The sequence below is a fragment of the Pongo abelii genome, chromosome 10 (genome assembly GCF_028885655.2).
Source record: "Pongo abelii isolate AG06213 chromosome 10, NHGRI_mPonAbe1-v2.0_pri, whole genome shotgun sequence".
In the NCBI taxonomy this organism is placed as follows: Eukaryota; Metazoa; Chordata; class Mammalia; order Primates; family Hominidae; genus Pongo; species Pongo abelii.
In genome coordinates this window covers 89,814,906-89,886,994 of record NC_071995.2, presented here as the reverse complement: position 1 = coordinate 89,886,994, position 72,089 = coordinate 89,814,906, and the positions used below count along the sequence as shown (strand labels likewise).

The 72,089-nt window shown below is 37.3% G+C and overlaps 1 long non-coding RNA gene across 1 annotated transcript; it reads right to left on the bottom strand.

Annotated features, from left to right (window-relative positions):
- Window positions 1-30,189: 30,189 nt before the first annotated feature.
- Window positions 30,190-36,742, bottom strand: LOC103892105 (uncharacterized). The gene is made up of 3 exons (XR_008512467.2): window positions 36,424-36,742; window positions 32,342-32,392; window positions 30,190-30,879 (listed from the first exon to the last, which is right to left on the bottom strand). It is a non-coding gene; the product is annotated as an uncharacterized LOC103892105 (long non-coding RNA).
- Between the last annotated feature and the right edge of the window lie 35,347 nt (window positions 36,743-72,089).

Here is a 72,089-nt window from a genome sequence, read left to right as displayed (position 1 = left end):
AGAATTGACCCACCATTCTCTATGAAGAACTAGACATTTTCTCATGCAAGAAGATACTTCAGAGGCCACTCTCACATAAGATAAATGGTATATTTATCAGGAATTACTCCCTCTTTTTCTCTAGGCTTCTAGGCTAAAAATCATGGCTAAATTCCAGCATAACCCAGCTGAGGGATAAAAACATACTGGGACTGATAAGTAAGAAAAGAGATAATCATTTAATTAAGTTCAATAATTAGCTAGTATGTGCTTTCAGGATTCAGAATAGTATCCATGAAATTGGATGTTTGTGTATGCCGTGGTTTGAATGTATCTTTCAAAATTTGTGTGTTGGAAACTTAAGTCCCAGTGCAACAGTGTTGAGAGGTGAGAACTTTAAGAAGCAGTTAGATCATGAGGGCTGTGAACCCTGAAAGAGCCAATCCCTTAAGATGGAACCTGAGTGGCTAACTGGACCTAAATTCAAAAGGGAGCTAAGTTCCATTTGCTGACCAGACATTACACATTCACTCTTCATTCTTGGAAAAACCACATATTGGTGTAACTGTGAGATTCTCATATCTGCCTATTTCTGTTTATACTCCTGAGCCAATGGTTACCATCACTTTGATCTAACAAATAGCCTGTGACCCACAGTCAAACTTAACTTCAACCAGCTGAAACGCAAGCTTGCATCCCTCGTTTGCACAGCATAGCATAGTGGGAACCTGAGCAGGAACTTTTTCTGTAAAGGACAACCCCTATCTTTGTTCTGGTAGAACACGTCTTTGTTTTGTATTGAAGGCTGTGTATCCCCCGTTCACAAACCGCTTGTGGAAATAAAGCCTCTTTAAATCTAATACTTCTTTCTCAGTAGTTTTGTTAACAAGACTCTGTCCTCATTAATGCATTAGTACCATTATTGCAGGAATGAGTTTCTGATAAAAAGATGAATTTTACTTCCTTCGCTTTCTTTTGCATGTGCTCTCTTGCCCTTCTGCCTTCTCCATGGGATGACACAGGAAGAAGACCATCACCAGATGTAAGCCCTAGATCTTGAACTTCCTAGCCTCCAAAAATGTATGAAATATGTTTCCTGTAAATTACCCAGTCTCAGTTATTCTGTTATAACAGCACAAGATAGACTAAAACAGAGTACTTGCTCACCAGGGCTAGAACTTATGAGTAGAAAAGCAAAAGTTTTCTGTTTATTTTTTTTCTTTTTAAACTTGGGGGACTTCTCTTGAAAGATGGGATTTAATGCCCTGACAAAGACCATAGAGCATGGGAAAGATTGGATGCTAGGGTAGGCCTCAGAAACCTGGAGAAAGACTTGGTGAGTTGAAATGTCTGAACTGCTAGAGAAGGTAGCAGAAGCATAAAAGGAGTAAAAGGAGGAGGAGTAAAAGGCTCAGGAGGGTGAGTATACAATTTGTGATGCCAGGAAACCCAGCAGAGGAATATACTCCATGAAAGCCCAGTGGATGCATAGTCCACAAAAGGTATAAGGAATGTGCTGGTGAGACAGACACCAGATTCACTAATATTTTCTGTCATGGCTCTTTTCTGAAGGGCTGACAGTAGGAGAGACTGTCACATAGCTTAACTTGTTAATAGCAATGGAGATGATGGAGACCTGAAGACATTGAGCATAGATGGCAGTGCTTACCTGCTGGAAATTAGGAGGTTGCAATGACCATATATGGGTGGCATGAGTGGAGGGCACTGAAGAGTGTTTCATATCTAGAGTTTTATTCTTTTCTATGCCATCAGCAAAAAATATATTTTTTTTAAGTTTTAAATCACATGGAACCTTCAACTATAAATTTACATTTTTGTCTCTTGGCTATGTTAAGTCTCCTGCGCTCTGTCATACTCCAAAGAGATCAAAACTATGAGAACATCCCTCAGAACATAGCCTTGCTCCATTGCACTCAAACTGATCCAGGAAGAAATAGGTAGTAAGCTCAAAGCCTTGGTAGACATGGGCTCAGAGTGAGATCAAACCTTTGAAAAATAAGAGACCTGCCATTTCTGTTAAGATTTTAGGTAACCCATGTCCCCCAGTAAATAGGGTCATCCCCTTTAAAAAGTAAAAGATAAATTGATTTAGCTTGCATCCCTACCACAAAGTAAGAAGCACAAAATTTTGTAGCTCTTCAAGCTCTGTATGCAAGCTATTCCATACCTAAGAATAGTCTTTGGCCCATATGCTGTGTAACACAAAAGGCTATCAGTTTTGAATAGAATGTGAGCAGATAAAGGCTGTTTAGCAGATCTAGGTTACATTGCAAACATCCCTGCTGCTTGGGTCATATAATCCAGCAGACTTTGTGGTCTTGGAAGAGTTGATTGTGGGTAAAATTTAGAGTACATACCAAGAGTCAGTGGGAAAATTACAACATTCATTTATTAAGTTCTGGAACAAGATCATTCCTCCTACAGTAGATGTATTAATCCATTTCTATACTGCTATAAATAAATATCCAAGACTGGGTAATTTATAAAGGAAAGAGGTTTAATTGACTCACAGTTCCACATAGCTGGGGATGCCTCAGGAAACTTAACAATTATGGCAGAAGAGGAAGCAATCACCTTCATCACAAGGTGGTGAGAGAGAAGAACGAAGAAGGAATGTCTAAACACTTGCAGAACCAGTAGACCTCGTGAGAACTCACTGACTATCATGAGAACAACACAGGGAAAACCATCCCCATGATCCAATCACTTCCTTTCCTCAACACGTGGGGATTACAATTTGAGATGACATTTGGGTGGGGACACAGAGCCAAACCATTAATTCCACCCTTGGCCCCTGTCAAATCTCATGACTTTTCACATTTCAAAACCAATCATGCCTTCCCAACAGTCCCCTAAAGACTTAACTCATTTCATCACTAACTCAAAAGTCCACAGTCCAAAGTCTCATCTGAGGCAAAGGCAAGTCCTTTCTGACTATGATCCTGTAAAATCAAAAGCTAGTTAATTACTTTCTAGATATAATGGGAGTACAGGAATTGCATAAATGCTCCCATTCCAAATGAGAAAAATTGGCCAAAATAAAGGGGCTACCAGCCCCATGCAAGTCTGAAATCCAGCAGGGCAGTCATTAAATCTTAAAGCTCTGAAATCATCTCCTTTGACTCCATGTCTCACATCCAGATCACACTGATGCAAGAGGTAGGCTCCCAGGGCCTTCGGCAGTTCCACCCCTGTGGCTTTGTAGGGTACAGCCCCATTCCCAGTTGCTTTCATGGGTGGCGTTGATTGCTGTTTTTCCAGGTGCCTAGTGCAAGCTGTCAGTGGATCGACAATTCTGGGGCCTGGAGGATGGTGGCCCTCTTCTCACAGCTTCACTAGGCAGTGCACCAGTGGGGACTCTGTGTGGGGGCTCCAACCCCACATTTCTTTCCTGCACTGCCCTAGCAGAGGTTCTCCATGAGGGCCCCACCCCCTACAGCAGACTTCTGCATGAGCATCCAGGCATTTCCATACATCCTTTGAAATCTAGGAGGAGGTTCCCAAACCTCAATTCTCAAATTCTGAGCACCTGCAGGCACTACACTAAATGGAAGCTGCCAAGGCTTGGGATTTGCACCTTCTGAAGCAACAGCCCAAGCTGTACCTTGACCTCTTTTAGCCACAGCTGGAGCTGGAGCAGCTGGGACATAGGGCACAAAGTCCCAAGGCTGCATACAGCAGGACAGCCCTGGGCCCAGCTCAGGAAACCATTTTTCCCTCCTGGCCTCTGGGCCTGTGATGGGAAGGGCTGCCACCAAGATCATTGACATGTCCTGGAGACATTTCCCCCATTGTCTTGGGGATTAGTATTTGGCTCCTTGTTACTTATGCAAATCTCTGCAATGTGCTTGAATTTCTCCCCAGAAAATGGGTTTTTCTTTTCTGTTGCACCATCAGGCTGCAAATTTTCCAAATTTTTAGGCTCTGCTTCTCTTTTAAATGTTATGTTCCAATTTCAGATCATCTCTCTCCAGTTCAAATTTCCACAGATCTCTAGTGCAGGGGCCAAATGCTGCCAGTCTCTTTGCTAAAGCATAGCAAGAGTGACCTTTGCTCGAATTCCCTAGAAGTTCCTCATGTCCATCTGAGACCACCTCAGCCTGGACTTCATTGTCCACATGTGGGGATTACAGTTCCAGGTGAGAGTTGGATAGGGACACAGAGCCAAACTCTATCAGTGGAAAATTACAATTCTTTCAAGGAATAGCTCCTCTCATGCTCCTGGGCATTGGTAGACATGGAATATTTCACCATCAAATCAAACAAGTGACCATGTACCTTGAAATTTCCAATTCAGGTGGCCCAGCAACAGTCCATCATAAAATCGAAATGATACATCTGGGATCTATCTAAATAGGGTCAGAGAGTGTGAGTAGACTGCATGAACAAGAAATCCAGGCTTTCATGTTATTCATTCCAGTTGAACCAGTTTCCTTCCATCAGCATCCACCTGAGATTATGTTTAGGGGTTCCATAAGACCAACGGAAGCAGAGGAAAAAACATGAACTTGTTTGTGGATGTGTGAACTTGGAATATGGATATAAGCAGAAAATAGATGCTGACTACATTATAGTCATAATCAGAAATGAATTTAAAATAAAATGGTGAAGCGAAATTTTCTCAATATGAAGAACTTTAAATGGTGCATGTATTAGTTCATTTTCATAATGCTATAAAGAAACATCTGAGACTGAATAATTTATAAAGAAAAGTGGTTTAATTGGCTCACAATTCTGCAGGCTATACAGGAAGCATAGCAGCATCTGCTAGCTTCTAGGGAGGTCTCAGGAAACTTTTACTCATGGTGGAAAGCAAAGCAGGGGCATGCATCTTACATGGCAGAAGCAGGACTGAGAGAAAAAAGAGGTGGTGAAGACTTTTAAACAACCAAATCTCATGAGAACTCTATAAGGAGAACAGCACCAAAGGGATGATGCTAAACCATTCATGAAGGATGCATCCCCATGATCTGATCACCTCCCACCAGACCCCACCTCCAATATTGGAGATTACAATTAAACATGTGATTTGGGTGGGGACAGAGGTCCAAAGCAAATCAGTGCAACTGGTCATCTATTTTGTTAAAAACAAGAAGTGGCCTGGGGTAAGGCTGCAGATGGATTCATGGAAAGGGGCCAATAGCCTGGTCAGCTGGTCAGGGAGGATCCTGAATAGGAGATTATTGGAAGATCAGGTAAAAGGAGATCATCTGTGGAAAGATGTTGAACCATTCATCACAGAAGAGGCACTCATCAATTATGTGTTAAAAGGTCTCAGCCAATTGATATTAGCCAATCTACCACTGGCCCCATGTTGGACTCCATGTTGGCTACTATAGCTACTCTATTGATGTGCCCATTGAACTTGTTCTGGGGCACAGGGGTTCAACTAAATAATATGGAATCCTGGGTCAATTATCAATTATCAACAGAGTAGCCATAGTGGCCAACATGGAGTCCAACCTTGGGCCCAACAGCATGAATTTTTACTTATCAAGGCCATTCTAACTACTTCCACTTCTAAATGACTAATCCATCCACAGTAGAGACCAACACTGAGCCCTTGTGTGCCATTATTCCTTGAGAAGATCAACTTCCCACTTGGCTGAACATTGACTTGATTGAGCCCTTTCTGTATAGAAAGGGCCAGTGGTTAGTTATTCCAGGAATAGACACCCGTTCTAGGTGGGTTTGCCTTTTCTTGGCTGCAGATCCTCATCCAGCACCACTAACAGACTCAAAACTCTGCACAAAATAATAAAGGATAGTTTACTTCACAGTAGAGAAGTACAAGTTGGGACATGAAGACAGGATGCACTGGTTATATTTTATGCCACATCATTTAGACACTGATAGTTTGATAGAGCTTTGGAATGACCAACTGAAGTCTGAAGCTGCAGCACCAGCTTGGAAGCAATGCTCTGCAATGACTACATGCAGGCTGAATAGACTATGAAGGCCATGGAGAAAGCCCTGGGGCAGAAAGACTGAGAACAGCCTGGCCAGTGTTGCAGTTGAGATACTGGCAGCAGACTCAAACTACTAAAAGTCAGAAGTGAGCTGGGCTGAAACCAGATGGTTTCACTGCTATATTTTACCAAACATTTAAAGAAGAACTAAGACTAATTCTACTCAAAATATTAGAAAGAATAGGAGAGAAGGGAATACTTCCAAACTTATTCTGTGAGGCCACTGTTACCCCAATACCACAATCAGACAAAGAAACATCAAAAAAAGAAAACTGCAGGCCAATCAATATCCCTGATTAACACTGATGCAAAAATCCTCAGCAAAATACTGGCAAACCAAATTCAATAACATATTAAACAGAACATTCATTATGACCAAGTGGGATTTATCCCAGGGAGGCAAGGATGGTTCAACACATGTGAACTGATCAGTGTGATACATCATATCAACAGAATGAAGGACAAAAATCACATGATTATTTCAATTGATGCTTAAAAGGCATTTGATAAAATTCAACACCCCTTCATGATTAAAATCCTCAAAAAATTGCTTATAGAAGAAACATACCTCAACACATTAAAAGCCATATTTAACAGACCTACAGCTAGTGTCATATTGAATGTGGAAAAACTGAACATCTTTCTTCTGAGATCTGGAACAAGGTGGAGATGCCCACTATTGCCACTGTTACTAAACATAGAACTGGCAGTCCTAGCTGAAGCAGTCAGAGAAGAGAAAGAAAGAAAGGGCATCCAAATTGAAAAGGAAGAACTCAAATTATCCTTGTTTATAGATTACATGATCTTATGTTTGAAAAAATTCTAAAGACTCTGCCAAAACTATTAGAACTGATAAACAAATTTAGTAAACTTGCTGGATACAAAATCAACATACAAAAATTAGTAGAATTTCTATATGCCAACAGTGAACAATCTGAAAGAGAAATCAAGAAAGTAATCCCATTTAAAATAGTTACAAATAAAATAAAATACTTAGGAATAAATTTAACCAAAGAAGTGAAAGATCTATGCAATAAAAACTATAAAATGTTAATGAAAGAAATTTAAGAGGATACACAAGTCCTCAAGATATTTCATGTTTATGGATTGGGACAATTTATATTGCTACAATGTCCGAACTACGCAAAGCAATCTATAGATTTAATGCAATCCCTATCAAAAAATCAGTGACATTCTTTTCAGAAATAGGAAAAAAAAAATCCTAAAATTTATACGGACCCAGAAAACACCCAGAATAGCTAAAGCCATTCTGAGCAAAATGAACAAAACTGGAGGAATCAAATTACCTGACTTCAAATCACACTATAGAGCTACAGTAAACAGCATAGTACTGGCATAAAACAGACACATAGACCAATGGAACAGAATAGAGAACCCCAAAATAAATCCCTACATCTATAGTGAATTCATTTTCAACAAAGGAGCCAAAAACATATATTGAGGAAAGGACAGTCTCTTCAATAAATAGTGCTGGGAAAACTGAATATCCATATGCAGAAGAATGAAAATTGACTTCTGACCCCTATCTCTCACCATATACAAAAATCGAGTCAAAATGGATTAAAGACTTAAATCAAATACCTGAAACTATGAAACTACTAAAATAAAACATTGGGGAAACACTCCAGGACATTGGACTGGGCAAAGATTTCTTCAGTAATACCCCACAAAGGCAACCAAAACAAAAATGGGATCACATCAAGTTAAAAAGCTTCTGTGCAGCAAAGGAAATAATCAACAAAATGAATAAAAAATTCAAAGAATGGGAGAAGATATTTGCAAACTATTCACCTAACAAGGAATTACTAACCAGAATACTCAGCTATAAAAAAGAATGAGATCATTTCATTTGTAACAACATAGATGGAACTGGAGGACATTATGTTAAGCGAAAAAAGCCAGACACAGAAAGACAAACTTCACATGTTCTCACTCATTTATGGGAGCTAAAAATTTAAACAATTAACTAATGGAGATAGAGAGTAGAATGATGGTTACCAGAGGCTATGAATGGTGAGTGGGGGGAATGGGTATGGTTAATGGGTACAAAAATATAGTTAGATTGAATGAATAAAACCTAGTATTTGACAGTACAACAGGATGATTAGAGTCAACAAAAATTTATTGCACATTTAAAAATAACAGAGTATAATGGGAATATTTGTAACAGAAAGAAATGATAAATGCTTAAAGTGATAGATGCCCCATTTACCCTGATGTGATTATTATGTATTATATGCCTGTACTAAAATATCTCATGTACCCCACAAATATACACACCTACCACGTACCCATAACAAATTTTAGATTTAATTTAAAAAAAATGAAGTGGGCTGGGATGATGTGACATATAGCATCAAGTATTTGCATTAGGCTCTGTCCATGCTTGAGTTTTTGTTCTCTACCATGAAAACAGCATGTTCCAGAGAGTGGGTGTTTCTTCAGTCTAGATCCCAGAATGATAAGATATGAAGAATACCATCAAGCTGAGTCCTGTTGAGTGTAGCAGAGATGAAGCCAGTCCACATTCTCATATAATATAAGCAAAAACTAAATGTGTTATGTTACAGGGCTGAATGTTGATGTCCCCCCAAAAATTTAAATCTTCACTCCCAAGGTGATGGTATTTGGAAGTGTGGACTTTGAGAAGTGATTAGGTTAAGGGGGCAGGGCCTTCTTAAATAGGATTAGTGTGCATTTAAAAGAGACCCAAGAGAGACACCTCAACCCTTTTGCCACGTGAGGGTAGAGTACGAAGGCTGTAGACACCAATATCTGCCAATGCCATGATCTTGAACTTCCCAGCCTCCAGAACTGTGAGAAATAGTTTCTGTTGTTGTAGGGCACACAGTCTATGGCATTCTGTTCTAGCAGCATGCACAGACTAAGATGTCATAAACCACTGATAACTTAGAGTTGTTTGTCATTGCACCAAAATTTGACTAATAAATTAACTATGATTTAAGTTGAGGATCCTATGGATTTATTATCTTATTCTTTCTATTTCTTTTTTGGTGCCAAAAGAAATCAGTAGAAAATCTGGCTTTGCCTCACATAGTAATATAGAATTTTAATGATAAACTCATGAATTAATGGGCATTTCAAATTTTTTTTTCTAGAAGAATTGAAGCATTTTATTTTATATATAATAGATTATTTCAGGTATATAATAAGGTATAAGGTGTCTTGATTATACATGATGGAAAGGTTACTTGACTGTTTTTTTATAGTTTTATCTAGACAGGCTGCCTTGGTTTGCCATTATATTTTCAACTTCAAAAACATTTCATTAAGAGTGTTTCGGAAACTTTGTGTACTTAGAATATCTCTAAAAACAATTTAAAAATATGTCTCATAAGGGTGCTTGGAAAAGCAGTTAATTCATGTCAAAGGCTATATTTTTGCTACTTTGGAAAATGTTTTCATTGTAAATCTCTTCAAAACGTACTTTCATGATAGAAAATACTCATTTAAAATCAACAATGGTAAACAATTGTTTAATTCATTTAGTAATGTTTTAAATACTAAAAAATAAACTCAACAAATTATAGTTTTAAGGAGATAAGGACAGTAACTCAATTGATAACTAATAAATCTGTAGAAATAGAGAAAATCTGAACACAGTAGACAGCATAGAATTTTAGAGAGTATTTCAGCCTGTTTCTCGGTATGTTTAATAATTATTTCAAAAACTATTTATTATCTGTATGTGAAATTTAAGTTGATAGCAATGTTATTTTTTCCTTCAATCACTAAACAAGGAAGCAACATGAAGTGGCCCTGGGTAATCTGAATAAGACATTTCTTTCCTGTAAGGACAAGTAAACTTTTAACGGTGTTGTTTTTCCAGTTGCTTTTATCAGATAAAAGCGGCTTCCCACTCTCCTCCACACTCTTGTAAAACCTCATGACCTAGTTTGGGGCCAAATTTAATCTGTCTAAATAGTACTTAAGAACTGGGGAGAAATGATCAAGCAGAAACTTTTGCTTAATGTTCTCAATGCACTTGGGAGTTTGAAGCTCAAAATCCACCCCAGCTACTTGAAGTTCAGCTCTCACAAATTTCCCATGGTCACTGCTCCTGAGGAATTCTTTTTGGTTCCCATTTCCCTTCCTCCTTGTATCTGTACAGGGTCTTGTGACAATGGTTCTGTCACACACATACTAAGGTGACCAACCTAGTTCTCATATGCCAGAAACTTTCCTGGTCTTAAAACTGGATATCTGGTGTTCCCAGTAACCCCTTAAGGCAGGGGCAAACCAGGACAATTGTTACCCTAACCCAGTTCATCTCTAATTCCATATTCCCTGTTACTCGTACACATTCAGTAGTAGAATCTGCTGTGGTATAAGAAAGAAAAGAAAAGGAAGACTAAATGAGGACATGATAATGAAAGATAATAAAGAAGATTTTTAAAGTTAAGAATAAGACGAAGGAATGGAGGCAAAATTCCACCCTGCTAATGATCAGCATCTCCTCCTTCACAGCTGATTCTTCTCAATCCCTTCTTCCAGTTATCATCTCCCCTCACACCCACATTTGTTCTGAGCAGTTTCTTCTCCTCATCCTCCTCATCCCCTTTCCAGAAGTGGTGGTTGAGAACGCTAGCCCTGGAGCCAGAATACTTGGATTCAAATTCAACTTCTGCAAGTTGAGTGCTGTGTAGAAGCTACTCAACCTCTTTGTCCTCATTAACTCCATATGAAAGTAGTGCCTATCTCATACGGTTGTGGTTAAATGAGTTAACACATGGAAAGCATACAGAGCTGAATAATTATCAATGTCAAGTGTCATTATCACTGTTCCCCAACTCAGGGTCCACTACAAAAGCCCTTTAGGAGTCTTAGCACTCCATGCCAGCCTCTGACAGGCTGGCCTCAGCACCTCACCACAGCTTAGCACTGTTTCAATGAGCAAAGCTGATATGGACTTCTAAATGACCTACAAATAAACTCTTGGAAAAGAACCTGTTCATAAGCATGTAGGTCAGATAAAATTGATACTGCTTTTGTCATTCACATACTTTGTTGCTGGAAATGATTATATCTAAGAGCAAAAATCTGATGTGAGCTGTTTGTTCATACATTTTTAATCTATGTACTCAAAATGTTGAAATAACATTCAAAGTCATAGATGCTTATCTGAACTGAACCCAAAATATTCAGAGGTTTAAGTATCAGTTATAGTCATCAGAGAATTGTAACTAGAAAAGAGAAACCTTTGCCTGAAAAAAAGAACTGAGATTTATTTTTACTTTTTATCTTGAGAAAAGCTACCTCTAGATCTACAACTATATAACATGTATAGATAGATTCAGAAATATTTTGCCTCTATAATTAGGTTAAAATTATAAGTCCAGAATAATGAATAGTCACCCTAGAGGTATGCACTCAATGATTTCAGGATATTTATGATCTACAAAACTAATGACATTTCTAAAGAGAACATAATTTTGAGGTAAGAGGAAATTCCATAGTACTTGGGATGGGACTTGGGACAATGGAGATGATGGGAGCTTCTTGAGGTGCACTAGAAGATAATTCTGGATAATTCTAGTGGTAGACTAGAGGAATAGGTAGCATAGAACCCAAAGCTAGCTGTACAATCTAGATAAATACACACTGGGACAAATAGGGATTAAAACTAGGAGAGGACCGGTCCACAGAGCTAAGTAAATTTTACGGAAAAAGGCAGGCACAACTACAGAATGACTCCAAAGACTGGAACTTTATAAAATACTCTAAAGATGGATCTGGAGAGCTTGTGGGTAGAAAAATGTACAAGCTGCATTTTCAATAATATTTGGGCATTAAAAATCATGAACTGAGTCTTCCACATACTAAAATACCACAGCATTTTTTGGTTTTGTAGACAGCAAGTGTACGTTTTAGATTTTAGATGCAGACATGGGAGCTAAATGTAGCATGGCTGTAGGATAAGAAACATAAAAGAACAAATAAACCTAAAAACCTGACCGATGTATCAGGGAAGACAAGGCTGTTTGCCCTTAATTTAAGAAAGGAGTTTGAGGAGAAATAAGTAAAAGACTGCACAAGAAATATTGGAACCTGCATCTGTAGCTACATTAAGCCAAATGGGGGGAGGGGAGGGGTTGATGTAATGAATTATTTACAGCTTAATTAATTTTAAAAAAATACTTCATCAAAACAATTTTACACGTAGGCAAATAACTGGTGAATGTCTTACTCCTACTGATTTGCTTTCAACGTGGACATAGCTCTAATTTGTATTTCACATTGATCCCTAAAATCAAACCTTTCTGCACCAGCATGCCTCCCCCACTGCCACCACTCCCATGCCCCACCTGATTTTACTCTCACTTTATTTCACAATGGTTGTGCATATGCTGTTTCTTCTGTTTTGGACTCTCTTACCTCTTGATCTGATCCTTAACTGCTCTTCAAGTTCCAACGTAAGTATCTTTTATCTGTCAAGCTTTCGTTAGACTGCACAAAGGCTCATCTAAAATCCTTCTAGTGTTTTGCATATAGGTCCATCATCAGCAGACAACGATGGTACTGGCACCTGGTGCACAAGCATCCCCTAGTCCTATCCCTGAAATGAAGCATGCACTCGTCTGTCTCCTCCAGTAGACCAGAGGCCTCTCAAAAGCAATAATAATTTGATTGCTTTTCAGTACTTCTACCATTTAGTAAAGGACCTGACAGAAGGCCAAGGCTGGGGATGGAAAGAAACTTGAGCTCAACTCAAGTATAAGTTCTGTTTAATGGTGTGGGTGCCAAGAAGACTCATGGAGAAGGATTCTGATGTGTAGCCTGTTCTGAGAGGGAAAGAGTTCCATGATCAATTTGTGATGTCTACTATGGGAGTAGGAAACTGGAAATGGCAGTACCTATCCCACACATTTGCTCTTTTATCATAGGCATTCTGTAATTGTTTGTTGAGAGAACAAATACATGAGCAAACTTGAAGTAATATTTCTTGCAATGTATATAACAATATTAAGTAAAATATTCTTTACTTCATTTCACAGCCTCTGATCCCAAGGATCACAAAACACATTGAATATTTTTTATGTCACTGATCACTCCCTTTTAGTTTTGAATGTAGGTATTCATTTCTCTTAGAAGGGAATTTGAGACCCAGAATCCATAAACAGATCATGCATATGCATAAAACAAATGTGATCTCCATGGTACCAAATATACAGGGTATCTGTTTTCTTCAGTGACTTGATTCAGTGGTTTTACATAGCCTTAAGATTACATGGTCAGTCAGAAGTAGGGCTTGGATGTCTTACTATTTTCCCCGTAAATGGAAGGACGATATAATTTATAGTCCATACTTGGGACACCTTTGAGAGTGAATGGGGTGCTATTAATTATGTTGTAACAAGAGATGTAAACAAAAAACATTCTGGGACATGTGCGACGTATAGTCACCCCACTCTATAGAACTGTGACTCTAATTCTCCTATAGGCTACGTTAAGTTGTTTGCTTAATATACACCCAAAACTGTAATTCCAATTGATTTCCTGTGGCTTCTTGGGGCACTGTATTGGAAAGATATTAAGGCCGCTTCCAGATTTCACAGAAAAGGGTGCTGTGTTTCATTGGTGATGCCTGGTGGCTGACAAATGTGACTGAAAGGACAATGGTAGGAGTGCCCCTCACTTATGATTCCTGATCTAGAACTGAGAATCCACAGCTGTTTGCACTTCTGCAGTAGTTCCTAGGAAGTAGTTATTTCCTCAGTATTGACTCCTCTTCCATTTTGGTGCTTCAGTTCCCTTTGTGAGGATCTGGATTTCATATGACTTAGGCCATTCATAACCAAGATTTGCTGCTAACTTTCTAGACTTTAGATTTGCTACTTACCATTTCCAGTTCTAGCTGTGCTTCTCAGGATTCTTGATTTCTTGTCTATCCATACCGTCACAATTATAGACTTTTTTGTAAAATCCCTTCCACCTAATTTTGGAATTACTGGGCTTCCAGTCCTCATGACCATACCCTTTACCTAGTGCATGGCTATGGGATCTTGTCTTTTACATAGCTTGGCTTCCATTTTTTAGCTTCCTAGCTATGACCAGTTTCTCCCTGGCACCTATAACTAGCAAAATCCTAAGTCCTTACATAACAGTTAATCTCAAAATCTAGTTTCCAAGCCAATGCTCTCTCAAAGGTCTGTTGTTCTGTTTCCAAAATTAGCAATAAAACATGATTGATGCAGGTATTTCTGATAGGAGGATTTCATAATAAAATTACTCAGAAAAGTATCTCAATTATCAATTTTGTTTCAGCACAGAAGACAGAGCCTGAATGGTCTTTGCCAAGTCCCTCAACTTAGTGTTTACAAAACCTTAAAATGTCTATGTAATGGAGATTATAATAATGACAAATCCCAGAGAGTTTTGTGAAGAATAACATAAAAGTCAGAAGGACTTGCTTTGTTAATGCTAATTAACCCATTTATGCCTGAAGCTGCAATTTTTTGAATTTTTGCAATCAGATCTTGGTGATGACCTTGAGCAGCAGGATATAAATAACTCCCACATGCTTAGCGTTCCAATAATGGAACACTAGGCATAAATGGTTCAGGACACCTGTCCTAATTCCATTATAGGATTGTACTGAGGAACGAATGCAGTAATAAATAACACAGTTGTTAGAAAATATAAACTATGGTCTTTTGTATAATGTAAATCACAGATATGTTAGAAATGGCTTTTGTATTATTTATCTTAATCTAACCTACTTTTAACTCCAAGGCTCAATTCTACCATATTGTCAAGAATTCCTCTAGCCTTTTCAAAATAGCACCAGAGACTGGGAGCCCTAAATCTTCCTGAAAACAGGGAAGAGTCTGTGATGTTCTGTCTAACATGGTCACTTCTGATATTTTCACTATTCAAAAGATCCCCTTGACATCTGGCAGTTCTCAAGTGCTTGTATAACAGCCTCAGGTGGGATCTTTGGTCATGTTTGGAACCCAGCTGTGGTCCCATCTCCTGGTAGCCATCTCTCACTTCTCTGGGCTCCTGACATCTAATATTCAACTCTGGAGTCATCCTGCCTTCTCCCACGTTCATCTGAGGACCAGGGCTCTGGTTCCACTGCCCTAGGGCCTATGACCAATGAGCCTCTCTCCTCTGGGGGAAGACTCTCCACCCCTGGCTTCTACAAATTCTTCCTTGTCTTCTTTACTGCATGAGCAGGTGGGACAGCATGTTTTCTTTCCTTTTCCCCATCTCTTCTTCTCTCACTGGGCATCCTGATGGTGGCACAGGGGCAGCTAGGTGTCAGGGCTGGGACTTGAGCAACTCAATAGCTGACAGGCTCAAGGAGATAGGGAAATACATCACTCCCAGCCTCAGCCTCTTCCTCTACAACCACCTTATTCTATTTCCAAACTCAATGCTGGACTCCCTCTCATGGGTTGTTGCACATTTGGTGATGAATTTCTTTAACTGGCTCTAGGCCAAGATGATAAAGCAAAGACTATAAAACACACAGAATTACTGCAAAGAAACAGAACCCACATTCTTTCCAGACATTGCATGTTGAAAACTACATATCCGTAGTCCTCTGGAGATTTCGTTGTTTAGGAATACAATTCCTAGGTGGATTTTTCTTTTTCTTTTATTATTATTATTGTCAAAGGGAACTATTATAAACTGAATGTAATAGGAAAAAAAGGGCCTACTACCACTTTTAGTTTCTGTAGTATTGGTTAATGAATATGATACTCCTCTACAGCCCCTCTCCCCAACATCCATGTTTTATGGCAAAAGATTATAGGCTCATAAACGCAGTTGGGGCCAATAATTGATGAATGCAATATTTTATGACAGATTATGCGTTTCCTTAAACAGGTAACTGTTACAGAAATATTGCTTCTTGATTATAACCAATCAGATAATAAAAATATGTTTCAGTTTTACTGAGATGTTTGATTTTCTTAGGTCTTGTTGTGCCACACCAGGAATAAAGCTTAATTAAGGATTCATTTACTAATTGTTTATCATAAAAGTTATATTCAAGAGAAAAAGTTACATTGAATCCATAGTTTTCTGGGAGGAGAACATGGGAACAGTCTGTGACCTGTATTTCTCTGCCAACTTCAGGACTTGGTAACCTATACAGGTTTCATATGTGAGAGGTTAAAGTGTGGGTCCTTCTGTTTCCTAAAAAGGAAGCCTATAAAGCACCACATCATCTTTTAATTATTTGCCATACAATAAAGCCAGTTTAAGGCCATGAAATGGCCTATGAGCTCCTATGTGTTATGTAACATTTTCAGTGGTTACTGCAGCAACATTTTGTCCTTTATGGCATTTCATTTCCATGTAAAGTAATCTGCATTGTTATGGGATGCTTTGTCCCATAGTGATGACCATAAACCATGCTCAAGGGTCTCAAACACTGACTCCCCACTCCCTTTTGTTCTACCTGAAAGGCGCCTACCAAGCCCATTTTCTTCTTTTAGTGACTATTAAAGGGGGAAGGAGGCCCTCAAGAGGTTCGTCCGCTGTGCAACAGCGACCCCTAGAGGCACAATGCCTTGAAAGTGGCCAAAAGCTCCAAAACTCTAATGCTTTTCTCCAATCAAGTGCTGCTGTAATTTGCTTACCCTGAGAACTATCATAGCATTAATCAAGACCTGCCTTTACTCTGAAAACGTGGGCTGTTTTTGATGCCCAAAAACGGAAGCCCAAAGTTTCGGGAGCTTTACTACCTACTATCTACCGCACATACATTTGTTTTCTCTTTGTGAGATTTAAGAGAACCGTGGACGAATTGCTTTTTATTCATCATCAAATAAGCATAATAACAAATTTGGGCATAGTCAAGATACAACGCCTTTGATGGCTTTTCGTTAGTTTTTTGTTTTTGTTTTGTTTTTCGCTTGAAAAATAAGTTAAAATCTCAGGAAGAAAGAAAAAAAATCCTAGCGCTTTTTCTTTTCTGAGCTTGCAACTGTTTGTAGCTCAGGCACCCGGATGATTCATCCCATGAAAGCCTTGAGCGCTCCATTTGTTTTGTAGATTTCACTACTCCCTTTGTTCCGCTTCAAACCTTTCAGAGGGCTGAAATGCATTATTACCTTGTTAAATCTCAACCAAAATCATTTCTACAGCCTGAAGCTGTTTTGACGTGGGTTGAGTATCTCACACACAAAAGAATTGCTTTTGTTCCCAGAAGCTCTTATTGGCTGAGTGGCCTTTGCTCTGAGCCAATCAGAAGCTAGTTGTTAGGCTTGGCTGGCTATTTTTAGCCCAACACCCAAAAACACTTGGTCTTGGAGGGGGTCGGCTGGAGAATGAAAGGCACGGTAGTAAAAGCCAACAGCTAAATGCATTTTGGATGTCACGGCGCGTTTGACATTTTCCCTTTAATTCCTCATACGCTGTTACATTAGCATGTGTTTTTCGTAAACAACAAACTTAGAAATAGAGCTGCATTTCCCAGTCCTGAATTATCCATTTAGTAAAGAGGCAGAAAGGCTAAGAAACAGCATTCCCTTTTTATCCAAAAGCAATGCACGGTAGTATCTAGTTATTTCATAACGCAAAAAAAAAAAAGTCAGTTACCGTATTGAGAATACTAAGGTGTTTTTGCCAAAGAATGTTTATGAATTTTCATCTTGAGTTAGAAATTTTCAATGCCTTGCTCATAATGAATTATAGAGTCCTAAAATAATCTTTGCCTCTTGCCCTTTAAATATGTATATAATTACACGAACGAGTATACACATGATGTGTAGGAATTAAAATAATAAATACCGAGTGTGTTTTATGCGTTGAGAAAAAGCATTCTTTTGAGCACGTTCTTCCATTTAAGCCATTACTCAGAGGGCACAAGAAGTATTTTTCCCAAATGCGCTTCAAGAGACAGGGCATTCAAACACACAATTTGTTAATTATCCGATATTATCAGGAAATGAAAGTTGCCAAACGGGAAAAGCCAGGCTCTTAAACTTTGATTTTCCCTCAGCAGTCTATTCAACTGGGCTTATATAAGGAGGAGACAAGCTGAACCCAAGTTTTACAACACAAAGTAATTTTTATTGGCAGGAAGGGAGACCCCTTCCTGAAAAAGAAAGAAAAAACCCAAATCTATATCTAATTCTTAAAATATGCTTCAGGTTGTAGATTTTAGCAATATTTATTATTTAAGTTTGGGAATATGACCTCATTTGCCATGGTTGTTTGCTTATTTTAAGAAAAATGCCTTTCTAGTTCTTGTTGCAAGCCATCAGGCAACCATTTAAACATGCAAGCAAAAAGTCTGGATCATGGGCATATTGAAAAATCTGGAAGACTTCAATAAGTTGTAAAGATTTACGATTCCATCGTGGGCTTGCAGAAGGAGTTTGCTGTGGCCTTCTGTGAGCAAGGGTGACCTAGTATATGGTGGGCATAGGCCAAAGAACTTACGAAAAATTCTACCAGAGTGAAGGGAGCACAAAGGGTTTTGGGGGAAAACTTTCCTTGTCTTAAGCAATACCGTATACAGTGTTTAGAAAGAATGTCTCCTAGGTTTCAGAAGGTGAATTTGAAAGGCTGAAATAAAGTACTTTGGAAAGAGGTATCTTTTTCTTTCCAACATCAATTTGATGCACACAGGGACAGATTTTGAGAAGCTCTGTAATTGCTCCCAGGAGTTGAGTTAGGTTGAGGTAGACAACCAGCTGCTAGCAATTTAGTTTAATATGCAGTCTTAGTAAATTAAAGGAATCTGATAAATTGAGACCCAGCATGATTCTTATTTGTTTGCTATGGCATAACATGTTGAACGCCAGCAGAAATTAACCCACTGAAATTTTTCTACTCAAGGCCCCCATTTTATTTTCTCACTTTCCTGTGTCAGATGTTTTTGCTCCACACTTGGTCATCTGAGCAATTCCTTAGTTTTATGCTTATCTACTTAAAAAAATAAATATATAACAATAATATAAATTCTAGAATCATGCTTATTTTCAGTTTTCTCTTTGTGTTTGTATTTAAACTCCTTGAAGGTAAAAATAAATAAATAAATGATTGTGTTACTCCTCTTGTGTGTTAACCTTTCTACCTCACATGTAGATCGTCTTAAACATGCTTGATGTAGATTTTTTCTGTGGGAGCTGAGACACTTGTGGGAGAAGAAATGTGCAAATTTGTACTTGGCTACATCCCCAGAGGAGTGGTGACCAGAAAAGGGAAAGACAGCTTGCCAGATTTATACCTAAAGGATAAATGAGATATTGAGCGACTGGAAACACCAAAATTTACCATTGATTCTTTCTACACACTAAACTGTTACTTGTGATAGTAGTTGTAAAAAACTGCATGTTTATTAATCGAAAGGTGATTGTTCTAACATTCACTGGGAAAGAGTGAAATGGTTGGAATAACACTTTAGCACTCATACCTAAAGATTTGCAAAGCCAAAACGCCAGGCAAAATTAAAACAGGCTAAATTCATACGTACAAAAGAGCTGTAATTCTTTTATGATGAAATAGATATTTTCTTAGAAGCAACAGTTTCCTGTGTTCAGTGAAGTAAGGCAAGTCAGTAATGGGTAACTCTGGCATCTCCTGCTCTCTTCTCACCTCATGGATGCCAGGCTTTCGAGCTGTGTTTCAATTCTTCCTTCCATGTGCCCTCTTTTCCTCACTCCCAAATCCCTCATACCACTTCCAAACTTACAGTTAGGAGTGAATATAGGATCCTCCTCTTCCTCTCTCTCTCTCTCTCTCTCTCTGTCTGTAGATTAAACTGAAAACATGGCAGCTTTTTCCAAAATTATTCATTCTTTGTCAGATGTGTGTGTATGTGTCTTATTGTGCCATTGAAAATAAGAATGTGGAGGGTGCCTTACTATGCCATAGAACAATTTATTGTGTTCTTGGGTTGCCATCTTTTCAATCTGATTAATTTATGGTCCCATAGAGAATCTCTGGTGTGAATTATGTTAGCTTTGTTGAGTACACTGTGCAGAAAGTCAGTTTGTATCAATATTCTTCTAGGCTTAACAGTTTCTCCTTAACAGGCTTAATAATTGCCTGTCATTTGTCTCTTGGCCCGTTTTTTATCTTGGAAATGATTGGCTGTTAGGCAGACCATTTGTGTAATATTACTATAAAAGCCTTAAAACATGGGAAAAAAATTAGAATCATATGTGTAAATACTAGGTTAGTAATGAGTAAAGTGCTTTTCTACAAAATTTTGAGGACTTTTTAGGAAATCAAAATCTTTAATGACATGAGGATGTCCCAAGTTGGAATAAGGGGAAGTCTGAGGGAAAATATTTAAATTAGAGGGAAACTTTGTGCAAGGACAAGTGATATTCGTAATTTTTAGTGTACAGGCTGCCAGGAAGCTTACAAATGAAAACAACAGCAACAATTTAAAACCAAACCATCTAAGTCAAATTTTATCTAAAATGAGGTAAATGCTATGACAAAAATGAAAATTTTATTGCAATTCAAGATCAAGTAGATGTCATTATGGTTTTTCAAATTATGAAATAAATAAGGAAGGAAAATGTGGCTAATCCTACAAAGAACTATGAGGATTAAAAATGGAACATGGAATTTGTACTGTCTTAATTCCTCTGGCTTTTATAAACAAATAAAAGTAATATTGTATACTGATAATAGCTACTCTAAAATATATTCCCCAAATGAGAAAATAATTGTATTTACATTATATTATAAGAATAAACTTAATTATGTTTTCAAAAGGAAATACTGGAAAGTGTAATAATAGACCTCAGAATAAAATAACACAATCCAAATATCCCTTATATTTTTAATAAAACATCAGAAGCTATTATTATAGATTTTACACTAAGGAAAAATATGTAAAGAAGCTGAGGGAAAACATAGGTAGGGCAAACAAATGCAAACCATTTTGAAACTTGACGTAGAAGCATATTATTTTAGTAAAGTGAGGGAATCTACAGATCTGAGTGAACTATTCCTTTTCATTAGCATCCAAGATCATTCATCATGTGAAAATCTGTAGTACAGTTAGATGTAGAACAATCCAGAAGGAGATGGGGCTGGGTGTTGGTCACATAACTATAAATTTTTCAAACCCCAAAGATTACAGAGCTCTTAAGCAATATGTCCGGAATAAGTGAGCAGAAAGCAAAGGCATGAAGTGGCACTGTGAATAGTCCTCATTACAGCTGCATGCCTAAGGGGTCTTATTTACAGCTGCCCCCTCCTTCCAGTGGCAACTCTTTTCTCTTTCATGCATCTTGAAAGCCTCTGTAATTTCTCAGTGAGAATGATTTGTTGGTTACGACTGACAGAATGACAAAAGAATGCTTTTAAACATCCATTTTAAACACAGGACTATTAGAAAAAATGCTGCGAAAATCCCTTACCCTTTTTTTGGTAGGGGGAGGGTAAGGGGCTATTGGAACACCTCTGGCCTTCTGCGGAGTCTTTAAAAGTCGAATGACAACTGTAGTTTGTCTTGGTGCATAATGACTTGGTTTGTTTCAGAAAAGTCCTTTGTTAATCAGCTGGTTTTCCAATTTGGGTGTAAGAACTAATGTCCATGTCAGGGTCTAGTTTTGTACTATCCTTTACTTACTGCAATGTCAACGTCATACTTCCTTTGATTAAAATAATAAAATAGCTGATTGGGTATTTTATAGGACCCATCACCCTGTGGTTGGTGCCTGTGGTGCCACAGTGTGTTGGTCAAAGGAGCGTATGTACTGTTCAGCACATTACCTTTGAAAAGAGGCATGGGCACAGGCTTCTTGTAAACCTCATAGCTGTGAAGCCCAGATGTTGTCTGACATGCGCTGCTGGGGTTACCGTGGGAAACGGAATCATGATGCTTTCTGGAGGACCCTATATTACACTTCATGTCAGTAACAAACCACAGCCCAAATTGATGATGGATGCAGTGGCTTGAAAGCTGTTGAGCATTACTTTGTCACCACTGAAAGGCATTACTCTTCACACAATGCACAACCCCATTAACCTCTGGGACTAAATCTCCATAAAAATCATCTCCTACTTTCTGCAAACTTTGCTAGAAATGTAGTCATTAATATCAAAAGGCAAGGAGACAACATGGGAAACTGGATATAGAAACATTTTCTGACAGAAGATATACAATGTGTAGGCATTCCTTATGCTAAAGGCTGCGAAATGCAAGATATTCATGTTATCTCCAACCTTTCACCCTGTGTTAGAATTTGTAGGACAGACATAGGAATAAGGGATCTGGAAGAGAAATCTAATGCCACTAATCCAAACAATTTTAGAACTCACCTCTTGGCATTTTATCTTTCTTCACTTAATATTATTTCCCAGAAGTATCAGGAGTCAGATGGTATGTTCACAAATTGGATTTCAGTTCGAGTGATGCCATCATCTTCCAGTACATTCATACTAATTGCATAAGGCTCATGTAATCCATCCTCAAGAGGATGGTGTCTTACTTTGCTATGGCTGCCATAATCAAGTACCATAGATGTGATGACTCAAACAACAGAAATTTATCTTCTCACAATTCTGGAAGCTAGAAGTCCAAGATCAAGGTGTCAGCAGGTTTGGTTTCTTTGGGACTTCTCTCTTCAGCTTGCAGATGGTTGCTTTCTTCCTGTGTCTTCACGTGGTCTTTCCTCTGTGTGCTCATATTCTGGTGTCCCCTAGTATGTTCTAATCTCCTTTTCCATAAGGACACCAGTCAGATTGGATGAGGGCCTAGTGCTATGCTCTGAATGTTTGTATGTCATCAAAATTTTTGTTGTTGTTGTTGAAAACGAATCCCCAGGGTGAGAGTATTTGTAGCTGGGGCCTTTGGGAGGTGAGATCAAATCTCCAGTGAATGGGATTACTGCCCTTATAATAGAAGCCCTAAAGACATCCCTCATCCTTCTACCAGGTGAGGACACAGTGAAAAAACTAACTGTTCATGAAGCAGGAAACAGCCTTCATCAGATACCAAATCTGCCAGTGCTTTGATTTTGGGCTTTCCAGACTCCAGTACTGTAAGAAATACATTTCTGATATTTATAACCCACCCAGTTTATGGTAGTTTGTTGTAGCAGCCCAATAAGACTAAGACATCATCCTCTTGAGGAGAATCCTAGTATTATCTGAGTTGTCCCTCCTGCTCACTCCCTGCCTCCCTGCATGGATAGACCTCCAAAGGCCCTCTAACTTCACATGCACAACTGTGCCTCTTTCCCCACTCACTTTATTCTGACTTGCAGACCTTCCTGATGGAAAAAACCTACTGGTCACTGCTGAAGCAGCTATTACTTTTACTGTTCTGTTACCTGCAGATGTGATAGATGGTAGGCTTTGCCTGTTCTTTGATAAGAGGTGTTAACTGTTCCTTATTCTCCACCAATGGCAGTCCCAGCCTCCCTGAACCCTTCCTGAATTCTGAATAAGCTCTGCTATTTTGCACCTCTAGCCTGATTCAGCATATCCTCTCATTTCTGCCCACCCTGCCTTCCCTTTGCCCAGCCAATTTCTACCAATCCTGCAATCCTCCTCTTAGAAATAACTTCTTTGAGAAGTTTTCCCTGAACCCACAAGACTCTCTTAGCCCTTTTTAAACAAGTCTCCCAGTACTAAGCCAACACTTAAGTCTTATATTGTAGTTCAGTGGTTTTCAAACTTAATTGTGAAGGCTGGACATGGTGGCTCACTCCTGTAATCCCAGCACTTTGGGAGGCTGAGGTGGGCAAGTCATTTGAGCCCAGGAGTTCAAGACCAGCCTGGGAGACATGGCAAAACCCCATCTCTACAAAAAATACAAAAATTAGCTGGGTACAGTGGCACACACCTGTAATTTCAGCTACTTACGAGGCTGAGACAGGAGGATCGCTTGAGCCTGGGAGGCAGGGGTTGTAGTGAGTGGAGATCATACCATTTCACTACAGCCTGGGTGACAGAGCAAGACCATGTCTCAAAACAAACAAAAACAAACAAACAAAAACAATCAAACTGAGTATGCATCAAAAGCAACAAGAGGGCTTGTTAAAAACAAAGGCTGCTGAGTCCCAACCCCGAGTTTCTGGTACAAAAGTTTTGGGGTGAGCTCAGTAATTTTCATTTTTTACAAGTTCCTCATAAACTTGTATGAGGGTCAGGGTGATACAGATGTCTTTGGTACTGGGACCACACTGAGAGCGACTGCTTTAGATAAATAGTCTATGTACTTCTATTGGCTTTTCTCATCTCACTACCAACAAATTGTATACTCTTCAAGGGCAAGTATTTTATCTTTCCAACTGCTGTGCGCCCAGCATTTAAAAGAGTACCAGGAACATGATAGATATTTAACAAATAATTGTGTTGTTATTCCCATTTTATTCACATGAATGAATAAAAATGGGAATTCTTTACATTCAGAGAAAAATTTTTAGAATAAGAGTATGCTTAAAAGGATTTTGTTGTACCAAAGCTCATTTAAGGTACATAAACAGGAGTGTCAGTACTCATTTAGAAAGGGCTAAGTGTCTAATCATAATGTTGTTTATACTGATTTGATATATATACAAAACCATTTTATAGGAATTTTGACTGGGGTTATTTTACCTCAGGGAAATGTTGTAAGATGTATAGCTGAAAAAAAGAAATGTGAAATGAAGCATTAGGAAAACTGATCATTACCTAATGAACACAAAAGGGAATCAGAAAATAAACATAAAACAGAGGAGTCTCCAAGACCCATGATTCCTCTTCTGGTAAAACTTGAAATCGCAAATCAGAGCTTAGGAGATGGAAGAAATAAAATTGAAAGGTACTTTTGCAGGTGAGGCAGTCTGATTGACATATTGCAAGAGGAACAGAAACAGCTGTACTACCTTTGGGCTCAGTTGCTTTATAAGAGTGATTTTACTGAAGTTTTAATATGCCCTGCAGCCCCCAAGCCTCCCTCCCAAGCTCTACCTCATGGTCTTGTCAACCCATTATGGCAGGGGGCACCATGCAGGGACCCAGTGGGCTGCATATCAGTGACTCAGCTGCAGCTACGTAAATATTAGTACTCTCGGACCACTGAGAAACAAAGAGTAATAGTGACTCACAGACTGCCCAGCCCTTCTCTTTGAAATATCTTTCTTTGGCTTTCATAAAATGGCAAGACGATCAGGTAGAGAGCCCCATTTTTCTGACTAGCTCGCCAACACTTTGTGAACCCTAAATAGCTGAGACAAGTCTCAGTCAATTTAGGTAGTTTATTTTGCCAAAGTTAAGGACGTACACCTGTGACACAACCTCAGGAGGTCTTGACAACATGTGCCCAACATGGTTGGGGAACAGCTTGGTTTTATTTATTTTATGGATACGTGAGACATCAATCAATATATGTAAGATATACATTTGTTCCATCCAGAAAGGAGGGGCAATTCAAAGTGGAGAGGGGCTTCCAGGTCATAGGAAGGTAAGAGAAAAATGGTTGCATTCTTTTGAGTTTCTGATTAGCTTTTCCAAAGGAGGCGAACAGATATACATTATCTCAGTGAGCAGAGGGATGACTTTGAGTTCTGTTTGTCCTTTGTCCACAAGGAAATTCCTTGAGAGGGAGGTAAGTAGCTTTTCCAACTTAGTAGCTTTCCTTTTTAGTAATAGAATGGGAGGGAAGTTTGCCCTAAGCAGTTCCCAGCTTGACTTTTCCCTTTGGCTTAGTGATTTGGGGGTCCCCAGATTTATTTTCCTCTCACAACTTTATGTTTCTATGACTCAAAAGAGCAAAGCAGCATCACCTTTTGAACATCTGAGAGGGGTTTGCAGTCAACTGAATGTGTATGTACTCCAAAATTTGTATGTTGAAATCCTAACCCATTGATATGATAATGGACAAGCCCTTTTAAATGTGATTAGTGCTCTGAAAAAAGGTTCCCTTCCAGCGGGGCACGGTGGCTAACGCCTGTAATCCCAGCACTTTGAGATGCCGAGGTGGGCGGATCACTTGAGGTCAGGAGTTCGAGACCAGCCTGGCCTACATGATGAAACCCCGTCTGTACTAAAAATACAAAAATGAGATGTGCGTGGTGGCGGGTGCCTGTAATTCCAGCTACTGGGGAGGCTGAGGCAGGAGAACCACTTGAATCTGGGAGGCAGAGGTTGCAGTGAGACAAGATCGTACCACTACACTCCAGCCTGGGTGACAAGAGCGAAATTCCGTCTCAAAAACAAACAAACAAACAAAAAACAAAACAAAACAAACAAAAAAAACAACTGCCTTCCACCATGTGGGGACACAGTGAAAAGGTATCTATTCATGAATCAGGAAGCAGCTGTCACCAGACATAGAATCTACCAGCAACTTGATGTTGGACCTCCTGGTCTCCAGAATTGTGAAACATAAATTCCTGTTGTTTATAAGGCACCCGGTTTATAATATTTTGTTTTAGCAGTCAAAACAGATTAAGACAGTCCAACCTAATGGCCTTGTTTTAATTTAATGACCTCTTTAAAGCCATATCTCCAAATACAATCACATTTTGAGGCACTGGGGGTTAGAGCTTCAACATATGAATTTGGTGGGTTGAGGAGGACACAGTTTAGGCCATAACAGATGGCAACAACAAGTGAGATCTCCAAATTCAGAAGAAATTCAATTCCTTGTAATGAATTAAGACTTTGACCCAGAGAGGCAGTAACTGCCAAGAAAATTCAAGAGTCTTATAATTAGAACAATGGTCCATATAAGAAGATAACCTGGTTTATCATGACAATACGTGCACCCCCTACAGGGGACCCTCTTAAGTTCTAGAGGCTGAGAAGAATTTGGTTCCATATTTAGGGCATCATGAATTCAAAGGGGTGAGAAAAAATATAATATTAGGACAAAACATGTGCACAGAAGTACACAAGCCAATTGCTCCGTAGAGAAACAATATAGTGAAATGTCAGCAGACTTGGAAATCAAAAACAATATCACATAAGAGGAAAGCAACAGATTCCACTTTCAAATTCAGCTTTCCAACTTGGAATTTGAATTTGAAAGTGGAATCTGTTGCTTTTCTCTTATGTAATCTTGTTTGGGAAACTCAGGTAATCTGTTTCAATCTTTTCAATAATGTGAAAGTCCTGATAATATCTACTTCATGGGAGTAAATGAGATAATATGTATTAAATTGCCATAAAATACTACAGTTTTACAAGTGTAAGCTATTGTTAGCACTGCCAAACATAATAATTGTTGCTTTTTTGTTGATAGCTTTTTTTATAAATCAGGTATTACATTAATGTCTTTACATACAAGATATCATTTAACCATAATTTACAAATAAAATCATTCAAAAGTATCTGAAATAAATGGTCAAGTCACAAAAACAAGTATGTCTATCAAAAGTAATTATTTCTAAGAAATGGTTTACAATGTTATTTAGTAGAGGCTTTCCAAATTCAGCAGATGTGAATTTACCCATAAAGCAGTAATTGATCCACAGGAAAACATGACTAAAAATGTGGTATATGAAAAGAAAGCAATCCTTCATTTACATAGAATTATCATATTTCAGGTAACTTAGTGACATGGACATTAAGTTTCATGGAGATTGGGAAAAAAGTGGGTTGAAGATGGTGAGTTAGAAATGAAGAAGAGAGGCCAGGTACAGTGGCTCACACCTGTAATCCCAGCACTTTGGGAGGCCAAGGTTGGCGGATCACCTGAGGTCAGGAGTTCAAGACCAGCCTGGCCAAAGTGGCAAAAACCCGTCTCTACTAAAAATACAAAAATTAGCTGGATGTGGTGGTGTGCTCCTGTTATCTCAGCTATTTGGGAGGCTGAGGCAGGAGAATGGCTTGAACCCAGGAGGCAGAGGTTGCAGTGAGCCGAGATCTTGCCACTGCACTCCAGCCTAGGTGACAGAGCGAGACTCCATCTCAAAACAAAACAAAGAACAAATATATTAACAGTCTATTCTATCAGACCCCTTAATTTGACTCAACCAAATCCTCAAGGACATTTTGCCCTGGATTATTGAAAATATGGGCAATTCAATAATAATTCAGATGCAGGCCTATAACATGATATGAAAAGAGCAATTTTAAAAGTTGGTTTTGAGGTCACACACAGATGGGTTTGTGGGCAAAGGGCGAGGACAGCTTCACAGATCAGATGTCATCTGAGCTGGATTATGGAGCTAAATAGGAAGCATTCTTGTGAATAAGTCAAGAAACAACATTACAGAAGAATGTTCACATTGTGGACGTTTGAAACCACTGAGGAGGAGCTGGGTCTTTTTGCAGCTTAACTACGCTCTGTGTCCCTCCACTTCTTCCTACCCTCTGTGTCCCTCCACTTCTTCCTCTGTGCCCTCAGGGGATTGTCTTTACATAGGCATTGCACAGCCCTTGCCTTTCCTCTTAGATTTAGAATCAGTCAATGGGAAGCACTAGGCATCAAAAGCACATTGGAAAAGAGAAAATTGAGGCCAGGGATGCAGTCCTTCGACTTTTTTCCTGTCAGATTACTTCAGGTTGGCTTTGTTATTCGACCAAAACAGCTCTCACTGAGCAGCCTTAAATCTCTTTATCCTGGTAATGTTTCCTTCCTCTTTTCCCTTAGGCTCAGGAGAGTAATTAATAGCTCCTCCTTGATGCTAGCCCCAGGGGACTGCATCTTCACTTTCTGGTTTCCTTTCACCCTGTCCATATTTGAACAGAGTAGTCTTTTTGTAAAACTTTCCTTTGTTACTCTCAGTTAAGTATACCATTTATATTCTGATGAGACCCCCCATTGAAATATTTACATAACATCACAACTAAAGAAAAATCAAAAATTCATTCTGTGTAATGTCTGGCCAGTCCCCCAAACCCAGGTTTAACTGATTTGATTTTTTTTCTATTCTTTCCTCCCTCCTTTCCCATTGAGATGACTGGACATTTGATATTACCAAGAATATGCATAATGACTTGGAAGTTACCATTTGAACAATTGACATTCTTGAGGTAAGAAAACTATTTTGCATCAAAATTTACTATTACTGAAGAATAGACTTTATATTCATAAGTCTGTAAAAGTCCTCAGAGATCATCTAATATTACCCAGCAGTGCCAAAGACTGGCTCTTAATGGAAACCACCTAGACAGCTATCTATTAATATATATCTTCATTTCCCAAGCTCACAAATATCGCCTGCATCAGAATCTCTCAGGGCAGCATCAGAATTTTATTTTATTTTATTTTTTAATGTTTAGGTTTCCTGACCTATGATTCTCATTTAGGGGGTGGGAAATCTAAAGACTACAGAGGTTCTGTGACTTTCCAAAGCTCAAATAACAAGACAGAGATACATGAGAATGAGATCCACTTTTCCTGACTTCCTGTTGTTGAGGGAAAGGAAAATTAAGAAATGGGGAAAATCTATGGACATGTTAGAGAGACAGTTAATGACCTCATTTGGTAAACTATATCCCTGAACATAAATTAAGAAAAACAGGTTGTGTTTCCCAATCTCCAAAATGTTAAATTCGTCAAATTATCTCCCGTACCTTACAAAGATGTTAAAAGGCTCTTGTCATTTTGGGCCGGGCGCGGTGGTTCACGCCTGTAATCACAGCACTTTGGGAGGCCGAGGCTCTTGACCTTGCGTCAAGAGTTTGAGACCAGCCTGGCCAACACAGTGAAACCTCATCTCTACTAAAAATACAAAAAAAAAAAAAAAAAAAAAAAAAAATTATCTGGACGCGTGGTGGCACACTCCTGTAGTCCCAGTTACTCAGGGAGGCTGAGGCAGGAGAATCGCTTGAACCCGGGAGGCGGAGGTTGCAGTGAGCCGAGATCATGCCACTGCACTTCAGCCTGGGCGACAGAGGGAGACTCCATCCCCGGCCCCCCGCCCAAAAAAAAAAAAAAAATCCAACTCTTGTCATTTTGGACCTTTTCGTTCAGTTGTTTCCTACAATGATGTGGTAATCAGCAGTTCCCCAATTTTATTTACATACTAGGATTCCAATTCCACAGGAAGGACTCTGTGTTCTGATAAATGATGGAAATAGTCATTTCATAAATCAGATGATAACCTCAAGCTATGGCTTTGAAGTATCACTGATGTTTTCCAACTCATTTCCTAAGGAAAGAAAGCCCGCCAAAGCACTCCAAGAAGATAAACAATATTTGACCAGTGGATATCCGGAGTCTAAAGACAATTCACTGATCAAATATTTTCTATCAGAAAATCATACAAAATCACATAGTTTATAAAAGAGTTTCTCCCACTACAGTCCTTTTAACAATAAGGTATTAATTAATTTATTTTCTCTTCACCAGTAAAGTAAGAATACACCAGAAAAAGAGAAGCAACCCGTTAACTTCAGCGGGGATGAACTTCAACTCCTGGTAACTTAAAGCAGATATTTTTTGGCTTCCTCCGCTATCTAAAACCAGAGCAACGAGAAAATTCTCCAACAGCAAAATCTTATTTATAGTTAACTAGTTTATCTTATCCTCTGCTAGCTTTCTCTCTATCAATTTAGGTTATCTGAGCACGACTGAGCACGTAGAAAAGTCAGCCCTCGATTTTCCAAGGGCAAACAGAAAAGTATAGTCACTCATCTTCTGACCATTGTCCTAGGATCTGTAGTATCTTTAATTAGTAGTGTGACTAACCTCATTGTGATTAGCTGAGGTTAACGTTTTTATTCATCTCCTGACCCCTCTAGCCTGGGAACTCTCCTGAGTTTTTAGCTGCAGACATCTTCAGTATGATTTCCAGGTCCCTAGTAACTTCAAAACTTATCTATACAGACTTCTGTTTCTGAATTTATAAAATAAATGTGATGATGCATTTTATAAGAGCACTATGACCGGGTATGGTGGCTCACACTTGTAATCCCAGCACTTTGAGAGACCAAGGCAGGAAGATTGCTTGAAGACCAGGAGTTCAAGACCATCCTGGGCAACACAGGGAGACCCCTGTCTCTACAAAAAAAATAAAATAAAGACCATTAGTTTCAGTTGCATATTTCTTCAGTTAAATGAAAGTAGGCAAATCAGACGTAGTATTTTGGGTCAGTATTTAGCAATGGGTTATTCATGTTTAGTTGTAACATGGTACTTAAAAATGTATTTTCACCCAATAACAAAACACCATAGAAATTAGAAATAATGTAATTTAGTATGTTAAGACCTTAATTTCTCTCATTTAATTTTCTCATTATTTGTGGCTTTAAAATCCCATACTCCTTTGGAATAATCTCAGTTTATTTTAAAAACTTTGGATGGTGTTCTAAGCGATACTCTACTTTAGGCTTGTGATTAAAAAGAGGATATTTGAGTTCTAAAATCTTTAACAGTATATCAATAGAGGTTAACACATTGTGCAAACTATAAAAAAAAAAAATCTATGAACATTAGGGCGCAGTATCTCTGTGACTTAATTTGGGAGTTTTGACCAAAAATTGCCTTATTGGCCACTGGAGGTCACCATTGTTCTCTCTAAACTTTGGAAACAGAAAAAACAAGAGGCTCAAAAGCATGGGTGGGTATAGAGGTGGGGAAAATATTTTTCCCTAATGGTGTTATTAATAACATTGAGAAACTTAATGGGCTGTTTTATGTGGCAAATTTCTGTTTTATCACATTATTGATCTGTGATAAATGCAGTAGGAATGCTTTCAACATTTTAAGGTTCCCTTTAAATTCTTATAATTTGTCTGATTTCAAATGACAGAAATGAAATTTAAAATTGTTTTAGAACTCTGAGTTTTAAGTGTTTTCCCTTTTTGCATTATAACTGAATCCTAACTTTCATTCTTAGAATGTTTTACAAAAATAAAATTGATCACGAATCGTCTCATTTCTCCAGCATCTTAGGTTGGATTTCCTAGGAACAGAACCTGTGACAGGAATTCAGGTGGAGCTGTTTTAGGTAAGAAGCGCCTTCAAGAGAAGAAAGAGAAGAGAATAGGACAGGGCAGGGAAGGAGCTAAGCAGGAATGTGGTCTCAGCTGAAGAGTAGGTTCAGCTTCAATCCATGGGGAGCAGAGCTCTGGAGCATAAATTGCACCTCATGGTGGGTCCTGCCTTGAGGCAAATGCTCCACCATTTTCTCCCGGTCAGACTGTCATTAGCTGTGGGTTGTAGAAGGCTGGGGTGGGATGGACATAACCCCTCAGGCTTGAAGAAGGAAATTCTCCAGAGATGGGGTAGGTGTGAGCTGTGAACAGCTGTCATCTCAGCAACTGAGGGGTGGCACCGTAGCAGGTGCAGCGGATCTGGGTGTGGCAACACCACCAACATCCACACAAAGAAGCAAAACCTTCAGTTATTAACCTCTGAGTTAATCAAAAGTAACCACTTGATCAATTTAAGACAGTATCTGTGTCAAAGCCATTTTTCTTCTCTTTAATTATTTATTAATCAAATTAAAAGGAGAACTCACTTTTTCCAAATAGGAGAAAGCTAGATTTGATGGCTGGTTCTATCTGTAGTGCTAAATAAATAAATAAATAAAAATAAATAAAAATTAGTAACTGGAATTTTATAGGCCTCATTTTTTTCGAATATATAAGTAAAATTACAGCAATTTTTAAAGGTATAAGAATTAGAAATTTGTCTTGAATATAAAAGATATTAATATGTCAAGATTTATTACTATTATAAGTTCTATAATTGGCACAGTATTACTGCCCATTTTATTTGTAGGGTAGAATTTCAAAACTACTGGGGCAGGAATAACTGGCAAAGAGGGAGCATTTCTACTCTGCAAGATACAATCTTGGTCCTTTGAATTTGGAGTCATTTTTTACCCTCCCAACACTGTCTGCTAGGCAGACAATGTGATTTCTCTTTCTTCTGGGAAGGAACTAGGCCCAGCAATTTTGAGTGACACCTAAAATTGTGCAGCTACTAGGTAAGAGCCAGGATTTGAACACAAAGCTGAAATATTTCCACTAGCATCAGGTGTTGAATTGCTCTATTTCAATCTTCTGATCAGTAAACTGTCTACCTAATTTGGATAAACAACTTACAATGAGAGCATTTTTACAGCCAATTCATCTTGGTAATAAGACAGTTTGCTCTGTACTTTAGCTTATAGACAATTGTCCCATAGAAAGTGCCAAAAGAATATAATGGCAAAGGTTCTTTTATATTTCTGGTTTATAATTATATATAATTGTCCTCAATCCTACTACTGCTAAAGAAATTCAATTCCTCCAATGTTGTCTTTTTCAAAAACTATACAGGCTGGGTGCTATGGCCCAGGCCTGGAATCCCAGCACTTCAGAAGGCCAAGGCAGGAGGATCGCTTGAGCCCAGGAGTTCAAGAGCAGCCTGGGCAACATGTTGAAACATCGTCTCTATAAAAATACACGCACAAAAATTAGCTGGACATGGTGGTGTGCACCTGTAGTCCTAACTACTCAGGAGGCTGTGGTGGAAGAATCACTTGAGCCCAGGAGGTCAAGGCTGCAATAAGCTGTGATTGCACCACTGCACTCCAGCGTGGATGACAGAGCAAGACACCCTGTCTCAAAAAAAAAAAAAAAAAAAAAAGACTATACAACAGAGCTCTGAAAAAAATCACACTTTCAGGTACTTGAAGAAGAGAAAAAAGTTGTTTCTACTCCTCTTGTATTCCTCCTTCCTGAATATTGTTTCCTTAGTCCTTTTTACATAGCTTTCCCCAGTTAGTTGATAATCTCTTCACCTTTTCTCTGAGTTCTCAACATCAAGGGTTAAAAACAGGTCCGTGTTTCTCTTAGTGCATGTGCCCAGCATGATTAAAAAGGAAGGCTTACTTCATAGGTGCAAGAGCCTGAAAAGAATTATGTCTTAAATTTAATCATTTCATATCGCTGCCATTTACTTTATGGCTCATTAGGAATACCAGGTCTATTATTTTCCACATTTTTTTTTTGCCAGTGTTTCGCCTATTGCTTTTCTGCTGTGTATGCGTTTTTCAATTACTGTATATTATTTCTTGCATTCCTCATGCTTTTTAAATTACTCTTCCCAGGACTCTACTGAAACAGACTGAGGGAGGAGGTTGGGTGATGATGGGGGTAGCAGAGAGGGTTTGGCTGTTTCTCTATATGTCCTATGGGAGGTATCTGGCCTTAATTGTTGGTGAATATTTCACTGATGTCTCATTTAAATGTGGGATTCATAATACCTCTTTCATCCTCAGCCTTGGGTGCTGGCAATTAATTCCAGGGCAACAGGAAACATCACACTCAAAGTTTTGTCATGAACATATGATTTGATTTAACTTCCTTTTTTTCAGTTGGGGAAACTAAAGCTCAGAAAGTTTAAGTGACATGTCCAATGTCACACAAATGGTGGAGGTAGAATTGATATTGAAGCTTAGGCTTGTCTGGCTCCAGGCACCGCACATGTTCAATAACAATGACTCTACAGAGGCATAAGAATTCTTGGGATAGTGTCTTAGGAAACTTTCCTATGTGTTCTAATATAATGTGTTAGGTGAAACATCAGTGTATAAAATATACAAAGACATCCAGGTCTACCCCTATATTTGGGGAGATAGAGCCAAGAGATCAGATGGGTGCTCCTACCCCTTCGTGTCCTGTCCCTGTGTTTTCTCCACATCTGGCTCTGTCCCACACCATGAGGAATCTCCTGCTTTCTCTTGGGCCTGAGGTTGCCTCAGCAGAATGAATCTGGGGAAGAAGACTCTGCAAACCCCAGCAGCAAGCAGAGGGCCACTTTGGCAGGGAATATCAGAGTCTTGAGTACCTGGCCAGAGATCTAGAAAACTAGGGATTGTGGTTTACAGATAGTCCTGTACCCCTGCCATGCAGCCGTCTCATAGTAAGAGAGGGCTGCAGCTGGCAGAGGAGCATTTCGGGCCAGAACAGAGGCCCCAGTGCCTGGGACTAAGGAAAGTACTGAATATGGCTCTGTAGGGTGTCCGCTTCTATAAACTGGCACATGTTTATTATTATCAAGCCACCCAAAGTACAACTGTTAAACCTGGGCTGAGGCTAATTTACTATTATGCACCCATCTGACTGTGGGAAACCTTCTTCTCTTTGCTGATGCCAAATATGTAGCCACTTCAGTGGGCTGTCATGCTAATGAGAGTAAGGAGTCGGTTAAAAAAAAGCAAAAATAAAGCATCCAGAGCATTCTTTTTAGCTGCTGGCTATTAAATATATTTCTTTAATTAAATATTTACTGAGCCACGTTGTGCCAGACATTGGAGTTATGTAGGAAATAAAAATAAAGAAGATGATATTAATGCAATAATAGAAAAAGACAACCTACTATGTACTAGACATTGAGCACAGTTGCAGGATATTGAGGTTACCTCTTTAACCAGACAGACATGGTTCCTGCCCTTATGGAAACTTATAGATTTTAGGCACATAATAGACATTAAGTTAATGACTTGCACGTATCAATAATTGCAGTTATAGTAAATAGCATTGAGAACTTTTGAGGTGTGTGAGAGTGTATTTTATTTGCTGAAATGTGTTCCTCTGAAGTTCTGATGTTAAATTACTAACCTCCAGCATCTCAGAATATGATTACATTTGGAGATAGGATATTTAAAGAGAAAACTAAATTAAAATGAGGCCGTTAGGGTGGTCCCTGGTCCAATATGATTGGTGTTCTTTTTAAAAGAGTTTAGGACACAGTCATGTACAGAGAAAAGACAATGTGAAGATATGAGGAGAAGACAGTCATAGAAGCCAGGGTAAGAGGGCTCCTTTCTTCGCCTCAAGAAACCAACCCTGCTGACACCTTGATCTAGTGTCAGAGGCGTTTGGACCAGAGCAATTCCATCTTGAATAGGAGCTGGGCAAAATAAGGCTGAGACCTACTGGACTGCATCCCCAGAGGGTTAGACATTCTAAGTCACAGGATGAGATAGGAGGTCGGCACAAGATACAGGTCATAAAGACCTTGCTGATAAAACAGGTTACAGTAAAGAAGCTGGCTAAAACCTGCCGAAACCAAGATGGTGACAAGACTGACCTCTGGTCGTCCTCAATGCTATGACAGCACTCAATGCTATGTCCCAGCACTATGACAGTTTACAAATGCCGTGTCAACATCAGGAAGTAACCCTATGTGGTCTAAAAAGAGGAGGCATAAATAATCCACCCCTTGTTTAGCATATAATCAAGAAATAACCATAAAAATGGGCAAGCAGCAGCCCTCGGGTCTGCTCTGCCTGAGTAATAGCCATTCTTTTATTCCTTTACTTTCTTAATAAAGTTGCTTTCACTTTACAGACTCTCCCTGAATTCTTTCTTGAGTGAGATCCAAGAACCCTCTTTTGGGGTCCGGATTGGGACCCTTTCAGGTAACATTAGGACTTCCATCATTTAGAACTGTGAGAAAATAAATTTAGTTGTTTAAACCATTCAGTCTGTGGTATTTTGTTACAGTAAGTTCAGGAAACTAATATAGTTTGTAACAGGGAAGCCATATGTAGTGAAGGGTGACTAGAATAAAACATTTTTGAGACCCAGAGGAAAAATAAATCTTTACCTGGACATTCAGGAGACTTGACGGGATGGGACAGGTGTAATTCCTGGCAGAAAGTGGCAGAAGGCATGGGCAAACCTCCTGAAACAGAAGAAGTCTGAATCACGGATGAACTGGGAAGAAAATCAGAGTTGAGCCACAGTGATAAAGGGACTGAATGGCCTTTGAGCAGTCATTTTGGTTGGTGCAGGCTGAAGCAAGTGTGTTTCCTAGTATTTTTCAAAAAAAAAAAAAAAAAAGAAAAAAAGAAAAAGGAAAGAAAACGAAAACAAGAGAGTGTGAAAATTTGATTTACTTGATACACACTCCTAGATAGTTGGAAATGTTTGATTGATGAAACACATGATTTTACTTATAAATAATTGAGGCACTCTAATGTTTTAACAAGAAAATTTAATGGCAGATTCAGAATCTAGGAAACCAGGTCTTGTTTTTATAGTGTATATTTATCGACACCTAGCGGCGGGATTCTGAGTTGTTCTAAAGTATTCTTGAAAAATACTTTGTTCACAGTACAGATTTCAAGTCATTCTCAAAGTGAATTTATTCATTTATTCTACAACTAGTTACTGAACCAATTTATGTAGCCAGCACTGTTTTTTTTTTGTGTGTGTGTGTAATTCAACTAACTGACCTCTATTCCCTGCTTTAACATAATGATAATACAAATTCAATCATGGCAGTAGCTTCCATTTATTAAGCACTTACGGAATACTCACCACTCAGCTAGGCAGTTTTTTAACGTTGTCTCATTTGACTTTGACAACTAAGCTCAAAGCTCTTATCCTTTTCTCAGATGAGGAAACTGAGGCTCAGAGAGGTAAGATAACTTGCCAAACTCAGACAGCCAATTAATTGAAGAACTGCTGTTAGGTCCTAAATGCCTGACTGTAAAGTTCATGCTCATCCCACTCTACCACACAGCATCATAAACAATTTTTTCATAAATTCACTTAACATATATTAACTTGTTTAGTTGACATACTTATTTAAGATATGTGTGTGTGTGTGTGAGAGAGAGAGAAAAGTGTGTGTGTGTGTGTGAGAGAGAGAGAAAAGTGTGTGTGTGTGTGTGTGTATATATGTGTGTGTGTATGTGAAAGAGAGAGAGACAAAGACTTATTATATGCCAGGGACAAATATAGATTCATGCATTCAGTCACAAAATATTTATTAAACACCTACTATTTACCATGCATATGTGGAGTTCTGGTAATATAATAGTTGGCATAAAAGACCCACTCCTTGCTGTCAGTGTGATTAGAGCCAAACAGGGTAGAGGGACATTAATCATATTAATATTAATGTATGCCGATTTCAAGCTAGGATATACTTTTGTAGAAATGACAGTTCAAGTTTGCATATTATAAAAGGATTTGAGTGCTCTTTAAGATTCAAAAAGCATTTCTTCTAAGATGTGCTGCTTCACCTGAGGTCTGAAGGATGAATACAAACTAAACGTGTGTGTTTAGAGGAGGGAGTGCCAGAGGTAAGCAAGTAGGTGAGAGGAGTGTTGCAGATGGCTGGGCAGCACATGCAAATGGCCTGTGGTAGCAGGGAAAAATGCACAGTGAAAGATGAAGAGGGAAAAAGCAGTAGTGTGGAGTTAAATGTGACTGGAGAAGTAGGTAGATAATGGGGAAAATTACTATGCAGCCTTGACCATTGTGCAATGTGAATAGTTTCACCAATGTCATGCCTCCAGAACTCTTCATCTGCATCTAGGTACTGTAAAGGAAAATCTTCCCACAGTGATTGGGGAAAGGAAAGTTAATATACAGCCAGTTCAATTTCTGTAACACAATCTTAAAGCAAACTGGACACTGAAAAAGTTACCCACACATTTCTACTCTTACATCCCCCTTGAAGTAGAGATCAGGAACAAACCAGTCTTCCTGAATGGCAAAAATAAGTGGAAATCCAGAGGCAGTATTTCTGGTGTCAATATAAGAATATGATGGAATAAATCAACTGTTATAAACAAATTCTGGTTAAACATGTGAACACTTCCTCCTTGACACCTTGTTCCACAGCGCTCACAGAGAGTGAATGAAAGTAGTGCATGAATTCAGCACCTGCAACTGAAATATACAGGTTCTCACATGGGGCCTGACTAGGCAAATAACTTGACCCACGGAGAACAAATAAAAGCAGGGGGTTGGTGACAGTCCACCCAGGAGCAGTGCTGAACCTAAGGAATTCCGACCCCCAGCCAAGGAGGGACCATTAGGAGTACAAAATGCAAAGGAGGAAGTGTTCACATGTTTAGCCAGAATTTGTTTATAACAGTTGATTTATTCCATCATTAACAATCCTCATCTCTCTGGTTCCAAAGATTAGAGATTTGTGCACAACTAACCTCAAGGGTTTGTTGCAACAAACAGATTCCAGATCAGGTAGACTCTGACAATGATATCTATTGGATGTGGAGACATGGGTCTAGCATTTAGAATCAATTGATAGCTTCTGCCAATTTGGGCCAAAAACCCTGATCCAGATTTATCGTAAAGCACTCTTCCTGAACAAGTTACCAAAACCGGGAAGTGGTGTGCACAGAACAGCACAGTTTCTTTCCTACTTATCTTGTTCTAAATCCTAAACTTCTTAACATTCCATTGCACTAATAACTTCTGGATGGCTCCAATCTGCAGCCAAGACTTTAGACTCTTGGAAGCTAACCTGACTCTTCCGCCGCTTGCCTGGAAGCTCTTTCCTGTCATCATTTTTTATCAGTTCAGGGTCAGTTCATTGTTACTTTTCCTTCTCTCATATCCTTAACTTAGTAGAGCAGATTTGACTAGTTGTCCTCTGAGTATACATTCTCTACTTCTTTTTTAGTAATAGAACATAAAGTAATTTGAGTCAACAATGTTCGTAGCTAACAGACTGTCTTTCCTATCATCCCTTTCAGCCAGGTACATATGACTAACTTTTGGCCAGTAGTATTAAGTTTTTGGTAACAATTTTTAGTGAAGCATCTTGGAAAAAAAATTCATGTGCAGCTAGAAAAGTCTGATTTCCCTCTCTATTCCTTCTTCTTCCTGTGTTGGAATATAGATGTGATGCCAGGGTCTGAGTTCCCCATTTTGAACTAGAAGGTGACCACGAGGATAGAAGCCACACGCAAAAGATGATAAAAGAGAAAGATAGAGGAAGACTCTCTGGGGATAATTTAGGAGCCCTGGGCTTTATCTCTGGATTTATTTTGCATAAGGAAGAATTACATTTCTTCCTTGATAGACAATTTTCATTTCCAGTCTTTGTTTCAACTTACACAACTCATGACTTATATACTGAAAGGATGGGAAGTGATCTAATTCAGTGAAAGTCATACCTGGTGAGGGACTATCTCTGTGGGTACAAGTTGGAGGCACCTCAGGCTTTGGCTTCCAGAACTATATAGAGCCACTTTTCATTTTCAGAAATATGTACCGTCCCTTTGGAATCCCTGATTTTTCTCACCTCCTCCCTGAGAATAATTTCTATTTTGAATATGGTATTTTCAGGAAGGCCCATAGGCTGGGCCAGCTATGGCTGCCTTTCATTGCCATTTGGTTATCTAATTAAGTATTGGTGTATGCACATATATGAACTATTATGTCATAATCCAAAAATTATCCACATTACTTTTCTGCAATGGTAAATTCTTAGGCCAGGAATGTTAACCTGTGAAGAGGACAGTATGTGTGACTTTCAGAACAATTACTCATGGTGGCAGCTTCTGGCATGCTCATGTTCCTCCTGTGGACTAAAAGTTGGCATCTGAAGGACATGGTAGAACCAAAGAGGGATATGACGGGGCTTCGGGGAGGTGGTGGAGAAGCAGGAATGCACTCCAGTTGCACTTAACATTTTCCTTCTTTGAACCAAATGTCCCAGGTTTTTTACTATGATAACTGAGAAGTCAATGAAACCTCCAGTAGGAGTCAAAAAACCCAGAGAAAATGTTTAGTTCCCTATAATTAATAGGTTCAAGCACATTGGTGATCGTAGGCACTTTTTCTGATGCAGTGATTTTTCCTTGTTGGGACACTATATGCCTAGCGTGTTTTTTCACAGAGGTTTGGCAGAATTGGAAACCACCAAGGGATAATTTCAAGTCTTCAATGCCAAGACAACTGGCATCTGAAGGTGTTATTTCTTGTGTCCTTTCAGAGTTCTGCCAAGAATAATTACACCACTAAACCAACTAACCCTACAAAGTAGTATGTATTTCTCAATAGTCTTTTCTGTTAATTAATGAAAACTGACAGTAGTCAAAGAAATAATTGAGCATCCTTTTGAGATTGAAAGAACTCACTGGGTATGTATGTATGTTATCAGTTGTTTGCTTTCACTTTTGCCCTCAGCTGGCATACATATTTGATAGTACCTACTTCTCAAGATAAGCCTTGACAGTGGTCTCAAAGATACTGTGCAAGGCCGCTTGACCTCAGGGTGCAGTTTCCTGGTCTATGTTAGTGAAATCCTTTAGTGTAGAAAAGCCTTAATACATCTCTGTTTTGTTATCTTTCTTATAAGCCACCATAATGGCAGATGCCTGAAGACTACCGCATGGAGAAACTGGGCAATTAATTAGTATCCAATTATTATTTTTAATTTTTTATTATACTTTAAGTTCTGGGGTACATATGCAGAAGGTGCAGGTTTGTTACATAGGTGTGCACGTGCCGTGGTGGTTTGCTGCACCCATCAACTTGTCATCTACATTAGGTATTTCTCCTAATGCTATCCCTCCCCTAGCAATTATTAGGATCTTATAAGTCCTCAATTATAAGCGATGCAATCTTTTTGAGTGCTAGCTTGAAACTGGCAAACAAATACTCTTCTGCATTCTATTGGCCAGAGCAAATCACAAGGCAAACTCAGAGTCAAAGGAATGAAGAAATAGCCTCTTGATGGGATGAGGTTCAAAGTTCCACTGCAAAACACATGCAACAGAGAGGCAGGAAAAACAGGAATAATGCCTGCAATCAATCAATCTGCCACAGTAAAATAGCACAAGGTGCCAAAGGAGCGTATAGAACATGCATATATTCCAGCCTAGAAAGTCAGATCTTTCCCAGAGGCTGCAATTTCTGGGCTTAATCTTGAATGATGGTTGCCACTGAAAAGGTAAGGATGAGTCAGAGGCAGGGAAGGCACTTAAAGGCATGAGTAACCTAAGCAGGCATAAAGTCAGGACACAGTACCTCTTTGAAAAGTATGGTATTTGTGGCGGGCAAGGGAAAAATGAGAGAGGCAAAAACCAAGTTCTTAAAATAGAGTCAGCCTTTTATGCATTTTGGAAATTCTCTATGCTTGCTTTCTTTTCAAATTATTTTGTGACCTTGTTATCTGTCTAAAAACTTAAGTTTTTCTGTTCTCCTTCATGTGCAGAGGCAGAGGAAAACATACCTAGGAATAATGTAATTTTTGACTTTCACTGTGCATAGAAATATCTTCTTTGACAGAGTTGTCCTCACTATTGTGTTTTGAAGGGCTAATGAATATTTCTTCTCCTGAGATAGCCCAGAAGGGAGCCATTTAGAATGCCTGATGTGTGGATAGATGGCCGTCAATCAATATGTCTACAAAGCAATTCTCTGAATGCCAGAGGATGGTGAAGAAAACTAGAAGGAATTTGAAATGAGAAAGTATGACTTTTAGGCCATTAAGGTTTTCTTTCAAATACCTGGTATGATGAAAGGGAAATAGAAAAAAAACTCCAATAGCTGTTAATACATGGAACTAAAAGACGAGTGTGTAATATAGAAATTGATAAAACCATTAGTCTAGATGAGCTTTCATAAAGCATTTGATTCTCATCATCTTCTATTGACTCTTTAGGGTATAACATATTCCACAATTTAAAATTATCTTAGTTTTCATAATTTCAAAAAATATCAAATTTTATTATATGTTATGAAATACTGGGCCCAAGCCAAATTATTTTGTCATTTGTTTGGAATGAGATCCATGAGTTCCTGAAGACATATGTTCAGAACTAAAATATTTTCATAACTATAAGATAATATTGTTCTTTTTAATAGTTTTGTTTTTCAGGGTTTTAGCATTTCATATACATAATTTCCTTTTCCCAACTGCCCTCACCTATTTCCCTGGCATACTACTGGTATTTACCTGAGACTTAACTCAAGTTTATTTTTGCCTATATAAAGCTTATTCTGTCTTTGCAACCCTGCTCCACCCCAACTCACAGAATTGAACACTCTCTTTTTATGTGCAAGCACTGAAGTTGGCACCAGTCTCTGGGATCAACTCTAATATCTGTTATCACAACACATTGCACATTGTATTAATGTTTTCTTCATCATTAGACTGTAATTTATTTAAGAGTTAAGTCTGTGTTTTCTTACTCTTTGTGTCCTTTCTTCCTGTGGTGATGACATAGCAACTGCCCAATACATACTCATGGGAGTTAACTTATGAATAAATAAGTGAGTGGCTTTCAACTGCAGATGCAACTTTGAATGAGACGACATCCGTTTCCACACCAAAAAAATTTTAAAATAAAACGTAATATTTAGATTTCTTTCAATAATTTATTATTTATAAAGTCCTTTTGCATATTCCATCATCATTCAACTGATACTTACAACAATAATATCAGCCCCATTTTAAAAGTAAGAGCGTTCATGTTAATAGTAAGTCATGCAACTACATGAAAACTCAAGTATTCAGCTAAAGACACACATCCTATATTGCACACTGTTGAGAGAAATAGCAATTAAATGGGATGGCAATTCTGTGATTAACCTCTGTAACAAAAAGATTGGGTCATTTCTTTTTTTCTATTTATTTTTCTTGTGTACAAATAAGAGAGGTCTACAAGGTGACCCCCAAGTTCCCTTCAACTCTAGCATATGAAATCTGCTCGCTCACATACTCTAAACGCTCTGTCTCTGGCCACCACATCAACTGACCACAAGATGGCGATGCAGCTTAACTCAGCACCCAGGTCTGTAACCTCAGCATCTAATGAAAGCCGTGCCCAAGGCAATTTCCCATATCCAGCAAATTTTAAAACATAGGTATTCTATCATGTTTGAGAACTCACCACCTCCCTTTTCAAATATGACTTCTGGCATGGAGAAAATGTTTCAAGATGCCAACCATCCCTAAGATCAAGCAAGAGGGACATCAACTTGAAGCCAGTGCTAGTGAACAGACCAAGAAAGCTTATTTACATGATGGAAGACAAAGTGTAATATCCACACCAGGGCAACTTTACCAGGTAGAAAAATTAGAGACTATGCATCTTCATCAGACTCTAAATTTCGATACTTTCAACACCAGATTTGTTCTCTGTTGAATCCCTGTAAATATTTAGCGTGAACAAATGCACTAAGCACCAACTTGGAGTACCTCAATATGATGGGTTCTAGGGAAGAGATAGTCAGTCTTCTGTAAGAGTTCACAATCAGACTCATATGTGCAACATATGTTTAATGAACACATATTATGTGACAAGCTCATGTGTTAGGTCTCAGATAAATAGCATTAATAGTGGCTACTATTATTTATTATTTATTGATTGCTAATTGCCATGGCATATGCATAGCACTCTAAATTTCAACTCATTAAATATTTATGAAAACATTACATATTAAGGGCTAGTAGCCCTGTTTTACAGATAATGAGAGGTAGGCTCAAAGAGGTTAAGGCAATTTGCTAAGATTACTACCATTTACTAAGATTACTGCCATTACTAAGATTACTGAGTCCTGGTTGTACAATAATGGAAAAGCAAGAACACTGAGGATAGAGGAAAGGCATACGCCAGCAAACATAACACATAATATTCCTGACAATAACTAGAAGGGCAGTCAAGGACACTTTCAGAGCACAATGCTTCTTCCTTGCCTTGGTCCCTGAAATTCACTTCCACTGGTTCAGAAAAAGAAAAAAGTAGGATTTCTGATTTGTTTTACAATATCCATTGTCTACCAGTTCTCTCATGGCAGTATGGTCTTCAGCTGGCCCACTTGGTGATCCTTAATCCAGAACATTTTATTACCTCTTTTGCAACCAGTGCTGCTACTGGGCTTGTACTCTTGGAAACATTTCACAGGCAAGATTCCTCCAACCCATGCAGAAGCTAGACAGACGGCAAGGAGACATGTTCTCAGAATGATATAATAAGAATCCCTCATCAAGTCTTGGTTTGTATCTCTGTTAAAACATAGTCGAGACATGGAATCAACCTAAATGCCCATCAATGATAGACTGGATAAAGAAAATGTGGCACATATATACCATGGAATACTATGCAGCCATAAAGAAGAATGGGATCATGTCTTTTGCAGGGAAGTTAATGGAGCCGGAGACCATTATCTTTAGCAAACTAACACAAGAACAGAAAACCAAATATTGCATTTTCTCTCTTATAAGTGGTAGCTAAGTGATGAGAACACATGGGTGCACAGCTAGAAATAGCACACACTGGCGCCTTTCAGAGAGTGGAGTGTGGGAGAAGAGAGAGGATCATGAGAAATAACAAATGGGTAATAGGCTTAATACCTGGGTAATGAAATAATCTGTACAACAAACCCTCATGACACAAGTTTACCTATGTAACAAACCTGTACATGTACCCCTAAACTTAAAATAAGTAAAAACAAACAGAAAAAATAGTTATTTTTAAAAGTTTATATCCCTTCTACCAAGGAGCATAATTAATTCTGGCCATAATTAGAATATATTTGCTGTATGATTAACTGAAACATAAAATAATTCTATAATATACCAAGGCTCTGAAATAAATACTAATTTTTTCTTGACTCGGAGTGTGGTCCCAAGGTATTTTTGTCCCGTGTCATCTGTTCTAGGGTGTCACATTCTCATTTCAGTTCTCTTTTGTTTTAGCTGTTATTTATATACTTGCTTGAGGTATCATATTTATTGATTTTTTTCCCCACAGTTTGGTTCTCACTACATAAATCTGGCTATATTACCAGTACAGTAACTCTAGCCCTGTGGGGACAATGTGGCATAGAAGTTGAAATCCTTAACTCTGGAGACAGACTGACTATCTTCTAATCCCACTCCTGCCACTCATTTCATGAGCAATCTTGGGAAATGTGCTTAACCTCTCTATGCCTTAATGTTGTCATCCATAAAATGATAATGATTCATTTTTGACATACAACAGAGTTAGAAAGCATCTGCTATATTCCACACAATGCTCAAGTAAAAATCACTAAATAAAACAGACCCCAAATCCCTGCTTTTGTGGGAGATGACAAGGCAATGCACATCAATGGAATTTGTGTCGTTAAAGGCTCAACGGAGAGCTCTTGTTCCTTCCACCGTCTGAGAACACAGTGAGAAGTCCCCAGGCTTCAACCTGAAAAAGGGCCCTCGTCAGAACCTGACCATCAGAACTTGGCACCCCAATCTTTGTCTTCTGATCTACATTGTGACCTAAATTAGGTAAATACATCTGGCGTACTTCTTTAACATTTTTATACAATCTCTATGCACTGTGGTTTTAGATGTGCAATAATTTGTACAATGGTTTATTCCCAAGAACAGATTTTTTTTGTGTATACTTCCTTACTTTAATAAATATATAATATAAATTTAAATAAATTTCTATTTTGTATATTTGTTTTTGTTTTGTTTTGTTTTCGTTTTTTTGTTTTGGTTTTGAGATGGGGTCTTGCTCTGTCGCCCAGACTGGAGTGTAGTGGCACGATCTTGGCTCACTGCAACCTCTGACTCCCAGGTTGAAGTGATTATCCTGCCTCAGCCTCCCAAATAGCTGGGATTACAGGCACCCACCATGTCCAGCTAATTTTTGTATTTTGCTAGAGACAGGGCTTCACCATGTTGGCCAGGCTGGTCTCGAACTCCTGACCTCAAGCTATCCACCCACCCCAGCCTCCCAAAGTGCTGAGATTACAGGGGTGAGCCACCATGCCCAGCATATTTTGTATATTTGTAAAGTACAAAGTAAAATGAAAGTTTTATGGAGTTTGTATTTTGCATACCCAATGCGAGAATCAAGTTTTAAATAAATAAACCTATAATATTTTATCTGAACAAAAAAAATAGAACTGTGATAAATTTATATTGCTTATAAGCTACCAAATTTATGGTATTTTGTTATAATAGGTTAAAGAGACTAAGACAAATAAGATGTTGGACATCTTTTCATATCCTTATTTGGTATTTATACATCTTCTTTGATGAGGTATCTGTTAAGGTGTTTAGCCATGTTTAAATTAGTTGTTAGTTTCTTATTGTTGATTTTTAAGAGTTCGTCATGTATTTTGGGTAACAGTCCTTTCTCAGGAGTGTCTTTTGCAAATATTTGCCCTATTCTGTGGCTTATTTTCTCATTCTTTTGACATTAACTTTTGCAGTACACGATGTTTGTTCCATCACCATTTGCTGAAAGAACAACCCTTGCTCCATGATATTGCCTTTGCTCCTTTGTTGTATTGGGCTGTTTTTGCATTACTACAAAGGAATACCTGTGACTGGATAATTTATAAAGAAAAGAGATTTAATTGGCTCATGATTCTGCAGGTTTTATAGGAAGCATGCTGCTGGCATCTGCTTGGCTTCTAAGGAGGGCCTCAGGAAGCTTACAATCATGGCAGAAGGCGAAGGGGTAGCAGGCACGTAACATGGCAAAAGCAGGAGCAAGTGAGAGAGAGGGAGGTGCCACTCACTTTTAAACGGCCAGATTTCACAAGAACTCACTCATTATTTTGAGGACAGCACCAAGAGGGTGGTGTTAAATCATTCAGGAGAAATCTCCCGCCATGATTCATTGACCTCTCACCAGGCCCCAACTCCAGCATTGGGGATTCCATTTCAACATGAGGTTTGGGAAGAGACAAATATCTAAGCTATATCATTTGTCAAAGACCAGTTATCTGTATTTATATGAGTCTATTTCTGGGCTCTCACTTCTTATCCATTAATATATTTGTCTATTCTTTCACCAACACCATCCTGTCTTGATTACTGTAGCTTTACTCTGTGAGCATTTAAATATTATATGCTTGTTATAGTATTTATAAATGTTTGTAATTTCCTATTTTGATTTCCTTCTTCACTCTAAGAGTCACTGATAAATATCTTTTTTAAACTATACACATACAAATTTTAGAGGCCTTCACTTGTTAACTTCTTATATGTTATTTGCTTCTGGAATTTGTTGAGATTTTCTGTGTAGCTTATTTAATGGTCAGTTTTTGTGGACACTTCATAAGTAAAAATGATGCATCTTAAAAAATTATTCTATTAGAAGCCTACTTTTTAAAATTATGATTGATTGTCCTTTATAAATTCCTTTTTTTGTTATTGCTTTCCAATTCTACCTCCTTACTGGCAGGGTCCCAATGTGTATTGTGTATCCATCTTTCTTGAATATTTCTCAGAGGTAAATGTTGATAAATAATCCAATTGCATACTCTCTTGCCCTGGATAGTAGTTGATTTAGGGATATAAATATAGCCCAGTGCTGGACAATGACATGTGAGAGGAAGTCAGTTGAGGTCATTTTTTAAAAGATTTCCTTTCTTTTATAAAGCAGCTCAGAAATAATCATTTTTGGTCCACTGAATAGGATCTTGTCTGCATGTGACCCCTGAAATGTAGCAACCATTTTGTGACAATGAGGAAAAAAATAGCGGCAGAGCAGTACGAAAGAACAGAGCCTGGTTCCTAATTCTCTTCTTCAACCACTGCATTAATCCTCGAGCTTCCTTGTCACAGGACATTTGGCAAATCAGGCATCCATTCCCCTTTTTACTTAAGATACTTATTTTCAGGTGAATTTTTGGCACTTGCAGTCAGAACATCCTCTCTGGTAAAAATTTTGTAACCAAAATGAGATTCTACACATAACATATTCTAAAATATGAAATTGGCAGATGGGATCATCTGAAGGAGTGAGGTGAGGACTAGATTATTCAAGTTTCAAGGCTGGTGCCTTGCTTTGCTCTTGCAAAACCTTTGGTCACTATGATGCATATTGTGAGTTGGGTTATAGATCATGTAGTATTTTAGTGGGAAAAATAGCTATTTCTTGCAGCTTTCAGTTTTGTTCTAAAAGTGGAATTGCTAACAAATAAAAACATAGCACACCTACTTAACTTTAAATATTGACTACTTTTATAAATAATAACTACTTTTTGAAGTATGAATATGTCCAAAATATTACATGCAATATACCTTATATTACAAAAACAGTTTTCTGAATTTCAAATTTAACTAGGCATACTGTATTTTCTTCTGGCAACTCGAACTAGAAGAAAGATATCAACCTAAGATGAAGGAAGCATTCCTGGATGCAAAAAAGGAAGGAAACAAAGAGAGGTCCTTTTGCCCATGACTTATAGTCTAAAATCAACTAAGAACCTCATAACATGAAACATTCAAGGACTGAAAACAAAGCCAAACAAATTTTGTATTACACACTAAAAATATAGGAGGAATAAATCCAATTAAACAGCCTGCACCCAACAAAGGGTAGCATTTATTATATACAACTGGTAGGAGAGATTTGTTAAAAGACTTGTGCGTATATCTCCAAGGCTAGTTTTAAAAAACAATTACTTCAAAATAAATAATGTTAAACTGAGGGCAGAGGTTGGGCAGAGCACAGAGACTAGTGTCTGGGAAACAAAAATTCTCAAAGATTATAAATATGGAGCTTTGCTTGTTGGACTCGAAGTCCACTGTAGAAGAGCCTGCCAATTGTCTCTCAGTATTTCTTTCTTTATTCCTGCTAGTAATAAAAGCTCTTAATTTTAAGTGCAGCCTTGTGACTGAAATTCTCCCCTTCAGTGGAATGTGCATGTAAGTTATTGTGCCAATTTCCACATTACCCTCTCTCTTCAGATGCAAGGACCGAAGACAACTGTTGATAGTAGCTGCCTCCAGCCCCTGACAGCTCATCTCTGCTTGTGAGAGTGACTAATATACTATTGTCTTGTAAAATCTACTGCATTTTAAAATTAATTTTGATAGAGCAACTAACACAGAGATTAATGTATGGATATTTATTACTTTATAATAAACATGAGGCAATTGAATTGCAGTCAGGCGGTGAATAGCAAACAAATAGATATTGCAGCCCGGAGATCCAGTGACTTTTGTTGTTCTGTAACAAACCATTTAGTAAAAGTGTTGCCTGTGAAAGCTTGAGGCAGACTTTTGCCTAGAAAGCACATAGCCAACTCTAGGGGAACAATTGAAGTAAAAGAGAAGTGACTTGTCCACATTCGCATGGTTTAACTAGAATTTAAATCTTCTGGTTGACTGTTCATTAAATTCTAATACAAAAGTAAGCTCCATTCAACCCCACCACGGAAAAATCTATAATGGATGTCCTTCTAGTGACTGTTCAGTTCCACTTCTATTAAAGTAAAATGTATTCCTGTATGGTGCAGAAATATTATATTATGGCCTATTAGATGAATATTTTCTACTTTCATTAACATAGTAAATATAAAGATACATTGGGTGCGGGAACGTAGACAAAGATTTCCTCCTTGCCCATGCCATAATCAGGCACCTCTGAACTCTCTTCTCAACTAGGTCCTGACTTTTGGGCTTCTGTGTTTCTGCATTGTCCAATATTAGAAACAATCTTGATAAGTCAGTTTAACCAGAACTTTTCACCCTCAGTATCTGATCACACTGTATATCTGAGCAGGTTCCACATTCCCCACTGTTCCTCATGTAATGTTTGATCACTTTGGCCTGTCATCAGCAGGAATTCTGTTACATTGGTTTAACCAGAATCGCCTCTTACCCCTGATGCCTCCTCTTGTGTGTTTCCATTCACTGACCTTCCAACTGCAACCTGGCTCACAGGCTATAAACTCCCGGTTTTCCTTATTGTATGTGGAGTTGAGCCCAACCTTTCTCCTCTATCGCAAACCCCATCTCAGTGGTCCCTATAGTTAATGCAATGGTCTTGAGTAAAATCTGCCCTACTATTCAACAAGTGTTGTAAATATTTTTTCTTTAATAATTAATAGATAAAATGAGACTTAACAACTTACCTCTCATTCTTGACGTTCCTATTTTTTATCAACTAATAATGATGTAAAACAGAGCTGGAAGAAGAGCACTGTATGTGACTTTGTTCCCTGAACCCTCTACCAAGCCCTCTCCCTCTTGCCCCTGCCATCAGCCAATACACATGGCTGTTTAATCATAGTGATGTTTCACACAGTAAACCTCCACTTGCTCTTACAGTCTTTCCCAACCCATCTTCTATACAGTGTTTCTTCCTAATAGAGTTTTCCAGTTCCTAATATGACGGGAGATGAAATCTATTAGGCTTATGATGGGTCCAGGGATATTTACATTTAATAGGGATGCTTTTATGATACAAATGACTATAAAGGTCAAATTTCTCAGCATATGAGAAGGCATACATGACACTACAATTCTATAGCCTCCATAAAGCTGGCAAAGGGCTTCTAACTCTTTCTACTTACAAGGACAGTTCTATGTTTGATTTCCCATGCGTGTCATCTGTTTGAATTCCAAGAGTCTGCGATTTCAAAGGAGTTAACTAGGACCAGAAAACCCTCTCATTTTCGCAATCAGCAGCAGTACCTTCAGTTTGAGCTGGTAAAGAATGAGATTTGAGAGCAAATATTCAAGAATAACTACCATTTAGGATTTTGTAATTGTTCTTAGCAAACTTTAGAAGTGGCAACCATGTGATGTGCTACCAGTTGTAACTAACTCCCATACTTATTCCCAGTAGAACTGGAAAACTCATCTTAGAAGAATGAAGAGCTATTATCATTCTTTGCATTTTACCTTGGCATTTTGGCATTCACCTTGGAATATTTTTCCCACTCTCTTGTTATTCCAGATTTTCACTGTGGCTATGGGCTGTTAATGCCATTATTTTGTTATTTCAAAGGAAAAAAATGTTATATTACTTTTCAGGGAATATTCAGCAACCCAAGTCTACAATTAGTGTTTCTAAGCACATGCCAGTTTCTATTTCTCCTCTTCATTTTAAGTTGGAAGAATCCAAAGCAGTATTTCAAAATCACTTTTTGTTTGTGTTAAGATTTTTGGAGAGCATCTTTGTCAAAATTATTTAAATAACTAATCAGAAAACTATTTTCTTTCTCTAAATAAGTCAAAATATTCATCCTCTTGCAATCAAATTTATGCTAGGAAATATGTGAAAATCAGAAAAGGATAGAATTATGTAAAGTTTGAAGAAATCTTTTAAAGAGCTATTGAATAATTTTACATTCTGAATGGATTTAGGTGATGGATAGAATATTTTAAACACAGTTCTGGGTGCCTTTAATTCTAAGACTTTAGTCTTAGAAGCAGGGAAGAAAAAGAAACATTACATTTGATTCAGTTTAGTTTGTGATTTTGATTAATTCAAGAATTATAAATTCATATCTGTATTTTATGCCATCTAATATAAAAGGAAAATTTGAGATATGCACATGGATTGCAACCTTCTGAAACTGATGGCTCAGGCCTTTAGAGTAGCCAGGTATCTAGGCAAAGGACACCAGGAGCCTCCAGCCTCTAACCAGGTTTTCCAATATTGGATGCTACCAGGACTTTTATGGCAAAAACAGCAGTTACCCCTGATTATGTGATACTGGAGGCACAGGCTCTGTGGAGGCAATGCATTTGGGTTTTACTTGTGCAACCAGTGCTTTTATTGGGAATGCTATCTGTGTATACGATATGCTTTCAAAATTTGTCTCTAACTAATAAGCCAAAGGCTAGCTTTGGTATAATGTAGAGAGGACCAAAACAGGATTTATTATAACTAGGTCCATAAGTATTTTGCTACATTCAGTTATTAGTCATATCACTACTCATTATTAATGAGCAAACTGAAAAAGTTGGATTATTCCTATGGTCTGGGAATGGTTTAGTGAAGACAGCAGACAGCATTGATTTCAGACAGATACAGGTTACAATTTCTGCTCTGCCACCTTTCCTATGTGCTACTTCTGTCTCTATTTTTTGATAAATAAGTTGGAAGTAGGAACATCAACCTTCTAGAATAGTGAGAATTAGATGAGTTAATAGAAGTAAAGCTCTGAGCACACAGAGAAGTAGTGACAACTGCAGTAAGTACTGCAGGTTTAGGTTTAGTACTGTGCGTGTCTCTACAAGTGCCTTCTCTTTACCCCATTCTACCACAACCATCACACATCCAAATCTTATACTCCAATAGGACCTTTCTTCATCCTATCCAGGGAAAGGTGAAACTAATGGATTCATGAGCTGTAGAAAAGGAGAAATTAAAAACAAAATCAAACATTGTAAAAACTGTTAAAGAAAAAATTGTGGGAAGGTACAGGATAAGATCTGTGTTTGGGGGACTCATCTCTCATTCTCCTTCTCAGCTGTGTTTATGGCAATAACTCCTTTCATTTATTCATCCATTCAGTTTGCATTGATTAAGCTGTGTGCCAGGATCCTGTCCTTGTTCCTTGATCTACCTCCTTCCCAAGTCAGCAGAGACTAAGAATTTGTTTTATGAGTTAAAGTATTGAATATTTTGCTGCTGGTTGTTATATAATTTTGATTTTCTCATTTCTAAACACCAAAGCAGCTTTTCTTTGTTTACCTCCAGACTATTACATGACATATAGTTTGCATTTTGGATATTTTCTTTACACTCTCAACCCCCTATTTAGAATATTTTCCAAGACTGTTTTCTGGTTACTTGCAATTTTGAACTTGAAAAGAACATTTATCCAAGTTTCTGTGATTTTTCTCCACAGGTAAAATCTTATCCCTATTTATGTTTGGTTTGAAATGTGCTGAAACATAATGGGAAGCCAAAAGTTCCCAAAATTGGGAGAAATTTTCATTTGAAAACAGTGATGATCCATGCGACCTTCCCATCAGTCATTAACCCTATGCTATCTATAAAATAATATGCAGAAGGCAGTAGGAGGGAGGATACATAGATTCTGGCCTCAAATTCCTCAGTGGTGAGATGTGAAAGGAGTTAACAAATCTGGAACTCAGTTTCTACACCTTGAAGATTGGGGAAGAAAAATACCCTCTTTCTCATGAGAGGATTATAAAAAATAAAATTAGATCTATGATAGAACCTTGGTAATTACAAAGTGCTTTACAAGAAACATCAGCAATTACCATATCCTGCTTGAACTAGGCCAGACCATTAAAGCTGGTCTAGATTGGACCATTGAGAGAATGATGATTTGGAATAGATTTTGTTAACTATAGAATCAGCAAACAAACAATGCATAGAATAAATACATAGTCAAGGATGCTAGCAGGTAAGCCTGGCTCTTAAGTCCCTCCATTTTCCTCACAGGACGGTGCCCTGAGCTTCAAAGTCAGATTCAGCAGCTCCCATAGCGTGGGAATCTACCAGAACAGAGGACCCCAGAACCTAAGATTTCTGCCTTTTATGCCTTTTTCCATGGAGGGATGGGCATGGAGAGGTCATGCACATTAACACTCAATGGTCTAACAACTTTCCATGAAAGGAAATTTTTGCTGTGCCACTCATGCCTTCATTCACAAACCATTTCTTTCCATTTGTTATTGGGCCTTCTCGAAGTTTCAGTCATCTGGCCAGCTTTATCTGATCACTGTGACACCTGGGGCTCTTCAGAAAAAAAGAAAGATTCTCTCTTTGACCTTGGTCTCATAGAGGTTACTAGTGTAATCAATGGAGAAGACAAGGCATGCCAGCAACCACCGAGGAAACATTAGACATGATAGAGACAAGAAGACGCAAACCCAAGCCTGACTCTGGGATAAATTGGGTTATCAGACTTGTTGTTTTCCCTTAGATTCCTCTAACTCTTCAGTCATGCCCCATTCTGAGAGGCCTCTCCTTGCACTAGTTTTCTACTCTGCCCTATATTAAGTATACCACAGTGCCTTAGGTACCACGTGTGTACTCACTTAGGTACCATGTACATGCTCACATACATAACATATTCACCTCCTGCATGGCAGGCACCTACCCATCCTCCTATTTCTCCATGGATGTTATCTATTTAGTCTTTCTCATTTCATAGGCATCTCAGTCTTCAAGATCAGTTTTCCGTAGTACAGAACCCCCTCAGTCTTTATGAAATGCAAGGCAATGGAATTTAACAGAAAGACTGCTGACTTCACAATTACATAGAACTGAGGATGCATCCTGACTTTGTCACTTACCCACTGGGAGATGTTGGGAAAATAATTTAATCTATTTAAGCTATTGTTTTCTCGCTAGTAAATCAGGCACTGTGAAAATAGCTGAGTGAGCTGAGTGGCTGGTGTGAGCACTACATGCAGTTTTTAGATGACATGCATATAGAAGGTTGTCAAGAAATTTGCATGTTCTTATTTGCCCCACACTGCAACGGCAACAGTTCCAGAAACAGAACAGTGAGGGATCTTTCCCATCTTAGAAACTTTATTTGGCTAAGGGCTGCCTGCACTTTCAGCTGTTCCTTGCCTTGTCAACTTCAATTCTCTGTAAACCGTCATCCACACTCTAAAAAATTGAGATGGAGGATAAAATATTCATATACCGTACTTTCTAGACATTGTTCTTTGGAAGCAGTCTAATTGATATTTATTTCTTATAAACTATATCTCAAATATATTAACCCTTTGCCTCTGATTAAAAAGTGTTACTTTTTGCTTAATTGTGGTATAGTTTTATATGTAGCAGTTTCACATTATGTTAGATTCTTTAATTTATATTATAAGATCTTGTTAGATATGTTTCTGAGTGTATGTGCATAGGAATATATTATGGTAATGAAAAAAATTTAGAGTGAAATTACTTTTTTAAAACATTTACGTTTTATATTCTTATATTGGTCTCCTTGTAGGTCTTTTGCCTGCATTGAGCATGACTTACAGGTGCAAGTACTTTATTTGTAGAAATCTGAAATTTTTCTTGTGCCTCAAATGTATATTTGTGTTCTTTAAGACAGTACAAATGAGAAGCACCTTAGATGCATATTCGGGTTCTCTTCTGGACCACTGCAAGTTAAAATTATATACCATTTACCAGGAATATCTTTCAACTTCGGCCTCTAAAGAATAATGCTTCTACTTCTGGGAAACAGTATTCTTAAGGAACCCATGGGATCTGGCAGTCAAATGGCTCTCCAAAAACAAGTCAGGATGACCTAATTTCCCCAGGTTTATTACTGTGCCTTATGCTCATCTAGGTTATTGCTAATTAAATGATTTACTACTAAATAAGGGATTCATTTAAAATATTTTAAACACTTAATTAAACAACATAGCTCAGGTTTTGAATATAGTTTAGCCCTAAAACCGTCTGTAACTCCATTATGTGATAATACGAAGATTTGATAAGAGCTAAATGAGACACAGGAGGGTGATGCACTGGAAAATACTCAGAAATGGGATGAAAATGGCACATGTGGAATGAAGAGATGATGTATGTATGTAAAATAACCCTAGTAAAGATATAAGAAAAATAAAATGTTTAGAGAAAATATGGACAAGGGAAAACAATCACAACAACAAAAGCATACTAGATAACTCTGGCAGTATTATAGCCCCTACTTTCAGATAAATTTATTGATAGCAACATGAAAAAAATCATCAATGTTTAAGTCACTGTTAAAAAAATAAACAATTTTTTAAATTTATATTAGTGCCACCAAACCATGATGAAATTTCATTCCAATTCTGTTAAATATCAATATCTTTGACAAAAGTTCAACCTTTTGTGTCTTTCGCTAACTAAACCTCAGAAATCTCACAAGAATCTACCAAAGTTTCCAACTCCAGTGTTTATTGGAACTTTTGTAATATGGATGGATACTGCAGAAATTGGCACTGAGTTGTAGTTAGTGATAGAAATATTCTACAATATGGAAAGACTGTCTTATGTTTTTTGATCCATGAATTCCCTGAAGACCTGAACAATCTGCGATAATTGATAGAGAAAATACTTGGACAGGCAGGGTCCAAAATAACTATTTTCCAGAAGGAAATATATATCCTTGTAACTCTCAGGATGATAAGACAACCCAATTCTAGTTATACTTTATTTCTTATATTCAAAAAGCCGTATTATAACCGAATTGTGTTTCTTTTTTTTGAGTTATTTTATTTTCCTTTTTATTTCTTATAATAGCCTGTATTTCTACTTCCGAATTGTGTTTCTTTAAAGGTCACATTGAAATGACTTTATTTTTAATTCTGTGGGTTAAGTTACATGCTTCAGTATCCTGAGACACATCTTCTAAATGGAGCTAATATAAATATTTGCCTTTTCCAATGAGAATGGGAAGTGCTGAGCTGACACTAAGGCCAAGTATTATTGGTACAACTAATATGAATGTTTAGGAGCTGCTTAATGCTATTAATATTACATGGACGTTTTGACAAATAGCAGGGGCCCAGAAGAATTTGTGTGAACTGTGAGCTCCCCCCATATCAATCTTGGCTGACCAAAGTGAATTTTTAAAGTAACAGGAGAGGTTATGTAGCAAATTTGTCCTGTTTTCAACAGCAGCCATAACTTCTTTGCTGCCTGGGTCAGGAAACGCTGGTGTTTTTAATCTGAGATTACCCCCAAAGGGTACTGTTACTAAACTGTTTGTTATTATAAGTTCTTAAATGAAAAGCTCTACAGGGCACAGGTGTTCTTCATGAAGAAAACCCAGCAATATAATTAATTCTATCCATCCCTTTTTTGTTCTTGCTTTATCTTTGAATGAAGATTTGCCTTGTGGATATGGTTAGGCTTTTTATCTCCACTCAAATCTCATCTTGAATTATAATCCTTATAACCTCCACATGTCAAGGGAGAGACCGGGTGGAGGTAATAGGATCATGAGGGCAGTTTCCCCCATGCTGTTCTCATAATAGCGAGTGAGTTCTCACGAGATCTGATGGTTTTGTAAGTGTCTGGTGGTTCCTCCTGCATTTATACTCTCTTCTGTTGCCATGTGAGAAGGTCCAGGCTTGCTTCCCCTTCACCTTCCGCCATGATTGTAAGTTTCTTCAGGTCTCCCCAGCCATGTGGAACTGTGAGTCAATTGAACGTCCTTTCTTTATAAATTACCCAATCTCGGGTATTTCTTTGTAGCAGTGTGAGAATGGACTAATACACCTTCCATCCCCTAACCTCTTATTGCTTTTCTCCTTTACTCCTAAAATCTATGACCAAGAAGAAAAAAGTATCATTTCTCTTGTATAAGATACGTCCGTATTATTACGGAATTGTTCCAAATGAAATTCCAAGCATACCTTTAAAAACTGTAGGTATAAAATTGCCTTAGGCTAAGGTCACACACAACCAGTGAATTTTCTGAGGAGTTACAGAGAAAGAACAGGGGAAACAGTGTATCATTTTTGTAAAAACTTGGTGTTACTGAACAGTGTTTTGCATAAACTTTGTGGATGCTGATTGTTTTGCATAAACAAACGTCTCCTTAATTTAGCCAATATAAATAATTTGCATGATGTGTTTGTTTTGTTTCCTATTTTCCCTGAAAAACATCCAGGAAAAATATTACAAAAGATCTTATAAACAGAAAAAAAGTTACAAATGTATTATAGAAGACAACTTTACAAGAAGTATTTCTTGACATTTCTTATCAATGAGGTTTTACAGTAAATTAACAGAAGTGGGCAGAATTCATTGTTTTATTTGCTCTTGCATTGACAAGTATTGCTAACCATTCTAAACTGGCTCCCAAGAAAACTTTCCAAATACAGTTTTACTTTATCTTTCTTATGTGGAAATTTAGCTCTTTTAAAAATCCTTCTTATATTTTCAAGTGGGCAATAGAAAATGGAAATATAAGCCCCCTTGAAGTTTAATGAACTAAATCTGAACAGAAAAGAGTTCAGTTCTGACACTTTTACCTACCATTGCCTTTCGCAGATGGACACATCCACATAGACATAAAAAAAAGTCTACAGCAAATACAAAGGATTTTTTCCTGTGGTGTTAAGATTAGACACAAGTTGAAACTTTTAAAGCATATGTGAAAAGCTGTTGATGTTAAGTACTTGGGGGAATCAGAAGTTAAATAATTTATTTTGCAAGCAGGTTGTTGAATTTAATGAGAGACAAAGTACCTTTAATGGGAGGTAGGAGGCTGAAGCATCCCCAGTGTGGAAGTCTGATACTTAACCTGCTCTACTCCTCCCATATTGTCCACCTCGCTGGTTTTTGAATATGGCGAAGCATAAAACTGCTTTGGATTTTTGGCATTTGCTGCTCTCCATATCTGGAACAGTCTTATTCTATATGGCTCACTCCATCACTCTGCCTACATGTCCTTTTAAATGTCACCTTATTATTATAACTTAATTTCCTATCCTCTTATTTAAATAGCACTCCCCCCACCCCATCAACCCATAACCCTATTCTTTGCTTTTTTTTTCTTCATAACATCTGTCACCACCTACATATGTTTTATTCACTGTTGTATTCCCAATGTTTAGAACGGTGTCTGGAGCTCTACAGGGGCTTGATTTATATGTGCTAAATAGAAAAATAATTTGAACAATTATATCTATTATCCAGTGAAATTTTCTCGGTGTATCTCAAATACTACGGTGATACTGAGTATGTTATTAGAATAAATGGAATAGCGTGGTTTCGAAGGATGTTTGATCTAGGTTTAAAACATTTTTTTAAAAATTTTTTGAAGACGTTTTTCTTCTAAAGATAATATTTCTCTCTGTATTATATAGTTCATTCTCATTGTGTAATCAGAACATCTGCTTTAGAGAATTCTGATAAATTTTTCTTTTTGAATATTCTACTTAAGTCCTTATGATGTGTCTCGATGACTTCATTAAGATTTCCACTTCATTTTGGAGTATACTTCTTGTTTGGGAGCCCTACTGTGCTTTATAATCAATTAACATCTTAAAGCAACTATGCAGCATGGGAGCCCTCTGCCTGACACAGGTTCTGACAGACTAACTTTGTATTGGTTTTCTAACCTTCCTGACATATTTGGTTGTAGGTAACATCAGTTACCATTTGTTGGGAGCTCCTCATTAGGTATGGCCTCCCTGGAGACATCTATACGGCAGAATGAAGACAAAGAGGGAGTAGTTTGAGGTGTAAATCCTAGAGGCTTTATTGACTTCTTTTTACGTATTTACATAAAGGGAATAGGGTTTATGTCCTAAAGTGAAACTTATGGTAAAAAGCTTTCACAAAATTTTAGAGGAACTAAATCTTCCCTCACAAAATCACCACATATAAACCTTCTGTATTAATTGGTTCGGGCTGTTATAACAACTTGCCGTAGGCTAGGTGACTTAAACAACAAACATTTATCTATCACAGTTCTGGAGGCTGGGAAGAGTCAAGGAAGCTGTCAGGTCAGTTGTTCGGTGAGGGCCTGCTGAGTGTTAACATAAAGAAGATCCATAAACTCTATTACATTATGGAGAATATTAAAACATCTTAATCTAAGCACACCCTAATCACAAACAAAGATAATCAAGGATGTTTTGTTAGTTAAGAGTTTTTGGCTTCAAGGAGCAGAGACCCACCTTTATTTCTCAATTAATGGAGGTTTTGTGCTAAGGATACATATAAAATCAGGATGAAGAAATTTTACTGAAATAAGAAAATAAGGAATACTTGAGTTTTATGATAGCAGTAATGCAGAACTGGATGGTGATTCAACATCAAAGTCATCACAAATTCATTTTACTCCATGTTCTTACTCAAGTCCTCTCTATTCCCTCTTCCCATTGCTCTTGAACCTTACCTTCCTGGGTTAAACCACACATAATCATCATATATTACTGGATTTGATTTGCTAAAATTTGGGTAGCATATCTATCTATTTTTGCATATTTATTCATGAAAAATATTGGTATATAATGTTCTTTTATGTTAACGTTTTTGTCTGGTTTTGATATCTGTATAATTCTGCTAATACGTCATGACCAGGTAGTAATTATCCTGGATGTAAAGTTGTTTTAACATTCAAAAATGTATCAAATAAAATCACCATATTACAAACTGAAAAGAACAAACCAAATCAACACTATTATTAATGAGGTAAAGCATTTGAAAAAAATCCAACATTCATTCCTGACAATATGTCAGCAAAGTAGAAATGGCAGGTAACTTTCTCAACCTGATAAAGTTCAGATATAAAAAAATATACAACTAATATCATGTTTAATAGTGAAAGACTTAACGCTTTCTCCCAAGATTAGGAAAAATACAAAGGTGTCTGGTCTCATCAATTTTGTTTAACATTAAAACGGAGGCCCTAGCCAGTGCGATAAGATAAAGAAAAAGAAATTAAAACTAAAGGCACTCATGTCACAAAGAAATAAGTAAAACTTTATTCAAACATTTTATAAAAAATGTAATGGAATATATAAAATTATATTAGAAACTATGAGTTTGACAAACTTATAGATTAATATAAAAATCAGTTATATTTCTATATACTAGCAACCAACAATCAAAAATTAAAAATAAAAAATTGTACCATATGTAGTAACAGCAAAAATATGAAGTTATTAAGGAAAAATCTGATAAAACACCAAAAAAATCTGTGCACTGAAAACTACCTAAAATTGCAGAGAGAAATTACTGAAGGTCTAAGTATACTGAGACCCATACTATACCCATGGGTCTTTAGTCCTAGTTTTTGTTTTGTTTTGGTTTGGCAGAAAATGAAAAAAAAATTTCTAAAATTCACAGGGAAATGCAATAATCTAGAGAAGCCAAAACATCTTTGAAATAGAAAAACCCAGTGGGAGGACTAACACTATCTGATATCAAGACTTATTATAATGTGATTTTAATCAAGGCAGTGTTGTATTTGTACAAATATTAGAAATAGATCAATGGAATAAAATAGAGATTCCAAAAATAGAGCTACACGTATATGGACAGTGATATTTTTTTAAAAGGTGTAAAAGCAGTTCAAAGGAGAAAGAATCATATTTTCATTAGATGATGTTGGAATAATCAAATAATATGCAAAAGATAAAACAAAGCAAAACACATGAAAATGTTATCATAACATAAAAGAAAATCAGTGTCAATTCATTATTTGAACATAACACAAAATGGATATTAGACCTAAATATAAAATTTAATACTGTACAATTTCTAGAAGAGAACACAGGATTCTCTGGGCTAGGATTTACTAGATACAACACAAAGAGCATGGCCTATAATAAAGTCAGAATTCACCAAAATTAAAAATTCTGCTTTTCATAAGACACTGTTATGGGAATAAAAAGGCAAGGTACGGCATAGGAAAAAACATTTGCAAATCATATATATGGCAATGGATGTGTCTTCAGAATATATAATGAACTTGTAAAACTCAACAATAAAGAAAATAACCTATGTAAAAATAGGCAAAAGATTTGAATAGATTCTTCACCAAAGAACATATACTGGTATTAAAGAAACATGTTAAAAGACAATATCATTGGTTATTTGGGAAATACAAATTAAAATCACAATGAGATAATATTACACACTAAGTGCTGGATAGGTTTTTGAAGATCTAGAATTGCCGTTCACTCCGTTATGAATGTAAAATAGTATAACCACTTTAGAAAATAGCTTGGCAGTTTCTTAAACAGTTAAACGTAAACTTACCTATTCCATTCCTAGGTTTTTAGTTAACTAAAGCATTGTTCCTATGAAAACTTTTACACGAATGTTCATATCATTTCTATTTGTGATATAATAGCTAAAAACTGGAAACAATCCAAATGTCCACAAGCAGATAAACAGATAAAAAAACCGTTGTATATTTGTAAACTAGAATACTAGTCAACAATAAAAAGAAATTTATGCTACACCATATATGTAACTCTTAGTGAAACAATTATGCTGAGTGAAAGAAGCCATTGAAACTAGGACACAATGTATGATTCTTCTACCTCTACAAAATACTAAGAAATGAAAATTAACATACATTGGTAAAAAGCAGATCAACGATTGCCTTCTATGGCAGGAAGGTGGACAGGAGTAAGAGAGGGATTGCAAAGGCACGAGGAAACGTCTGAAGGTGATTTATTCAACATTTATTTTCTTCAACTTTCATTTTAAATTCAGGAGTATATGTGCAGGATGTGCAGGTTTGTCACATAGGTAAATGTGTGCCATGGTGGTATACTGCACAATATCTTGATTGTGATAGTTTCATGGGTATACATATGTTGATATACATATATGTATATATATAATAAATCAAATTGTACACATTAAAATGTGCAAAATTTATGTCGAGCTTGTTTCAATAATTCTGTTTTAAAACAAAGCAAAACAGAAAACTCCACCATAAGCACCATTATCTATGTACCTGGACCTTTTGTTCCAGGCCACCTCATAGGTGTCACTGGTTGTAAGAATTGGTTGGCACCAGGTCAAGGGCTCACTGATGAATTTATCAGCTGTGGGTAGAGTATGGTGATGTATCCATCTGTTGTCAGCTTAAAAACTTCTATTAAGTAATTGTCTTAGGCTGAAGGGAGCTGTTGGTTTGCAGGCATTCTGAGGCTGGACCTATGTAGTACACCATCTAATATAAGAGAAAATGGAGATGTTACCAAGAATAGAGATAAAATAAGCTAGGCAACTCTGAGACATTCCTTGCTATCTGTTGCCCTTTAGGCTGGTTGATGTGTCTGGTTCAATTGTGACCCTTTGAGACTTCTTCAGCACATCAAATACTCTGGTAGTTTCAAGTTTCACAATCCACATTCCAAAAAAATTAGATGTTGCTTAGACTTTGGATTTTGGTTTGAAATATGATGCTATATTTTATCAGCCACACTTTAACATCTGGCTAAGGCTACTAATTAATGCTCAAGGAAACTTATAATTGTTCAGTAGGGGAAAAAGAATGTAAGTTAACTACAAATCCTGTCAGGATTAGAGAGTGAAGAGATGCCCATGTTTCATTGCTATGTAATACTCAGATGTAAGCTCTCTCTGCTTTATATAATTTAGTTGTTCTCTCCTAAAAATGTTACTCAGATTGAATAGTTATGTATTTATGAAATCTAGATGTTTAGTGGACAGATTTTAAGACAATTGCAAAAGAGGAGAATAAGAGTTAAAACAATTATAAAGTAGATATCTTACATGGTTCCATCAATACATATTTGTTAAGCATTTCCTGTGTGCCAGGCATTATATTGGAACAGCATAAACAGTAGTGAACAAAAATTAGCCTGTTTCTTTTCTTCATAGAAGTTATAGCACAGGAAATGTGTACAATTAGATGTGTAGTTCATCCCAAACTCCCGCTCCTAGATCTTTTTTTCTCTTTCCTACATGATGTGATTTGGCTGTGTACCCACCCAAATCTCATCTTGAATTCCCACGTGTTGTAGAAGGGAGCCAGTGAGAGGTAACTGAATCATGGGGGCTAGTCTTTCCCATGCTGTTCTGGTGATGGTTAAGTTTCATGAGATCTAATGGTTTTAAAGAGGGGAATTTCCCTGCACAGGCTCTCTTCTCTTGTCTGCCACCATGTGAAACGTACCTTCCACCTTCTGCCATGATTGCGAGGCCTCCCCAGCCACATGGAACTGTAAGTCCAATAAACCTATTTCTTTTGTAAATTGTCCAGTCTCTGATATGTCTTTATCAGCGCCATGAACATGGGCTAACACACCATACAAATTATTCTCGTTCAGTAAGTATGTACTTATATTATTAACGTTATGGAGCATCTAGAAATGAGACGATTTTGGTATAAGAGCTTTTTGAAAGTAAGCTTTTCCTCCTTCTCCTCCTCCTCCTCCTTGTCCTTTTCCCTTCTCCTCCACTTTCCTTTATCATTTTCTACTTTTAATTTTGAAGTAATTTCAGGTGTACAAAAATGTTGCAAGATTAGAGCAAAGCATTCCTATATACTATACCCTAACCCAGATTCTCCAAATGTTAACCTTTACCTCTCTTGCTTGCTTTATAATTCTCACTCTTCCTCCCTTCTTCTCCCTCTCCTCTTTTCCTCCCTATTTCTCTCTTCCAACCCTGCCCTCTCCATAGGTATGATTACAAATGTAGATATAAGTATAGATGCAAATATAACTGTAGTTATATATTTTTTCCTGAAACACTTGAGAGTAAGTTACAAACATGATACTCTACATCTAAATACATTAGTGTACATTTTATGTCACTTAGCCACATTACAATGAACAAAATCAAGAAACTAACATTAATAACACTGCAGTCTAACTTAGAAGCCATATTCAAATTCAGCCATTTATACCACTAATATTCTAAACCAATTCAGGATCGCATGTTGCCTGTAGTTCTCATATCTTTTTATTTTCCTTTACTCTAGAACAGAGAGTCAGTTTTTCTTTGACATTCATGACAGATACTTTTTTTTTTTAAAGAATACAGACCAGTTATTTTGAACAATGTTCCTCAGTTTGGGTTTGTCTGATGTTTCCTTATTAGATTTAAGCTATGTATTTTTGGCAGGAGTACAACAGGAGTGATGTGTTTTTCTCAGTGCAGCATGTTGTCTTTAGTGAAACAGTAATTTAACTGTCCATTTGGTAAAGGTGGTGTCAGCCAATTTTCTTTAATGTAAAGTTACCATTTTTGTCTTTGTAATGAATAACTATCCTGTTGTGAGCTACTTTGAGATTATATAATCATCCTGCTTCTCACTATACTTTTATGCAATAATTCTTTGATGAGTCTTGCCTGAAATAATTATTACTAGCATGGTTTCCAAATACTGATTTTTCTATTTCTATCGTTCATTCTACCTTTGTTAGTTGGAATTTTATTGTAAAGAAGTTTTACTTTCTACCCTGCTAAACTTCTTTTCTGAGGTCTCTGCATTCATCTGTCTGTCCATCCATCTATTTTCTTTTTTATTTATCCATTGCTTCATTTCCTATGTACTAAATGTATAGTCTTATTTCATTTCTCTGACTTAATTAGATTTGTATAAAAGACTCCCCTAGTGATGTTCCTGCTCACTACTTTATTTATGTATCATTAAATGTGCCTACTACTGCTTTCTATAGAGTTAATGAGTAATTTATATCAGAAAACATCAAAGTCCATTCTTTAAAATCCGTTAGAGGCTTGTCTATGAGGGAGACTCAAGTTTTCTAAAGTGACCTTCATCAGATGAATCTGCATATGTTCACGAACATATGTTTGGACTGTCTGTGCTCCTCTCCTAACCTCCTTGTCAGGATGATTCCCAGTTGGATTGTTGACTGAAACTGTAAGGCTTACTTACTATAGATTTGGTATTTCTATCAAGTTTGGTTGAGTGCCTGACTCAAGTCTCACTTTCTGTATTTATTTCAACTATAAGATTTCTTATGTCTTCTTATGATCTCTCTAACATCTGTCCATGGTCTGATCAGATTTGAACTTCCCAGATTTGAGATTTTAGTGACACATACAAAGATTATGGAATAAAAATAACATAATCAGAGATGCCATTTATTCAGTGCTTAATGTGTATCCCAGGTACTTTACATATAATATTTAAAAATCTCATAAAACCCTATAAGATCCATCTGTATATCTCAATTTTTAAAAAGTCTTTGGCCTGGTGTTCAGAGAAGCTAAATAATTGGATTGAGCTCAAAGCTAACAAGTAGAAGGGCTGGCATTCAAATACAGGTTTGTCCTAATGGAAAAGGCCATTTTTTCCCTTTGCATTAAACATTGATAATATATCTGTTAACAGTGATAAATATACACATGAATAATCATGATAGTATATGAAATTATTAAGAATAAAAACTGTAGAGACTCTGTGACAGAAAAATGAAGTTCTCTTCTTCCCAAAGTGCAGCAGAGTACTCAAATTGCAAGTGTTTATTTATTTTATTTGGCTTTACTTGTTTTGTTCCACTTCTTGCTTTCCTCCTTTGTAGAATCAGTATACTTAAAAATCTACACACATGCTCAAGAAATTATGTAGAAGCCTTAAAATCCATAAAAGCCATAATAATGATAATGTTGCTTTACCCCCATGAAGATTTATACCTAGCACCAAGCTTATACATAGCTATAAGTTGAACATATGAAATTAAATTTTTTGTTTCCAACAGCAGGTGGTGGTGCAGGGTTATTCTATCAAGTTACAGGATTTAATTACAGATACTACTGTGTTGTTGAAAGTGATATGGAACATGTATTTTAATTTTGGAAGCATTTATATTACCTTATTATGATTTACTTTATAAAATAACTTCTTTGAAAAAATTACATACTCATATATAATTTTAGAAGAAAGAAAATGATTAGATATATACAAAATACATACCCTCTAAATCATTTAAGCAGTTTAGAACTTCATATAATCATGTCAGTAATTTTGATATGTATTTTTGATAATATGATTTAATATTGAGAATTAAATATTTATATCAAATGTACTTTAAATTTATAATTATTAGAAAAATAATAGTACTAAATGGAGGGACTAAACAAATCTTTGTTATTTAGTAAAAGAATGGACAAAAATGTTTATTTTCGCTTCTTTAATTTCTAGATGATACAATGATTATCTTTAATCACTTTCTACTAAACCTACAATGTACTATGCATTTTCTATTACTCATCTATCCATATTCCTATTCAACTATCTTCAATGTCACTAAATAATTTGTTTTGAATCTTGGCTACATTTTAGCTCTTAATTGGTTTAAGTAAAACTTAAAGACAGTAGTACCTTCCATAATCTTTGATCCAGGGATGGGTTTCATTGGATGATGGGTTTCATTGGATGATAAGGAAAGAGTCTATTTCACTCTTTTAAAAAGCCATCGCTCTTACTAGTGAAATACTATTTGGATATTGTAGTCCTCCAGGCCATGATGATAATTATGATGTTAAATTAGTTGAGTCAGTTTTTCAGAGGTCCCAGGCCACACAATGCAAATGTAATATTTATAACCTCAAATGATTCATAGACAATACTAGGCAGCAGATGGCATCTCTAAAGATTTTAATGACTGTTTTGCAGAGCCTGCTTTATGGCAGATGGAATGGAGGAGGGAAGAGACAGGTGGCTGGGAACTGTTGGAATGAGGTAGAGTCAGGTGGTTGGCAGGAATTAGGGGTCCTCTGGAAGGAACAGAGGTTAAAAAGAAATAGAGTGAGTTGGCAATATAATTAAAAGTGCTGTATATGAAAGTCTACAACACGGAGATGTGGGGACTGCTTACATTTTATTTTGGGCCCAATCTATATGACTTCAACATTTTTTATTGTAGTCTCTTAGAATTGGAACTGAAGTTTAATATCAACTATTCTAAATGACCAGCCATATCAATGGCAAGGTCAATAAGGAGTAAGATTAATACTTCCAAATATCTGCTTACAGAGCCACTTTGAAAGAAGGTGCTTAACCAAACTGAGCCTTCTACCCTATCCCAAACCCCCTGCAGCTGCCATCATTTCAGAATAGAAAGCCACCCAACATAACAGAAAAAAAACTTCAGCTTATCTTAGAATGAAGAACAACAATAGCAGATAGATTCTAAAGCTTTCTTGAATTTAAAAAAATTTGTTTTGTGTTTGATATTCAGTGTATGATCTAAAGACAGGAATAACACACACACACACACACACACACACACACACACGTATTCATTCTGAAAGCTACAAACTAGACTACTCAAACAGAAGCTCCTTAGTGTGGAAACTTGGGGTTCACATTTAATAAAATCCCTCCATACAACTATTATGAACAGGATAGTTGAGAACCACTGGTTTGTACACTTTGAAGACTGTTCCTAAAAGTAATGGCCTCAAAATATAGTGCAATGAACAAAACAAAATAAAAAGAAGTAGCACAGGTAGGGGCAAATTCAGTTTATATGTCTTGAAGCTATAAATATTCAGGCTGTCTTTATGAAATAAAATAAAAAACTACAAATACAAAATTAGATACAGTGTCTTTTGAGAAAATCTACTTCTGAGGGATGAACATTGAAGATAGCTTTGTTTATCACCAGCCTGGACTTGTTTCTGGGCTTTTCTGAGTTGAGAATAATGACTTCCTTCAGTTGCCAATTTCAAATGAGTTCAGTCCCTTCTAAAACAGTGAAACACCCCACAGCTATAGGGGTATCATCCTCTTCACCTCTGACTACCTGGTGCGTATGCAGTCCTGTGAAATGAATAGAGAAAACTGGACAAGATATTGAGATAGTAGGAAAAGTATGCATGCTGGCATCCTCTACTTTGCTCCAGCCTTTGCAGAGAAATCCAACACTCATTCACACACACGCAAGCTTTAATGAACATTTGTTGAATAAATAACTGAATGATGAATGAATGAATGAGTGAATGGATGAATGAAAGCTGCTATCATAAAATAGCTTGGTTGTGTAGCATCTTAGAAGTGACTTGCTCTTTTGAGAACTTTAAATTTATTTACTCTATGTTAGGATAAATATGATTAATTAAGCTGGGTGGAGTTTATGGCTAAGGACCTACTAGAGGAAGTGCCTTTTTGCATTGGAAGGAAGGAATGTGTGTTTATTGAAAAGTAACGATAAGGTTTTTGACTAGAAAACTGGGGCTTCAGGGGCTCTACAGCTTCCCAAGATCACAGGTTCTTGGATATTGGATATTACACAAGATGTTAGAAATAAGATTCAAATCTCAAACTCTCTTATTTTATACCGGTGTTTTTTTATTATATAATTTTAAGAATTAAAATATTTTTTATATTTTGTAAAATTATGTGAAGACAAGTAACCTGTGTATTTTAATATTTTCCCCTTTGATAATATAATTTTTAATTTTATGCATTTATTTGTAAAATGTTTTACTAAGATCAAAAAGGGCTACATTTCCTGGTAACAGCCACAAGATTGTCTAAATCCTACCCTTCCTACCCACAGTGTGAAAAATACGAGAACCCTAAATTATGCACATATACACATACATCATGCACACATGCAGTCATATATATGTATGTATATATGTATATATGTGTATATATATACACTTGTACATATATCCAGTCATTTTCTAAAAAGCAGAACAAGAAATTTCAAAATAGATTTTAAATGTCATGTTTAGATGTTTGCTTATTCCACTATTTAAACATATGCAGGCCAGTACATAAAAATTAGCTACAAATTAGACCAATTTTTAAACTGAGCTGAAAACAACTGGGAACATTATGGGTACATAGGTTAAGTAAGTAATTTGTGCTTATTTTGTTTTTTATCATGCCCTCTGTTAATTTTAATTAAACATATATCATGGCCAGGTGCAGTGGCTCACGCCTGTAATCTCAGCACTTTGGGAGGCCGAGACGGGTGGATCACCTGAGGTCAGGAGTTCGAGACCAGCCTGGCCAACATGGTGAAACCCTGTCTCTACTAAAAAAACCCAAAACTTAGTTGGGCATGGTGGCACATGCTGTAATCCCAGCTCCTTGCGAGGCTGAGGCAGGAGAATTGCTGGAACCCGGGAGGCGGAGGTTGCAGTGAGCCGAAATTGTGCCACTGCACTCCAGCCTGGGTGACAGAGTGAGACTTCATCTCAAAAAACAAACACAAAAATTTATTTAAACGTATATCAAAATAAACAAGGACTTAGTGGAAGTTACAGGTTAGATAAAGTGAGTTTAACAAATAATTATGAGTAGCTATTTTCTTATTTTCTGCAGGGCACCATTATAACTTGGCAGTCCTGAAGGACCTTGTCTTAGAGTTGCTTATGTGAATAAAAATGCTTTATTGTGTGTGTTTGTATGTTTCTAAAGGAAAAAAGATCTATCCCCTTTTCTTGACTGGAAAAACCTGGGTTTAAGCCAACCTGATTTTACTCTATAAATATTTAAATCTCCTTTCTTTTCTCTAGTCATTTCTGATAATTCCTCTACTTTATACTGATAGTGTGGTAGACTCTGAAGACACATGTCGTAGGTGCATCTGGTGGTGACTGGGGTGCAATTTAAATTCACAAGAGCAACCCCAAATGGAGTGGGCGAGTGGCCAAATTACAAAGTTGTATGCATCCATAGGAATACACCAGATAATTAGGGATTCTAATTAGAAAAGTAATATATTATTATGGAATGAGCTCCAGGCTTCTGGAAGCTCATTTAAAATGTTACATTTCTTTGGAAGGTCTTTATGTTTTCTTTTCATTTGAAGACCCAAATTCCTTTTGCAAAAATCAGTTTTAACTTAAAACCTTTAACATGTCTGCCCTTAATTAATTTTCAGGGTTCAAGGAGTGTAAATTGTAGGTTTGTCCTATCAATTTGATTCTCAAATCCTGGTAGATGTCCCCAAAAGAAGAAAAGAAAAAGCATAAAACTCCATACTCAAAAGTGCCCATTAGTCAGCTTTCACCATGCCAAGCTGTCAAGCAATATCACAGTTATGATCTTTAAAGCATTCAAAAAAAGCTGGAGAACTTTGTGTGAAGAGCTGGATTTTATGGCTTTGGTGTGTGCCAAAGGGATTGTCCAACAGAAAGTACCCTGGAAAGCCTAATTATTACTCCACATATAGTACGTGGCATTATAAGCTATTTTGAGGTTTTTGGAAAGGGAGAGCTATGAGTGACAACCACAGCAGGGCGTGCTGAGGAATTTAAACCCGACTCTATCATCTCCCTGTTGGCAGAACATAAAACACATAATGCTGTTTTAGTAATCAATCTTTCATGTATTTATTTTAAGGAAAAATAATTTCATTAAAACTTACAGAGTGGGAAAAGGAGTGATATAAAAGTCAACACAGGACATTTATATTCAATGAGAATTATTTTTTAAAACATTATGGCTGCTATTTACAAGGGTAGCATTCGTTTTATACTTAAAATCACAGCAGCTTTTGTGACACTTTTTTAGGAAATAATGAAAAATCTGATTTGGATTACGACTCAAGTTAAATATTTTTAAGAACTCTTTAATTCTTGTACATGTCGGTTGTTGTATAAACAAAATAATGTTGGGACAATGAACTCAGAAACATAGACGCTATCAGTCATTTATCCGATTTACCTCTATGCTTTGTTATTCTATTTGAAAAGGTCTTCAGACAGAGATGAGAATTTAAAGACAATAAATGAAGAGGATTGTTTTATGATTGTGACTTCAATATACAAGTCTAGTGAGAACTATCTCTAAGTCAGATTTGTGGCTATGTCAATACTGTTTAAAATGAAATTCAGCTATCTCCCCTCTCCATCCTGGAAGCATTTTATATGTCAGCATTGTCTACTGTTTAGTTGCATAATCTTTTGCTCAGTGGTCATTATAACGTTGGAGGGCATGCCTTAATGCCTAACATGTGTAAAAGATATTTACATATAGTAACCAGTAATTTTATTTACATTTTCTCCCAAGCATTGTGGAATCTCAAAAACCTTCGACTCTACGCTTCAAGTCCAAAAAAACTAAGCAGATTTGTGATACCACTTCTTTTTCATGGTCTAGATAAAACAAATAAGAATTTTCTTTCTAGTAAAATAAATGAATTTGCCTCTCTGGTTTTCCATTCTAAGTACTAAGAAAAAGGGAGGTACAATACTTAAAGTTAAGGATTATTGTAACTAGGATAGAATAAATGAAACAAATAATTAATTTTCCCCGTAGATCTATATCCATGACCAAGGATAAATGAAAACTATGACGTTGGGATTTGAGACAGTGTTTTGTTATTTTGTGGTTATTTCA